Source organism: Camarhynchus parvulus, chromosome Z, assembly GCF_901933205.1.
Source record: "Camarhynchus parvulus chromosome Z, STF_HiC, whole genome shotgun sequence".
Lineage (NCBI taxonomy): Eukaryota > Metazoa > Chordata > Aves > Passeriformes > Thraupidae > Camarhynchus > Camarhynchus parvulus.
This window is the reverse complement of record NC_044601.1, coordinates 23,481,966-23,554,054: the sequence shown is the minus strand read 5'-3', so window position 1 is coordinate 23,554,054 and position 72,089 is coordinate 23,481,966. Positions and strand designations below refer to the sequence as shown.

The window sequence follows — 72,089 nt, the reverse complement described above, 5'->3', positions numbered from 1 at the left end:
GGAAGAGAGGGTCCCAAACCCTGTCTTGGAGGTGGGACAGAGCATGGGATCTAAGGGCTTGTGAATTTATCCCTTTCTCCCTCTCTCTCTCTCTTTTGCCTTTAATTCTATCTCCCCTTGCTTCCACTGGGCTAAGCATGGTTTTTGTATTCTACCCCATACTCTGTACTCAATTTTGTTGTGGGAGTGGAGAGTTTGTGGCTTTGTGTTTTGGCTTGTTAACCAGCAAAGTTGAGCAGTTTGCTGGTGGAGTTGAAATCTTAATTAAAAATACAATTAAATTGTAAATACAAAAATACAATTAAAAATTGTAAAAAAATAAGGATTTGTTAGACACCACTTTTGAGGAATAGTATTGTAAGATTTAAGGACTTCTTCGACAACAGCTTTCGAGTGTGAACTATGGGCTAGTTGCCAGATTTAAATATAAATAAATATAATACAGTAAAATATAGTGTATAATAAAAGCACTAGAATTACCCAATATGTGGTCTGGGGTCTTTTTTCACCCTGATGAGAATTTTCAACAAATATCATGCTCTGTACCAATGCATCTTGACAATTAGAAACAGTTTGGTAGGTGTTTCAAAAAAGTTGAAATAACAATAAAATTTAAAAATTACTGGTATGTAAATATTGTTTGTTTTGCATGAAAATAATATGGCTAAATTCATCATGATGCAGAATAAAAGAAGAACTCCTATGTAAGCACTTTATATGTCACACTAGCTATAACCATATTTACAATTTTGATGATTATTAAAGACATTAAACATCTATCAGTTAAACACAACAAACTATCATGGTTGAAGTAAGTTATGGAATTAGTTGTTAAAAAGTAGTTTTAATGGGTTTCTTTGCTTTCAAATGTCATTTTAATGGCTTTAATAAGAAATGTACTAGAATACACAGAGACTGCAATAGGATATATTTTAAGACCCAATTTTATTTTTAAATGTTTTTTATGGTACAAAGAGGCCAACTGAACATAATTGTTTGATTTTCTACAGTATAAATTACTAAAGAGGCTATTTTTAATAGGTTTTGTGATGTGAAATTATACTTGATCATAGAGGCCTGAGTTCTTTTGTTTAAAATAGACATTGATATTATATTAAAAACTGGCAGCTAATATTTGTAAAAATATGCTTTCATTATAGTGGCTAAATTTATTAAATTTTTATTTTTGTGTAAAATTAAAGTGACTATAATGCCTTCTTGACATTGTGTAATTGTAATTGCATGAATTACTAATAAGGAATATACTGAAAATATTAAAATAAAGATCATACCAGATGTTCACAAAAGACTTTTGCAGTTTCCAACAATTACTGCTAAAATGGGCTTGTCCTTTTTATTTCACCATTTCTTTATATCCTAAATCACAAAAAAAAATCCTAACATACTAAAGATTGAATCTGCACATAATCTTTCAAGAAGAAGTTGTCAACAGTAGCGCTGCAGTCTCTTTTAATGGAAAATTCTGCCAGGCAGTTTCTGTGGATTAGCATTACTTTATTGCCTCCTTCTTTATGATATCTTTCAAAAGCTGAAGCACACAATAAAATAAACCTGCAAATCCACAACTTCCATTGAAGATATTTCTCTTTTAAATGGGGTAGGTCAAAGTCATATTCAGAATAGTTCAGGGTTAAATCCCAGATTCACAGAATGGGTCAGGTTGGAAGGGACCACTCTGGATCATCTGATCCAACCTTCCAGCTCAAGCTGGGTCATGCCAGAGCACATGGCACAGGATTGAACCAGATGGTTCCTGAATATCTCCAGTGAGGGAGACTCCATAGCCTCCCTGGGCAATCTGTTCCAGTGCATGATCACCTACACAAGTTATTCCTTTATGTTCTCATGGAACTTCCTGTCCATCAGTTTCTGCCCATTGCCCCTTGTCCTGTCGCTCAGCGCCACCAAGAGCCTGGCTCCATCCTCTTGGCATCCTCCCTGCAGATACTTACACTGATGAGGTCCCCTCTCAGTTTTCTCTTCTTGAGGCTGAACAGGCCCAACTCCCTCAGCCTTTCCTCATAAGAGAGATGCTTTGTTCCCTTAACCACCTTTGTACCCCTCCCCTGGACCCATTCCCAGAGCTCCATGTCCCTGTTGTGCTGAGGAGGCCAGAACTGGACACAGCACTCCAGATGAGCCTCACCAGGGCTGAGCAGAAGGGCAGGATCACCTCCCTTGAGCTGCTGGCAGTGCTCTTCCTGAAGCACCCAGGACACCATTGGTCTTCCTGGCCAGACAGACACACTGATGGCTCATGGAGAGCTTGTCCACCAGGATCCCAGGTCCTTTTCCACAGAGCAGCTCTCCAGCAGGTCAGCCCCAGTCTGTGCTGGTGCCTGGGGCTTTTCCTCCCCTGGCGCATGCCACTGCATTCTTAACAAGAGAAAAGGTACATTCCATTTTTTGAAAAGTTAACAACTTTCACCTCTGGAGAAACTTCAGCAAGTACACAGGCTTAACAGAAATAAGAAAACCAAAATTTTTATTTTTGGAAAAAGAAATTAAGCAGAAGCTATTATACAGGTAAATTGCAGATTTAAAGTAATATCTGAATTTGCAGATGTTATCTTTTTCATTTTTATCTGGTTTTCACCAGCAACACTATGCAAGCACCTGAAAAAGAAAAATTGATCCTCAGTAACACATTTGTAAGAATTTTTCAGCTACCCTCACATCTAAGGTGTTCCTGATGGGATACAATATCCATTTGTTAACAAACAATTTGCTTTAATCTTTTTCCACTGGGTAACTCTGGAATTCACAGCAGAAATGTATGTCTGTTCCTATCAACAATTGCCCCTCACACGGCATACTAAATACATTTATTTTTCTCCTTTTTTTGAAAATGTTAACTGAAATTGCTTTTCATTACCATCACAATATTGTGCTTATCAAAAAACATATGCAGGGTATGATTTATTAGTATATGACAGTTCAGTAAAAAACCCTATGAAACTCAAATAGCATGCTATTATAGAATTAAGTTTTTAAAGACATCAACAAATCTTCCTGAAACATTATTTTCTCTGAATGTTTTTATGTGAAAATTTCTTAATTAATATACTATCATGAAACAAATAAAATTATACAATTCCTGAAATGTTCTTTTCTCTAACTGAATGTTTTTATATGAATATGTCTTAATTAATATACTATCAAGAAACAAAATGATACAACTATATAGCATTTAAGAACTCTGATCAAAAGTTTATCCAGACATAAACAAGTTATTAAAACCAAATAATTTTAGAAATATGAATAGATTATCTATATATACACAATTCTTTATATGAACAGTTTATCTTACCCAGGCTAATGTGGGGTTTTTTGCAAAGTATGACTATTAATTCCATAAGAGTCAAAATGTGTTATTCCTCATTCTGTTATGTTTCAGCAAATGTATTCAACTAAGTGAGGTGAGAACTTTGCTGAGGCTTTACCTCCACTATTTGTGTGTACAATTAACTGTAGCAGAGACTTATTAACTGAAGGAAAATTAATTGAGGAAAATAATTAACCAAACAAAATTTCATCTTACTAAACCAGTTAAATCTCCATTATCAGCTGATTATAGATACGGGATGTCAAAAAAAAGCTTTTAAATAGCTGACTAAAAAATTCTGAAATTTCGAAGGGTAACCTGAAATGCATAATTCCTCCTTTTAAGAAGAAAAGGTCTCTCAGACTTCAAGGGTTCCTCTGGGTGGCCTTCCAGCCCAAAAGAATAGTTCCCAACTGAAGATCCACTGCTGAGAGAAGGAGTGACCACAGAGGCTCTCTGGTGGGACTCCGAATAGTGAAAATTGGCCAGTACATTCACATCATTGCTGGGGGGGGGCTGCTGCAGTCACCATGCAGATGTGGTGGGGTCCGGGTGTGCAGGGCTGGTCAGTGCTGCACAACCAAGGCCCATGGTACTGTACCCTGGTCTGTCATGGTCCAGCTGCAGGGCCCCGAGCCCTGCTGCAGCAGTGAACCTCCTTTCCCATTGTATGTGTTTTGACTTTGAGCCAACCACTTTATCCCACAAAATGCTTAGTGAGCCATCTTTGAGCTCTCCCTGCAAGGAAACATGGCTGCATGACAGTAACCTCCCCTTGAGCTGAGACAGATCTTAAGGTTGCTCCTCAAGGCTGACAGACTTTCTACTGATAACAGATCTATGGGGTAAGTCAAATCTGAGCTCTCTCTAAAGTTGCAGCAGGACAGCATTCCAGTGACTCTCCCTGTAAGGTAGCATGCCTCCCAGACTTTGAGATTCCTTACTTGAGACTGGGATATCCTTCTTTACCCAAGGCAGAGGTAGTTCTTACTTGGAACAAATCCTGGGTAAATGACTGATAACTAGCTGAATTAATATTAATGAAATCCATATAGTTGATTTCTGTAGGCATAAACCATTGTTCATCTACAGGACTAAGTTCTATCAGGAGTTTAGAAAGCAAGAGGTCCACTGACAAATTTATCATCCAATGGGAGTCTCCCATACCTTTATGCATTAGTCTCATTCTAAGTCAATTCTGACTCGATTTGCATTGTATGTTTCATCCATAAAGTAATAGAGTGAGCCTTGCCATCCAACTTTGTTAAACTGCATTTCTATAAATTCATATTAAAACCATTTTTGCTAATACTTTTGATAGAGATACTCTGAGTGACCATAAATGTCTTATTTGAGACAGGCATGTATAGATGCCACACCAACATAACATTTGACATAAATAATTCTAGACAAGCAATTCATATTAAACTTTCTTTTACAGAAAGAATGAAAATATAGACTAATGCATTTCCTTGTTTAGTTTTCTCATTTTTCCCCTCTATATTAAAGAGGATACTGACTTTCAAAAATCCCCAGTCTAAATGCTTAATAAGTCAGTCTACAGACACAGAGTATATACAAAACCAGGGCAAAACAAAAGATCTGCGAACTCTCATGGATATTTTGCAGCAATAGAGCTATGCTTGGCAAATATGAGCAGATGTCATTGTGCCAAGAGACACTGGAGGCAGAAAAGTTATCTAAATTATAACCCCTGAACTGTCCCTCAGTCTAAACAATCAGGTAGAGTCCCAAGAGATATCTGCAGATAGATAGATAGATAGATAGATAGATATCAGAAGAGATTCATCTGCTTGAAGAGATATTTTAACTTGTCAAAACTCAACATGGGGTGATTTTTAAAATTGGACACAAGCAAAATTTACCTCTATGGCAGAAATGAGAGGCTATAAAACTTCAACAAACCCTGCTTTTCAAACCATAAAGAAAATATCAGCGTGTGCTTGATGCCCAATTAAACCATGGCCTATTTGTGTATCACTTTGTGTGCAATCCAGCTGTAACAACAGCCATTTTCAGAAAGGCTTTGTCTCCTCCTAAAGTCAGGGGATTTGTACTTCTGTGGGAATGAGTGGATAGTGTGCATTTCACATTTTAACCATTTGAGTTTGAAACTAAACATGCTCACCCAGTGTTTATGTACGTGTATTCCATTAAACACCAAAATCTTTTGTTTTTAAAAGGAAACAAAACTAACCCATGACCTCAACTGAGGGAAAAATCTGCCAAGGATGACATATTTTAAACAATCAGCAAAAGATGCTGTCCAGGCTGTTCAGTTTGAGGAGAGCCATTAAAATTTTGATGGCTCCCTGGGACCTGAAGTACAAGTATCAGAATTTGTATTTAAAGTCATTTAGATTGCTATTGATAACCAAGAGACTCTCCTCAGTAGAACCAGTCTGTTTAGCAAATTTATGTTCTTTACAGGAAGAGTCTGTTCTCTTCTAGTTTGCATGCCTCATCAGCTTTCTTTTATGCAGATACTCAGAGATGCAGAAGAGTCTTCCAAAAAAAAAACATTGTTGAATCTATGGGGACGAACTTTGATCAGACTGCAGAAAGATCAGATATTTGGTGTGAGAATCTGTACTTAATTTGCTCACAGCGTTTGTTCTCTGACTTGCTACGAACAATGTTTGCACCTTGAATAAATCTGTTTTTTGAAATGAGAGTTATTTTCATGTAAAATTTATCTGTCATAACCCAGCACCACGGCCTTCCCACTTCATGCAACAACAGGTGCCATTTAAAGAACACAAAGGCTGATAGAAGACCAGCAACCTCACCCAGGCAAGTCTTGGCCAATCGCAAGCACTAATAAATAATTGAACAGCATCCAAGCAAATAAATTCTTGAGTGAATGAGTCACTTCAGCCGTCTCAGTTTTTCATTCTGGTAGCAGGTCCCCATTGCAGCAGGAGGCATGGCTGGCTGGAGCCTCTGACTTCTAGCCTCTTGTCTACCAACATATCCATGCTTTTCATGGAGTAGGTTGCAACTCATTCCAGAGGTACTTTTAAGATCTTATTTTACTATTTTGTTAGCAATAAATTCAATTAGTATCTCTAATTTTAATCTGTTTCCCCATGATGTCATTTGATGAGTGATCTCTCCCACTCCTTATCTCAATCCATGTACCCTTCAGTATATTTTCTCTCCCTTTGCATCTGTGGAAGGCAGTGAGAGAGCTGCTTTGGTGGGTGCCTGACACCCAGCCATGCACCCAGCCACTACAATGGGTGGATTATATATTCAAAAGGCACCATGACATTGACTTTCTTCCGAAATTTTTGTGCGATGAACTTTGAATGCAGAGGGTTTTTTACACATATAAGTGTTTCATTCTTTAATGTAGAAACATGATCATAGGATTTCATCACAAGACCCATTTCCCACAAGGAGCTGCAGAAAAAAGATCAAAATAAATGCTACAGAAAGTGAATTGCTGCATCTATTAAAATAGCAATCTATCAAAAAATCAAAGAAAGACACTAATGTGGCAAATTTAAGAGCCCACAATTAATTAAGGCATTCCCAAATGTCCCAGTGTTTCTACTGAAATCTCCCATGATTACCTGGGTGAAACCTGCATTTCCAGGTGTACTGGAGTACCAAATCCTACCATGATCTTTCTGGAAATTATGTCAGGTCATGATAAATTGAATCTTATGCCTAGGCAAGATATGAGGGACTTTGCCCTCACCACTCCCAAGAAACCTGATGACAATTGCAACTTCCAGATAGGAGTTCTGAACAGCTTCAGGAGAGCTGAACAGAGTTACATCACAGTAGCTAAACAATTCCTGTCACAGTCTGTGAGCAGTGCTAAAGGCAACAACAATCAGGGGTTACAGATGGATTATAAATTTCTCTGTCTGCAAGAACAAGTTTTGCCCTCTGCGGAATAAGTCATTCTCTGTATCTCATTGTCCCAACAGCAAAAATCTGGCATTCTATGGCCGCAAGTTGACAATGAAAGTGTGGCTATGAACATCAAATATTTCAAGATTTTTAATACTAAACTGTTTCATTCCCACTTTGGACACAAAGACTGATAGTTCAAGAGAGTTCAAGCCTTTTTTCATCTTTTATGTAAAACAAGTAATGCTGTGCCATGCTTTCAGTGGATATTATTTGTGGAAATTAGGGTTTCCTCAGGTTTTCTGGTCAGGGAATGAGAAATGACAGAAAAGATCATTTTCAAATAAGCATTTCAGATCAAAGAGAATATAGAGTTCATGCAGGTGTTTTCTAAAAATGGATCTATATTATTTACTTCTGCTGGAAAAATTATTTTGCAGTATTTTATAAATAAGAGAATGGTTCAGAAAAAAACAGAGTATTCTGAAATACATTCTGTACTTTTCCAGATAACAATATTTAACTGTAATGAAAGAACAAGATCTTTATTAATTCCTTATTTGTTTCCTAGTCCATGGAACCCACCCTCACACAATCAAGTTTCTATAAATATAGAAATCAATTTCAGAGAATCTGAATTTATTATTAGACAGATATATTTTTATCTGAAAATAACAAACAATAAGGAGACTACTCAAACCAAGACTATATTATAGATTTAAAAATGATTCTGTATGCATATATGCACATGATCTCAAGCGGAGTAAGCAAGCAGAGAATAGAAAATTGCCATAGTCTTCCTAGATGTTCCTATCACAAAGATGTATAAAAGTTAAATTTTAATTTTACTGATACCTTTGTTTTCTTGTTCGTCTTTGTCATTGATTTCATGATCTGTCTTTAGAGAACTGTATTTTTATGATTTTTTTTTGTTGGATGTTTGGCTTGTTTGACTTTTTTTGGGTTTGGGGATTTTTTTTTTTAATTTTAATTTTTACTGATAAATTTAGAGATCTTAATATCCATCTTTACAAGCAGAAATTTTTGGTTTCCAAGTAAAAGTTTCTCCCATACAACTCTGGGGAAACACCTGGTTTGGTGAATACTGCTCAGGTGCTGCAGGACATTGAAAGGAAGTGATGGAGGTGTCTTATTAAATGTTTGTTTTGTCCACAGCTTGGAAGGTGAAACCATATCAAAACCATGACTGTAGCAGGTACAGTCTCCAAGGGAGAGCAAGGTAAAATTAGTGGATCCTTGAAGATCCTAGGGATGCATAAGGAGCCCAAATATAACTTTGGATGCTCTACAGTCACCTGTGGCTGTCAGTATAGTTAAACAATCTCCAGCAGATAGTCTGCTGCAAGGTATTTGAAAGCAGGAAGAAGAAAGGGGAAAAAAAGAACCAGACATGGCCTTGAAATGGATGAATAGTAGGCAGCGGACAGATGCAGTGGCCAGCATTTGGGTCACAGTTCTATGTAATAGTAACAATATTTTATTTTTGACTTTGATATATTCAAACTGCTCAAAAATATGCTTTCTGTAGGCCAATTCCTGTGCAAATAGCAAATAAACTACAGATGCCTATTTAATGTTTTTTTTCAATAACCATAGAACCATAGAATGGCTTATGTTGGAAGGGGCCTTGAAGTTCACCCCGTTCCAGCCCCTGTGTCCCTGTGGTGGACAGAGACGCGTTTCACTAGAGCAGGTTTTTTAAACCCCTGTCCAACCTGGCCATGAACACTTCCAGGGGTGGGGCATTCACAGCTCTGTGCCAGTCCCTCGCCACGCTCGCAGCAATCAGATTCAGAAAGCTCTACAACAACTATGTGTCTAAGACTCATCACTTTTTCGGTAGACCACAAGGAGGTGCAATTGATCCTTTTTTCGTTCTTTTTTTTTTTTTTTTTTTTTACTTTGAACTTCCACACTTAAAAACAATTAATTTCCAGTGAGCTTTGATGTCTTTATTTGGCATTTCCTATTTGGCTTTAGATGAAAACACTAACTACCCAATACTTCTTTTGTTCTTTCCTAATGTATGACCTCTTCTTTGGGTAGAACAGTCACAATGTTCCTGTTTCCTTGCTAAACTCAAGTCCTGTGTCCTGCTTGCAATGATGTAGGAAGAAGAAAAAATCATGAGAAAACCCCCAAACTACCATCACAATACTGAGATGTTTTTGGCTTGTAGAAGGTGTGAAACTTCTCTATGTTTTTGGATTAGTAAACTTTAACGATGAAGTTCATTAGGTATTTCCACACTATAAAAAGAGAGCGCTAGTCCAGTGTGAAGACCATACCTGGCTGCTGGTTCTATTGAAGTTATTAATAAAAATCTGCAATAGGTATTTTAGATCAATCATCAGCCATATTTCTTTCTTTCTTTCTGATAAAAAAGAAAAAAAGGTTAAAAGAACCTTTTCATTTGATCTTGCTAGCATTTATCACCTACATTATTCAAGTAAAATCAACTACTAGACTGATTTAGCACATTTAAACAGAACATATATTTAAAACAGAACATATATCTAAAAATCTGTTGTAGCCTCCCAGCCAAAATCAGTCGTGAGCTCACTTGTTTTTTCTTCTCTCCAAAAACGTGCATTGCCTTCTTTCAACCTGAACAGTTACCTAATCCTCATGCTTCAGCAATTGCTATTTTGCTCTTTTTTTTTTTTTTTGGTAGATTGTGAATCTGAAGACAGAAAGAAGCACGCCTCCTACAAAGGCATTCCTTGAGCATTTCTACAAAAGCTGCATGGATGTGCTGATCCCCTTAGAAGTTAACTAATTGTCCTTGTGCTCACAGTCCCTTCCTGATTTCGGTCAGTGTTTTATCCTGAATCTCTTTCTTAGCTCTTCCTCTAAATGACATATTAACAAGACTAATCTGACTGAGATGGTGATATGTTTGCCCCAAAGTTACCTTAAGCAGTGCCTTAGCCATTGCTTTTTTTCTGTATCAGTGTTTGGTCACATCACTCAGTTTCCACTCACACCTCTCTGCATGTTTGGAGTGTGTTGCTTTCATTGTTTCAGTTATCGGTTTCCACAGCTGAGATTTATTGTTTCTTCTCTTTACTCTGTGTGAAAAGGTGTGATTGCATTGCCCTGTAACATTTCATTTAGCCTTTCTATACAATAAAGCTATATTTTCTTTTCTTCTTCTAGTCTGTCATAATTTGGTTGTTAATAATCTGCTGAAAGATAATGGACTCTACTAGTATCTCCTCCCATGATGGGAACATATTTATAGCATCGTTTAGCAGTTTTCAAATTTTATCTGTTGGTTAATAAACAAACTATGTAAAGCTGGTTGCATTTTTCATTTTCTTATTCTTAAAAGAAAAAAATGTATTTTGAAGAAATAGGAATATTTAATGGCATTTTAAGCAGTATGTTGAGATACTGGATGTAAAAAAAATCATCATTTGCACAGTAAAGAATGGACAAGAAGTCATCTTGGTGGAAAATTTTGCTCCCTGTCCCTCCATAAGAAGTGCCACTCCAAAGACTTCTCTTATGGATACCTTTCATTTATTCTATTTTTAGGCAGTAATGTGGATCCATCCTTATTGCCTGAACTTGTATGGTGAGTTGAGTTGATCAATCTGCTTAAAAATCAGTGTAAACCTTAGCTACTCCCTAACACTGACAACTTCTAGCAATCATCATAGTGATCACTTTGTCCTGCAAAGAAAGGACACCTCACCAGGTGCTCATTTACTACTCCAGAAATTAAAATAGCAAGTTTTTCAGGAGCTGAAGATTCATTTGTGCTTGTAGTCAGCATCTCAGCTTCAAAAAAATTGGATCACAAGAAAACGGCACCCCTCCTACTTTCTTTCAGGAATTTTCTTGCAATTCCCCCACTAAAAAGTGAACAAAACTTCACCTTCACCGAGGTATGTAGCAGAAGTTTTTTCAAGTGTTGTGGGATTTTGGAGAATGCACATTCCAAATTACAGTCTGATTGTAAGCCCTTTCTGTCAAGTGACCCAGAAGAAGAATGATTTCAGATGGGGCCCTGAGCAGTGACAAGCCTCTGAGCAAATCAAGCAAGTGATAGCTCATGCTGTAGCCCTCTGCCAGTCCAAACAGGGCAAGATGTAAAAAATGTGCTTTGTACTGTAGCTGGGGAGAACAACCCTACCTGGAGGCTCTGGCACAAAGCACCAGGGAACACTCAAGGTTGACTTCTAGGTTTTTGGAATCAGGCACACAGAGGATCTGAAGTCCTCTATATTCAAACTGAAAAGGAGGTACCAGCAGCTTATGAAAGTGTCTGAGCCACTTCAGAGGTGATTGGTACTGGGGCACAACTCCTCCTGGCACCCTGGTTGCTCATGTTGGATTGGACGTTCAAAGGGAGCATCTCCTCTAGACATTATGCAACAGATGCTACATGGAGTAAGTAGGTCACAATGACCACACAATGAGCTCGGACAGGAAGCCCCAGCTCTCCTAGAAGTATATCATGGACTGTCCAGAAGGCAAAAATTTTGGAATGTCACCAGAGAAGCAGGCTGAAGGGGCCCCACTATATAATAAATTACCAGAAAGTGAGAAGAAATATGACTTTTTTTACTGATGGATCTTGCCGTCTTGTGGGGAAGAATTGGAGATGGAAAGCAGCTGTGTGTGGGAGTCCCCTGTGACAAGTCACAGGGACTGCTGAGGGAGAAGGTGAATTGAGTCAGCTTGCACAGGTGAAACCCATCCAGCTGGCCTTAGACATTGCTGACAAGAGAAAGGGATGGATGGTGGCTAGATGGATGGTGGTAAGCACTCTGAGGGGGTGGCTGCAGGAAAGGAAGCAGAATAACTGGTAGCATAGTGGTAAATCTGTCTGGGCTGCTGCACTGTGGCAAGACCTCTCTGCCCGGGTGGAGAACATGGCTGGGAAGGTAGATTGCAGAGAGGCTCAATGTAACCAAGGGTCAGGACACAGAACATTGGAACAACCAGCAGGGGTATCAGGCTGCTGGGATTGAAGTGGCTCAGTGGATTTGGACTGACAAAGAAGTGTGAGTTATTCCTAGCCTTGGGGGTCCATGACACCTTAGGACATCAAGGAGAAGATCCAACAGGGGTGATCCAACAAGAAGAAATCCAACAGGGGTGAACCTAACCATGGATGCTATCTCCCAGTTATCCATGATCATGAAACGTGCTGCTGTCAAGCAGGGCCGAGTGGGTAAAGCCTCTTTGGTATGGAGGACAATGGCTGAAGTGTAAGTATAGGAAGGCCTGGCAGACTGATTATGTCACATACCCCCAAAACCGTAATGGCAAGCACTATGTGCTTATGGTGATGGAAGCAAGCACTGGATGGCCAGAAACATACCCTGTGTCCCACGCCACCACCCAGAACAGTATCCTAGGCTTTGAAAAGCAAGCCTTATGGGGCAACAAGGTACTCCAGAAAGAATTAAACCAGAAAATGAAACTCACTTCTGAAACCACCTCATAGACATTTAGGGCAACGAAAGCGGCATTGAGTGAGTATATCACATTCCCGGTCATGCACCAGCCTCTGGAAATATCAGATGATGTAAATAGACTGTTAAAGACTACACTGAGAGCAATGCGCAGTGGGAATTCAAACACTGGGATACAATGTTGAATCCCTTCAAACACTGGGATATACCTTCAGCAAAGACCACCTGGTCTGTCAACACCAGAGGCTCTGCCAACCAGGCTGGCCTGGTCCAATTAAAATTTTTATGGACTGTGGAAAGGGGTAAAATTCCTCTAGAACACATTAAAAACATGCTGGGGAAAACTGTCTGCACTATTCCTGCCTCAGGCAAAGGCAAACCCATCTGTGGAATGGTGCTTTTGCTCAATTACTGGGGTGCAGCTTTGTGGGTAATACAGGACAATGGGGAAGTACAGGGTGTACCCCAAGGGGATTTGATTTTGGTGAGAATAGCTGATGAATTAAGCTGAATTATGTTAATAACTACAGCACTGTGTATTATAATTTCTGTGATGGCTACATGTGCATCACCTCACTGAGCACCTCGTGGAATCCTTCTTAACCACAAGCCTTCTGTAGGTCTGAGCCTGACTCCCCTCTGATCACAACAATGAAGAATGAACTTTGATAAAACTGAACAAGTGCAGCAGTACTGGAATCAGAACTGACTTACATGTGCAGCATACAACCACCCAAAACCTCAAAACATTTTTACTGTTCAAAAGATTATTATCAAGAATGGAGGCCAAAATCATGGACTAAATGAATTCAAAATTTTGTGAGGGGTTTTGGTTAGCATTATTTGGTCTTTGTTTTGTTTTGCTTTGTTGGTTTTTTGGGGTTTTTTGTGTAGACATTTGATGATCATTTGACAAAGGTGCTCCATAGACTTACAGAATGATATTTATATGTATATCTATCAAAACAGACAAGTAGGAAAGGTGATGGGATATTGAGGAGAGTGAAACTTGGCATGACATATATAGTATGGAATAAGAGGTGGCTCCCATCGTTGTGTTCATGGTTTCAGATAGAGTAGAGCTAATCTCTTCTCAGAAGTTGTTACCACGCTGTGTTTTAGATTCAGAATGAGAATGGTGTTGATAACACACTAATGTTTTGGGTTTTTTTGTAAAGTTGTGCTTATCCTAACTCAAGGACTTTTTTCCTTATCTGCCAAGAAGGAGGTACACAAAAGAAACTGGAAGGGAGGATAGCTGGGACTGTTGGCTTGAATTGACCAAAGGAATGTTACACACCATAGAACACCATGGCCAGTATATAATCTGGAGGAATTACCTCAAGGATAAACTGATCTGGATTCAGGAAGGGAAGTTTGGCATTTAAGCTCAGGTGAAATATAAATAGGAATGAACTTTATTCATTATCTGCCAATAGTAAAATTGTATTGGTATTTTATTTCATCAGTTCTGGAAGTTTCTAATTCATCTCATACATGTAAGTGGGTGGAGAGAAATTGCATTGTGCAGCACTTTCAAGTTTCCCCCTGTTGTTTTTATTGTTGTTATTGTTGTTATTATTATTATTATTTACTGTATTTAATTTTATTTGCTATTATTATTGTATTTTACTTTATTTTTAATTATTAAACTGTTCTTAACTCCACATACAAGTGTTGTTACTTGTGATTCTTCTTACTCCACTGGGGTGGAGAGGGAAGAGAGGATGGTTTGAGTGAGTGGGGACATGGTTTTCATCTTTTGTTGAGTTTAAAACCACAGCAATTACTTATGTAGGCACATTCTGAGGAAAGGGCCAGGGAACTAAGTGGTACTTTAGCTCCCACATTTGCCATGGGATAATTTTTCAGGTTCAAATAGATACTACTTTTTGCTTCTCATTTAAATTCTGTTCTTTAAAATTTTATAGACAATGACAAACTAGAAATGTTGCCCAGCTCATGAAAAGTCCAGCCCTCAAGGTAAAATAGTGATGAATAGACAAATCAGGTGTCATGACATAGCATGGTGGTTAGGAAAATGAGGCTTGGGTTTTAACGGATTGTATAATTCAGAAATATAGTGTGAGTTACTCCATTCTGCCTTCAGCTGGAATAGCGTGTGGACTACAAATGGTAGACAATGGAAAAAATAGAGGAAGGAGTGGGAAGCTTCCAAATTCTCTACAAACCATATTAGATTTAGTAGACATAATGGCCTCCTGACTGACATTTTGGACTTAAGTTTCAAGAACCAGAATTTTCAGATTTTACACAATCTTGTATATTCTTTTCAGCTCTTACAGGGGTTTTAGAGATGGAATCCATGGAGAAATTTCAGTCCTCCAGAAAACTAAGAGTCAGGACTCCAGTCAGGATTTTCTTTTTCTTTTGCCTTGCTGAAAGAACATTTTGATTTTTCTCTCAAAAAAAGTCCTTATTAGGCCAGAGTAATGCTGTGGGAAGAGTCCTGTAGCAGAAATTTCACCTCAGGCTAAATTCCAGCCCCTGAACTAGAAAAGTAACGCTAATACTTCCAAGGTCAGGGCATACTTCTTCCTGTGTATTCAAACAACCCCACGGCAACTGTGACTCTTTTAGTCCTTACTGTGCACCTTTAAATATTACTATACTACTGAGAATGAATGCTGGAAGTGTTAGTAAATGATTTCTACTTAATTCTGCAGTCATCTTGGTAAAAGGGGCACAGTATGCTCTGTCACCCAGACTTCACTGAGATCTGGTCTAACACATCCTCTGTGGATGCATTCCAAGCCATTATCCTCTAACTAGATCAAAATGTCTAGTCATACTGCAATTATTCCTCACTTCAAGGCAATATAGATCACTGAAATTAATAATTTCTTGCTCTTACATTCTGCTTACACTGAGCCACTGTGAAAGAAAGCATAGAAATTCCTTATAGCCCTCTTAGCATCATTCCTGGAGAGATGAAATCATCCAGCAGTCTTATTTTTTCCCCCTTTGAAATCATCCATCCAAAGTCACCAATCACTCCATTTTGGCAATATTCACAGAACAGACCTCAAGGTTGCATGGCTGAATATTAAATAGTAGTAGATATTTAACTTTGCCTTTTGAGTACAGATTGTTTGAAATCTCTGGCAATGTCTTCAAAAAGCCTGTGTTGCAGGAGTCTTAGTTTTTATTGACTTCTATGTATCTCATTATCTTAGTTTCTTATTTACTTTGCTCTGCCACAGATCTCATCAAAGGTTTCTGATTCTCTGCAATGTTACACTATTTTTTTACTGAATCCACCACTGTGCTTAGTAAAATGGGTAACACAGTGTTGCTATTAATTTATAATCAATTTTAATTTTAAATTATTGAATACTATTATTATCATGTAATTTAAGACAAATAAAATATAAACACACTTTAAATCTTTATACTGAGTTTGAGTCTGCAAATGTAACTCCTTGTGAGCAGAATTTTGTGCAAAACTTTATAGCTGCTATCCGTTTAACAAAAAGCAGATACAGAACATTGTCCAAAAAATTGACTAAATCATTACCAGTCTATGAACAGGAAATTGCTTTATGAGATGAATAAGAATCTTCCAGAATTAATGAAATATACAATCTCTTTTGGAATAATGGAAAACATAGCAATTTAGTTCTCATTTAATTTACATCCATACTTAGCAAATTCTGACTAACAGTGAAATCATTCCACAATCAATCTTCTTTTTGTGGAACATGCTTGATCTGCTGCCCATGAATTCAGAATCCAGACTGAATTCAGACTGAATCCAGACATTTTCTTGGTTCTCCCTTCATTGCCTCTTTCATGGTTTCTCCTGCCATAGCTCCTTGCAAAAGTACAGATCTCATCATAATGAAAAGCTGGCAGTTTAAAACATAATTAAAAGAACTTAGAAGAAAAACTGTTGCTACTATGGAACAAAAAACCAAATAATGGTTATGTTGGATTGAGAAGCCACTTCAAATACCTTCTGAAAAATGCTATTGATAACTGATGTTTCTCAAATAACAGTAGGAAACCCCCAAAATAACTGATTATTAACTCTTGGGAATCTACAACACTTTTGGCAACGTAGCTTGAAAACTACAACCACAACTGCTTTCCTTACCACAAGGCCTAACAACTTCATTTTGTTTACATATGCTATAAATTTAAATAATTTCACTATTAGTCAGAATTTGCTAAGTATGGATGTAAATTAAATGAGAACTGAGCCCTAAATCCAAAAGAGATTGTATACAAATAATGCCTTAACAAATCCTCACCACATGCACAGTGTTTAAAATGTTGAAAGTAGATTATGAACAGTAATGAATTGGCAGCACAAGACTATTTGCCTCTGCAGCCTTTGTCACTGCCACTGCTGTCTTCAAAGAAAAACAAGAATAAAAAGGCAGCCCTAGGAAAAAAATTTAGTTAAAAAAAGTAGGGGGGCTTGCTTGTATGAAGAAATTGTACATAGTAAAGCTTCTTGGAACAGGCTCTTTACACAGCTTGGTTAGCTCAAATTCAACTAAACTTACCATGACAAGGTGCAAATCGATCTCCTCACAGTTAAGTGTTCATGCCACGCAATAAAAATGTCAGAAACAACAAATTCCAAGATTTTAAGGTTACTTTGAAACTGTAATTAACACAAACACTTCTAGGCTGAAGGACAGACAGATTGTTCTCCTGTGAGATTCTGATTGTCCCATTCTGGAAGTCCTAGTCCATCCCTCGTGGCAGAGCCAATCTGTTGGCTCTCACACCACCACAGTCTGAGTAGTGATGGGCTCTGGGGACTCTGTTCTCTCTTCCTCCAATATGTGACACTTCACAAAACTCCAGCATTTTCCTAACAGTTCTGGTCCTGTCCTTTACAACTACAAGGCCACACATTGTAAAAAGTAACACAATGACTGAAGCATTTCCCATAAATTTGTCTGCTGTACTAATTTTCCAGCAGCTGTCAAAGACTGATCCATTGCATTTGTTTGGGGGGAAAGTTCTCTAACTGATTTTTTTTTATAGAAACATGACCATGAGTTTTAGAGCTAGAGGTTTGTTACTTGGCAACAAATTTAGCAGTGTTATGCCTAGAAATTTCCTAGAAAACTGATTCTCAGAGCCAGATATGCAAGGTTTCTATAGCAAATTGGACATTAAAGCATTTTTGTCTTACTGTGAAAATCTTTATTGCAGTTAAAGTGGAGCACATGCTAAATACCGGTACTATTTCTCAGCATGCTAAATACTGTCTTTAGGGTAGCAGATATTTGCTGCTCACCTTTTTTTCCAATAGATATAAAGTTAAACAAAACTGCACTTTGTATGCTGCATGAATGTGACACACTGAGGTGTATCAGACATGTGGTTCACTTCAAGAGGCTGTTTTGTAAAAAGATCTGTAAAAATAGTACATGTATTAGACAACTTTTGCATTTCCTCCAAACTAACATACATTGTCTTTCTCTGGTGGACATACCAGTGCCTGAAATTAACCCATGGTAAGTGATGCAGCTGAAGATTCAGTCATGCCAGACATTATTTAGGGAATGGACTTGTCTGAATTCCCTAAGCTCCTGTTAGCTTGACTTGGCAACTGTTAGGACATTCTACAGCAGAACAAAGACAAAATCTGGTGGATAAGAGCCAAAAACCCCTTATCCTCCACTGATCTGCAAGTGATTGAATGAAAAATGATGAGTAATATGGCAATTTCTCCATATGATAACATATGGCTTCCCCTCTGAAGAGTGCATTACTATCTGCCAGAAGATATTCAGCTTTCATGAGCACGGTGTTACACCACATTTATGTTTCTCAGGAACCCACACTAGAACTAATAGAGACACAATAGGTGTTGTAATATTTGTCAATGGTTGAAACACATCCAAATACTAAAAAAAGCACAACTGAAATGTAAGTCACCTCTGGTTATACAGATCTGACATTGTTTCACTGCTGGACTACTTTAGCAGCAGTGTGACTAAACTCAGTGAGTTGTGCTGATGTAAATTTGGTGTGACATGAGCTTCAGGAAAAAGCCTACTTTGAGTACTGATCATTATTTTAGAGCTTTCAGTACTCTAAGGCCAGAAAAAGAAAGATGTAGAAAGGGTTTACATAAAATAAACAAACTTAAAACTTGGTGCAAATGCTGCATCATTCAGGTAATTGCTGCGTATATGAGTGGCTAGGATAGTCACAGTCCAGTCAAGTGCTGACATAATTTAAGCAGGATGTACCGAATTGCTAAGAGTGGATGCTAAGACTGCTGACTGTTCTTGTGTGTTCGCATCTGTCTGGGCACTAATGCCTGTACTTGACAACCTCATGTCACAAATGAATTGTTAGGCTACTTAAGGAGTTGTCATCAAAGCTGTTGGCAAAATAGCAGGTTTTTATACAAATTTGAGAAAGTGCCATTTTAATAGAGCTCAGTGGGAAGGTTCACTCTATCACTTACGGATGAATCATACACAAGGAAGTCAGACTAGAATCAGTGTAGGGTGATTTATGTAGAGACTGTAAGACAATTAAAGTACAAAGAATGTGAGTACAAGAAGTTAAGGGTTCAAAAGGGTTCAAAAGGGTTCAAAGGGTATAGTAGCACTTAATCATTGACTAATTTAACATCTATACACTTATTCAAAAAGATATGCTACAATTATAACAGTTACTTAAGTACAAATTCAGGATAGGAACATTCATGCCATGACCAACTCTCACACATGCGCACAGGCAAAGAGTTGTCTACATCTACATCTGTGTGTTTAAAGGAACCCATCAAAAATTACCTTTGAGTTCAGTCAAATTCTCACATCAAATCCCCTAGCATCTCTTAATGGGCTCTGCTGCACCTCAAGAAGTATGCGTGTGTTGGGGAAGTATCAGTTGAGGCCTCATAATCATTGGCAGTCATTCAAGTATTGTCCACTGGAGAGCTGGCAGGCTGCAAGCGCCATCCCACTGGGATGGGGGTACTGGCACAGGTGTCACGCCTCAGGAGAGCTCAGAGGGCTGCTTCCAGAGGGGAGCTTGGACTGCTGGTCATGGGGTTGTGAGACAATTTGCTTTAGTTATCTGTTATTTTCCATGCTGGCCAAAACACAGCTGGTAGCTACTGGACTTATTCCCATAAAGGGTACCATTCCACCTGGGTTACAATATATTTTTTCAAAAGATCTCATAACGTTGGTAGCATTTCACTTGGGTTACAAGTAGGAGTTAAGTAGGAGTATCGGGAAACTAACTTTGCTAAAGAAACTGCTTTAGGAAATTCCTTCTAGCACCGTGTAATAGAACACAAAATAGCAGCTGCATAGAATACCTTGTGATCCAAAAATTATTACAAAATTGAAGGTTTCATGCCATCTTTATTTTAGAAAAAACTTAGATTTGTTATCTGGGTGGCCTCAGCATTTGTAAATAACCAGATTGGAGAGGATATACTTCAGAATACTGATTCTTTTTTATGTTCTCTAAAATCTCAGAGAGATGCATACCCACACAGACTCACTGAGCTCCAGCCTGCAGAATTTGCAGAACACTTTTCCTGGTAAAATGTAAAATTCGTTGTGCATGTGGTTGCTGATGAATCAACATATCTATGGGATATTTGTTATCATGCAGAAAGGTATATATTGAAGGCATTTTCCTATTACGATGAAGCGTTTATAGATTTCCAGATAAACTTCTAATACAGTTAGAATATTCCTTGTCTTTTAAAAGCAAAATTTTTTCTGAAGTTATTTGCCTAAGAAGTCTATGATAATTATCATGAAGAAAACATTAATTGCTTGACTTTGAATATGTCTCCTCAAAACAAATGTTGATTGAATAACTTGAAGATAATTACAGAAATTAAAAAATAATTCTTTGCTATGAAGAAGAGGAATGAAAAATTCTATATTATTTAGTGGAACTCAATCTTTCATGAAGGACTGCTATTGATGTGTAATAAATTAAAGTTCTAATCTGGTGTAACTTCATTGATTCCAACACTTATCAGCAGCCTGAATGCAGTTTTTTGTTATTTGCACTGTGTGATATAAGTATTTCCCTTTTTTTCTGCATAAGGATTATAACAGAAGAGCACATTTTCACTTCTTTTTTCTTTCTTCTTTTTTGGGTGTTGCGTGTTTCTTCGTGTAAACTGATATTTGGGGCTTGCATATATTTTAGAAAACTTTAGTTCTCCAGGTAGCTTATTTTATTTTTGTCTGCCTTCATTCGCATTACTATGTCAGTTTGGAAAAGGAAAGACTAATTTCCTAGTACTCCTTTAGCAAGCAGACTGGCAAAATGAGCAAGTGGAGACTGTATCCCCTCTCTATATCCTTATATATTCCATCCTTCCTGAGAGCAAGAGAAGTCAAATACTTGATGCCTAATCCCATGGCAATCTAATTTCCAAAGTCACACAGCAGCTGCAAAACTCCATTTCTGGAGTTTTTGTGCAAGGTTATCCATGGTTAAAGCAGACTGTTACAGCTTCACTTAGCCAAAGAGGGTTTATACAATGGTGTGGTCTAGTAGAGACAGGACTGTCTGCACTAGTTTTGTGTAAATATGTAGTGTAATATTTGTATGCAACAAGTTTAATAGCAGTTCTCTACAGAGCTTTGCCTGTTTGTTCCGGGACTTCAGCAAAATTGTCCTCACTTTTCTCTTTTCTCCTGTTTTTCTCATGAATGCAATTTTTCAGCTCACACAAAACATTCACCTGGATGTGCAAAAGTCTCTTTGAAAAAGGGGAAAAAGTGGTGGTATGTTGCATATAAGTAAAACCTTACAAAGGGAAGGCCTTGTAAAGTCATGACCCAGGCCTGCTACTTCAGCTAAGCAGAAAATGACTACGGGAACGTGACTCAGCTGAATTAGAAGTAGAAAAACAAGTTATACAACCATCACGTGTTCACACCATGGTGCATGGTGGTTGGTTGAATTATGTTTGCTATGATTTAAAAGTATGTAACTGATAAAGGCCTGACTGCTGAAAAAAGCCTGGGCTTTAACAATTAAGCAGCTCTCCTTTGCACCTTCCTGGGGACTCTAAGTCTCTACAGACCCTCACTCATCTCACAATTGTACACTGTACAAAGCCCATTGCAGAAAGATAATTTGCAACTTTGTAAATTTGATCTTTCTCATTTACCTATATGTGCACACAGCTGTGCTATACAGAAGGATCTGCCAGTTAAAACCAGCAAAAACACAGACCAACTATTTTGTTTTCTTTGTGCATTCTTAATAAGCATTTAGAACCAGAGATTTCTAACCTGTGTATTTTCCAGTAAAAAGAGATACAATGGTGTCATGTGTGCAGAAACGTTATGTTCTAAATAATCATGTCTAAAAATGGTAAAACAGTTGCCTTTTTGGCATCCTGCACTAAGCTGACTCTCTTTGTGCTGACTACAATCAGACTGTAAAAAAAGACTGTATGTTAACCATAATGTGGCTTCTGTAAAATACCACTCCCAAATGTGAGATTACATGATGAAATGCAGCAGCCTAAACCTATCCACTGTCACAATTTATTCTTGTACTTTTGAAATGTCATTGTGAGGTGGAAGTCACAGAAGCACAGAAGGGATTCCACTGAGTTGGAAAGGACGCACAAGGATCATCAAGTCCAACTCCTGGCCCTGTGTAGGATGCCCCAAGAGCCACACTATGAGCCTGAGAGCATTGGCCAAATGGTTCTTGAACTCTGACAGGCTTGGTGCTGTGAGTACTTCCCTGGGGAGCCAGTCCCAGTGCCCAACCACCCTCTGGATAAAGAACCTTTTTTTTAATATCCAACATCAACCTCCCCAACGCTATTTCATGCCATTCCCTCAGGTCCTGCCAGTGGCCACCAAATAGAAGAAACCACAAGACAGGGTTGGCCCTCCGGCTGCCAGGGCACTGCTAACTCACATCCAACTTTCCCTCTCACCAGGACCCCCAGGCTCCTTTCTGCAGCACTGCTCTCCAGCACCTCATTCCCCCGTTTATTTAACACAACCAGGGTTGTGCCATCCCAGGTACTGAGTTTGGCACCTTCCCTTGTTGTACTTCATATGGTTGGTGATTGCCCAGCTCTCTAATTTTGAGGTCTCTCTGCAGGCCCTCCTTGCCTTTGAGGGAGTCAACAGCTCATCCCAATTTTGTATCATCTGTGAACTTGCTCACTATCCCTTCCACTCGTGAGTTCAAGTCATTTGTGGAGATGTGCTGAGGATGGAGCTCTGTACAATCTGGGGACAGGTCTCCATTCTGATGTCACCCCATTCCCTATCACCCCTCACGCCTGACCTGTGAGTCAGTTGCTCACCCATGCCATGATGTGTTTATCCAGCTCTGTGCTGCACATTTTCTCCAGCAGGATGCTAGGAGAGACACTATTGAAATCTTTTCTGAAATCCAAAGAGTGCATCCACTGGCTTCCCTTGATCAGCTGGGTGGTTTACCTTGTCCTAAAAGGATCGCATGTTTGATAAGCAGGACTTTCCTCTTATGAAGCTGTGCTGGCTGTGACTAGTGGCTGTGTTGTCCTTTAGTTGTTTTTCAATATATTCCAGAATAAACTCCATAACTTTATTGGCTATTGTTAGTGAGACTAAAAGACCTGTAACTTCCAGGGTCATTCTTTTTGCTGTTTTTGAAAGTTAGGTCAAAGTTAGCCAGCTTCCAGTCAACTGGGACCTCTCCTTTCTTTGCGTCAAATCTCTTACTCAAAACAAAAGTACAATCTATTGGCTTTGCATTACTAAGAGAAATAAACTGTAGTATATATGCTTTTTTTTCTCTTCAGTTTTCATTCACAGAATATTCTGAGTGGAAGAGACTCACAAGGATCATCTTAGCATTGCTAGCACCATGCTCTGACTGGGTTAATCTGTTCTCTCATTATTTCCTTTTTCTTTTTTTTAGGAAATTACAATAGCAGAGAATGCAAAACGTAGTTGTTCTATACCTACACATGTATTCCTCCACATCTCTGTTGGCTAGCTTTTAAGCCTACTAGCAGTATGTCTGTAGTTCCCATGGTAGGAACTGTTTAAAGGTAACCAGAATTTTCCTTCCATTACTTTTGATTTTAAAACTACAATTCACACTCTCTTTTTTCCTTTGTTTTGTTAAACAGCCAGTGTTAGATGCAGATTAAAATAGAACATCTCTCAGCATACTGCAACAGCTTCTCCCGAAAGTTTTCAAGTGGGATATATTTGTAGGTAAGTAAATTCTGTGGCCCATGCGAACCTGGACATATACACATATCTGCAAAAATAATATTCCCACAGTTGCAATAGCTATGACATATTTTCTTATGATTGTTGTGGCATACTTGTTCACCAATGCGGTATGTTAAATTCTGTGGATGTCCAAAGTCATTTGCAAAGACACAGGTGCTCATATATCTGGGGCACAGATATCAGGCTCTTATATCCTTTGCCTATGTTGCAAATACATTTCAAAAGCTATTTTTTGTATCTCTCTTATACAGGACATATCCTGCTCCAAGGGAAAAGAAACACAAACTGAGAAAGGAAAAACAAACCTCAAACCAAAAAACAAAAAACTCTAGTCAAAAAAACCTCTCTTGCTAATGAGATGAAGATGTTGGAATTTTTAAAGTTATTTTTCCCAATGTGAAAAAAATGTGCCAAAATTTTCCTTGGGGGAAAAAAAATCTTAAGAAAACCTTGGGGCAAAGTTCTGTCCTCCATTGGCTGCATTCGTAATTAAATTTGCATTTGTGTTCAGTCTAAAACAAGGTGCTGTAGGGTCCCCTTTCCCATCCTCCCCATCCAGCTCCTTTTCCCCGAGCCCAGCCCGGGCTGTGTCCCAGCGCTGCGCTCACGCCGTCGCTCCCCTCGTGTCCTGAGGATGTCCAGGGTGGTTAGGATTTGTCAGGTCACACCTCAGCCTGTCAGGACTCAGCGGCATGTCCTTTGCCCTGCTGCAGCCATTGCTTCATTTCATCTGCACAGAGCCTGGCAACAGCCTGGCCTCCTTACATGCAGATAACCACAGCCGGCCAAAGCCAGCTGGCTATTTTTGTCCTGCTTACCTGTCACATCCCCATGGCTTTTGCTGAACCATTCAGTGCTGTTATTAACCCCAGTGTGGGCCACAGTAAAGAAGCAAGCTCTGCACACATGCCTGTGCAGATGTGTGTGTAGCACATGCAGGCCCAGCAAGAGCTCCTGGCTCTGGGCCGAGTGGTGGGGGCTAGACTACATCCCCAGCCCTTGCCTCTCGCTCTCCTTTCCCCCTTTCCTCTCCCCATGGCTCCCTACCTACTTAAATTCCTCCTCAGTCTGCTTTCAGCCTCTCTCACTGCTTTCCCAGTTTTTCCCTATTTTTTTAAATGTGAAAAGATGACTCATTCTGTGTCTTCCATTCCCTTGGTCTGACAACCTCTTTTCTTCATGGCAGTTCTTTCTTTTAACCTGATGCCCAGTGACTTCTCCACAAGCCTGCCCCTCCTTCCTGTCATGATCTGGTCTCCCCTTCTACCTCTTCTCTGACATTGCGTTCTGCCCCTCTTCTCTCCTGCCCAGCCTGAATCAATGGAGCAGGGGCACCCATGGAAGAGGTGAGGCAGTCCTACAGCCTCAGCTGCAGCCACAGCAAACACACTCCTGCTGTCCTCTGCCTCCCACAGGCTCCCATCCTCACCTTGGCTCCTGGAGAAAGGAGACCTCAGGCACAGAAACATGGGAGCTTTGGCCAGAGCCTTCTTCTGAGCCTGGGGCAAAAAAGGTACCCTTCTAAACATGACTTTTCACACAGTATGTGCACACCTGAAAATTTATTTTACTTGCTTTATCTTGAAACTGGTTTAATTAGGGGCTGTACTATCAAGCCAAACAACAAACTCACTCGTAATAGGAGAGAGAGAGAAAAGAACCAGGTCAGCAGTGGGTGCTGAAGTAGTTTCTAAAAAGAAACAATAATCTAACATTAGTGCAATACTGTATTGCTTATGTTTCTTTGGTGTTTTTGCAGGACATCTTTGCCTCTTGTTAGAAATAAAAGGTAAATCTCTTCTCAGGCGATTCTTCTCCCCTTCTTTTCAGCCTTAATAGTATTTGCATCTCCTCCACCTTCTTCCTTTTTGTTTTCCTTTCTCCATCCCTTTTAAGTTGTAATTCAATCTCTTCCAACACATGATCTCTTTTCTTTTTTTGGCGCTCCCTCCACCCACTCTCTCATTAGTTTGAGTTAATTAGGAATAGTAGGCAGCCCTCAATCTGTTATGTGTTAAAACAGAACAATCCAAAACAGAGGCACAGACACAACTACGTGATTTCATTGTCTAAGGGAGACAGAAAGCCAGTGGGGATTCTCTTATCTAGACTAACATCTTCCCAATGGTTAACCTAACTGGCTTTAAAATGTTCCGCAATTGCAGATCTGGGACAACAATCTTTCCCTGTTTCCTTTTCTTTTTTTTTTTTTTTCATTTCATCATTGGCAAGAATGAGTGAATTGGATTGACGTGGAGGTGATAGAGGAAGAGAAATAGTCTACATGTCAAAATGACAATTTATATTACATGGTTAACAGAATGAGTGGTACGTGCAATGGCTGTGGGCATTTTCATCTGCTGTGTTGTACAATAAGGTCCTTTTTTTCTCCGAAGTGTATCATCAAGATCACTCCCAATTCAATGCAGATTGTTTGCTTGAAGGATCTCTTTCTAACAGTAATATCATTTGATAAATGTCGAATTGAAACAAGAATCTAAGTATTCACTTGTTTCTATTAGTGAATTGTGTATATATAAAGGTCATGCCTGGTATTTTTCCTGTAGTGCTGATCACAGACCTTAGGGCAGAGTGTGCTGTGGAAGCGAATTATAACACGTCTAAGAAATCAAGCCCTGATTCTGAAGGTAAGGCCTTACATTTTTTGACTGACTACATATGGTGCTCTTTGGATGAAATGCATGTTTAGGAAAGACGGGTACAGCTGTGCAACTACTACAAAAATTTATGTCTGCATTAAACGTAAATGTGAGTGCTTTTGAGTGTTTATGAGGCTGTTTATATATGTATACTTAAATGCATAGTTATGTAAAGTTTTAATCTTCAAAGATTGTTGTGTAAAATTCAGGAACTATAGACAGCCACATTTATAATAACTGTTAGATTAAATTTCTAATTTGGTACATGTGTTCCTGCATGCATATGGAGTTGTGTGCCAGTAATTTGTGTCAATAATTTACCCATTAATTAGCAATGCTAATGCAATAAATCTTTAAGGTTACACAACTTTCAATGATCTTTTTTGAAATCTGATATCCAGGATATAGAATGAAAAATCTATTGGAAAAAAGGAAACAGAGACTTGTAAGTACTGCCATCAAAATGTCTTTTTCTGTCTTAAGAAAAAATAATTTCCTTTCTGCCAGAAACATCTCTTTATGACAGAGAAGACATCAGACTAATGAGTCACAAAAGGAATGCTTAATGAATGACAGAGTATAAGCTTGATTATCAGAACATACCAGAGTGCTACAGCACTGGAGAAGATAATATCCCCTCAAAAAGACATCCTTGGAGGTTTTACTGGGAGGTAGGGGGGCAAGAAGGTTCTGGCTGGATACAGATAGCATGAGACCAAACATCTCCACATGGAGATGCAAGAAGTTGCAAGTTTAGGTGCAAGAAGTTGCAAGTTGCAAGAAATTTAGGACTTTTTTACAATTTATCATTAATATACTGTTTGTTTATTTATTACCCTAGCTATTGGTACAGTTACATGCAAACTGCATTAACTCCAGCAAGATCTATTTAGCCTTTATACTGTTCTTCCATTTGATCTTTTCTTTCTATAGTAATACAAAAATGTAGTGATTGTTGTGGGTCTACTTTGCACCACAGATGAAAAATTGTTCTTTTTTTACCCATGGAATTAAAATAATTTATATTGACACTTTCATGTCAATACAGGCAATTAAGACTGCTTAAATTATGCAATCTTTCTCTATGCATTTTAGATTACAATGTAAGAGTGGCATAAGAAAAAGGTATAAACAGGTACATTAACGAAAATTCGGGACTTTAAAAATCTCTATACTAGATGGCATTAATAATTTTATGTAGTGATTACATGAATAACTTTATGAAGTATTGACATCTGAAACTATATCACTTCCAGTGCTACACAGAAGCCATAAAATTTGTATGAACTCATAAATCCATTTATTAGTCACAAAGAAAAAAATGAAGGGGGAATAGAAAAACTAAGTTAATCTAAAATCTATCAAAAAGATGTCCAGAAAGTAAAAACTTTTAGAAAGGGAGGAAATAATTTCCACTTTATCACACATATATTAAACATACTAGTAATTCTTCAAGAGTAAAGATTCTTCAAGAGTAAAGACCCCTTCACATGCTCAGATTAGAACTATGGTTTCTATCCTATATTGTAGCTTTCCTCATGTCAAACAACTAGGCTAGCCCCTGAAATTGTTCCATGCCTAAAACAGCACGATTTTCTGTACAATGCACATAAAACCCCTGCCTTCCATCATCATATAAACTGGTATGGCAAGAGTAGGAGAAAGACAGTGCTGCGGTGTAAGTTTGCATTTTAGTATGTGATAAACCAGGGCGGGCATCTGTCACAAGCTGAGAGGAATGACTGGAAGATTGTTACATAACACAAAGCAGAATCCACAGTCCCGAGTGCTCTCAATTCATTGCTGCCCCTGAAGTCCAGCTCAGACACAGCTTCGACAGCAAGCTCAGCTTGAGCCACGCTCAGTATGACACTTTGTGAAAGCTTCAGAATGCAGGGTAAGATAATAAACAGCTGCAGAACCAAGCAAAAAGTAACTTCTGAAATGTAGAGGTGTTGCAGAGGTGTCTGTGTCCTGTAGGTATTAGTAGCACATAGTGACTCATACATGTGGTTGTCTAACCAGACAAAAACATAAAACCAATTGTTTTATAAATTGTCCTTTAAGAGACACTGCTACTAGTGAATCAACAACTTTGATACTAAAAACTGCTCTAAATCAGTTAGGTATGATGGCAGTTTATCTTGTGCTTCTAATGCTTATGCTTGCATTGCAGTTGATTTAGACTTACTCTTGAGACATATAGAGGTAGATTCACAGAGACACGTATATTTGTAGGATACAGTGGTATTTTGACACTTGGAACAATGACCTTTTTGGATTTGATATAGTGCTTAAATACACCTCAGAATTAGAATTCAGACTAAGTATTATTTTAAAATTCATTGCTTATATGTTTAGACAAATTAGTAAAAAGTACATAGAAGTATATATTGCTAGCTAAACAAAAAAGAAATCCAGAAAGATAGAAGCTTATAATGTTTGAGCTGCAGCAATAGAATTTGTGAATTCAAAGAATTTGAAGGATATTTAGGCTATATAGAAAAATACTAACTGTGATGGACCGGAATCATCTTGTGCACAGGTACATGCGGAATATTAATTGGATTGTTAATTTCCTCAAAAGCCAGGGGTTCAGTAGGAAATTTTAATGATTAATAAGCCTTAATCTGTTAATAGGAATGCTGGAAAAAGATTTAGTGATCGTGAATACAGCTTACTGTATACAGAAATGTTTGCATCTCCATATAGCAGCATAAAAAATATACAAAAATATTTTTCATCCTTTATCCAGAGATATTTGGATGCTTTTATATTTTAATCATCATATTTTAATCATTTTAATAACTGAAATTGTTAGGATAAAGCAGGCGTATTCTTACTGTAATGGAATTAACTACCCAAATATCCTTTTCGTTTTTGAACCCTGACCACCCCTTTTTACAAACACTTCCTTTTTAAACCACTGCCTGGCATTACACAGACTGCAGGCTTCTGCAAATGTTCACCACCACGCAAAGTACTTTCTATCATTAATATTCATTCTCAATTCTCCATATTGGCTGTAAAGCTACAAGCACAAACCTATCTGACAAAGTGTTTTTACATGATACTCAGGTTAGTATCTTTTCTTAGTTGCCAGTGTATTGCTTAAGCCTTAATTTCAGTCGATGAATTTAATTGATAGTGTTTTTAAACTTCAATTAGTATTAAGATTTATTCCAAAATTAAAGCAAAATTAGTAGTAAATAAAATTTAGAGCCTTCAGAAGTAATATCTTTTTAGATCAAAGGAAGCAGCTTTTCTTATTTTGTGTTCAGGTCTGGGAAAAGATAAAAAAGAAATCAGAGAACTTTTATTTGAGTGTATTTGTGGAGTTATGACATTTTTGTGTGTTTGAAATTTTAAAACCTTTTTGAAAACAAATTGCCATGACTAATTTTAAGAAATTTCTTTGTGGTATTTGTATAAACTGAACGATGAAATATTGTACAAAAGCACATAGCCTTCAGAATATGTTCTCAGTGTATATTATTTAACTAATTCTGTACATCAGTTAATGACGGAATTAGGGATTAGATAGGAAAAAAGGGGATGGATTTGAAATGCCTTATTGAAACTTTACCCTTATGCACTCTTACAGTTGTCACAGAGGTAGCATGGCAAGATAGCTATTTCTCTATCCTCATAAAAAATAATAAGTGTATTTGATGTTGTCTTGTTTTCAAAAGCTTTATTGCACAACTGTAGCTACTCTAAAACAAGACAAGACTTTATAAGACTTTATTAAGACCAACAGAATAAAATGTTCATTTTAGTTTGCTTTACATGCCATCATAAAGAGAAGAGATGGGAAAATAAATCACAAGAAAAATATTGTCAAAGCTACTTTTCCACTTTGTCTTTCAGAACATTTTAAACGGATTGTCTTTCCATCCAAAACCTGCTGTCTATGATTAAATACTTGTGATTGTATTAAGTGAACTGAAATGCAATTTCTTGAGCACTGAACATTCCTGAACTGTGAGTACTAAAAGTATAGATAAATTTCCTTCCATCCTGTGACAATTTAACAGTACTCTTTGACTTTATATGAACTTACATTACTTTTCTAGCTAGATAAACATGCTCTAATTTTAAAATTTTTCTTGCTTTTCATTGCAAACTACAGCACTTGAATCTCATGTAATTTCTCCTCAGTGAACAGCTATTCTGTAGTTTTACTCAGAACACTCCTGAGTGGTGTTTTCAGAAAAACTACTGAGTAGAAATATTCTTCTCTTTTCACAGAGATATGACAGTATTATTTTCCATCATTAAGTGTCCTTGGCAATGAAGGACACTTTGAAAGGAAGTGGTTAGAGAGGTTTGAGTCTATAAGAACTTCCAGTCTTGGAAAACATTAGACAGCTCTTACACTGGTACTACCTAATTATTGCAAGTACGTATTTAATTTTTTTTATTTGATTTCTCACAATAAATCAACTATATGGATTTTGCTGAAAGAGTTCCTATTGATGAAAGAATAAAAATGGAAAGTAAATCTTGTGAAAAACAGACAAGAAGGTGTAAGAATTCATAGACAGTAGACTCCAAACTGATACTGCAGTTACCTGTGAGAGAAGAACAAAATAGAACATATTCTAGTGTACCTAGTGTGTCAGGTTGTAAATTACTACAGTACACATACACTTTTAGTGTACTACAATAATTTAAAACAAGACACAGGGAAAGCAGATTTATCAAGGAATCATGACTAAAAAGGTGAGAAGTTTCAGTGTTAGAAAAGAGACTGAGTGCCCTTGTATGCTCCCAGCTACTGTGATTACCTGACTACTGCACAGGAAGAAAAGTTGTTCTGCCGAGAGCCCAGAAAAAAAACTGGTTTATGCCCAGAAAAGTGGAACTGCAGCTCAAGCTCTAGCTTCCAGCAGTTGGAAAACTGGACAATTGCTTTGGGGACGTTTCTCTTCAAAAGGCACATCACAGAGGTGTGGATGTTTATCCATTGCAAGGAAATGTAAATTGTATGCTTGTGCTCTCACTAAGGTGGCAAAAGGAGGATTTAGCCATCATTAATCTAGAATGGGAAAATATTCAGAGTGCAAACTACAAAACATAAATTTCTTATTGAGATCTTTCCTAACATGTTTGCTTACATTAACTCAGGTTGTTTAAGTAGATCGATATATCCAATTCTCTCTTATTCTAATTCATATGTTAGCCCCCAGTAGCTGAATCTTCGTTTCATCAGAACATTTTGTTTAACATTCTAAGCTTTAACTTGTATGTAGTTTGGCAGTCTCTTTTTTCCTCTGCTGCTTCTCCCTTCAATCCCTCTTGGTTTTTACCTTCTGTTTAAGTAAAAGTTTTCCTACTTGCTTATGCCAAATTAATACAAAATTTCAGGGAGCGTTTTGAGAAAACATCAGAATTTTACGTAGTTTTGAGATGAAATTTTAAATCTTTCTTGACAATGAAAAAGGACTAACAAAGGAACTTATCCAGAACAAAACAACAGTTTATGTTAGTTATGAAAGATTAAATGCTGTCTTCCACTGTCTGCAAAACATCTGTGTCAGTGGAGTCTGGCAAGATAAGCAAAAAAGAAAGGCAAGTAATAGTTTAATTTTTCAAGCCAGATTTATAACTTTAGCTATATGCTGCTTGTTTTTCATTAAAATTTGTAAGGAATAAATAGTAACTCTGTTTTTGACCACTGTCTCCTGCCCTTGATTTATTTTTGCTTCTGCTTTCTCCAGCATGATGTGCTGATCATCCAAGTAAATTTCAGTTTATTGCTATCATTATAACGCCAGAATACAACTATCATCCAGGAAATGCATAATTCAAATAACTTTTTCAGTACTTAGTATAATGATTGTGCATAAACCCTAGAATTCTCACTACCAAAGCAATATGCCAGAGAATATGTATTTGGCAGTCTTCAGCAACATATTGAAAAATGCACTAAAATTTTATTGACATAATTATTTATCTCAGGAATAAGAAACCTTGATGTTTGTAGTTCTCATAGTTTTTCTTACACAAATTAAAAGAAACAAGGAGGTTTTAAATTTTTCTACTGCCTTGTAATTTGTATGGTTAAATTAAAATAGAAATAATTTTAACTTAATTTTAAAAAATATATAGAATGCCTCAGAGATTTACTTTAAAGGTCTGAACCTGAGTCTTTTCTAGGGACACTCTGGCAGAAGTAACGTTATGCAAAATCATCTAAAAAAGAAGTTTACTTACAGTCTTAATTATGTAGATTACCAGGGCTGCATCCACAGATGATCAGAGCATTAGCCTCATGTTAAAAACATCAAACAGGAAAAGCACTCTGAGAGTGTAGGGTTTCATGTGTTTATGGAAAAAGAAGGAGAAGACATGCTACAATTCTTGGACCAAAAAACCCCAAATGTTATTCTTGTTTTCTTATAAATTCTGTAACAATCAGAAAATATTTGCAATCATTTTTATTCCTCAGAATTGCAATAAGTTATTTAAATACTGAAGCATTTTATTGGATAACAATGTTCCCATTTCAAACATTCTTACTCCTTTGAGAAGGAATTTCCCTTCTTTTTCTAATTTTCTTCTTAGAAGAAAAGTGAAATGTATTCATTGAATCAGTCCCAAAAGGCAAATCTTGTTCTATCTATCTGCAGTAAAAAACAAATACACCCACAGGTGGCACATCCACAAAGCATACTTCTAATTTTAGATGAAAAGTGAATAGCGTCACACACAACATACAGAGGTATGGCTTCACTATAAGTTTGGTTCCTTCCAAGATTTACTGTTGCTGTGTTTGCATGTGTAATTCTGCTGGCTAACACATTTCTGTAGAAAAGCTAAAAGATTAGTTCCCAAAGTATGTTTGAACCTGATTTCCTGTAGTACATTGTTATCACCTATATTCCATCCTGAAATGCATTCAAGGCATCTTACAGAGACTACTAGTACACTTCAAATTTCTCACAACTCATATTCCTTTTTAAAAGCACTTATTTCATTAGATGATTACCAGGACTTAGAGCTGCTCCTTCAGAAGATTTGCAAGACAACAGGAAAGCTCTTGACAGGATTCAGTGGATGCTGGACTGATCACATCATCTCTTCAACAATCCTAGTCAACTGCTTTAGCTGTTAATTTTCATTCACCGGTGATGCTAATGAGTAGCATACACACAATATTCTACAATATTTCTACCAACAAATACATGAGAATTTGATTATAAGCATTTGGACATTAGGAAGAAGTTCTTCAGAGAAAGGGCAATTGGGCATTGAAATGGGCTGCTCAGCGAGGTGATAGCGTCACTGTCCCTGGAGACGTTTAAGAAAAACCTGGATGTGGTACTCAGTGCCATGGTCTAGTTGACAAGGTGGTGTTGGGTCACAGGTTGGGCTTGATCACCCCAAAGATCTTTTGCAAAATAGCTGATTCTGTGATTCCGTGATTCTGTAATCATGACAAAGTAGAGAGAAATGGGAATAACAAATTACAAGGTAATGTAGCCAACTCACTACATCTAAACTTGAAATTAAGGCTTTAACTAAAGAACAGGATTAAATAAAAATCTTGCTAATCATCTTAAAAGGAGACTAGACTCGATCATCTGAAAACAGAGACTCTTCATAAGGTGCTGCAAAAGTTTTATTCTGTATTGGATTTTGAACCCTGAGTCCTAGCTCCCTGGACCAGAGATGCACAGATTTACAACCAGGTTAATCACTTCTCACTAGAAACAGCAATCTCTGATGGCATCCACAGAAACCTCCCTGAAATTTGCAAACAAAGGCAGGTCTTGCTTCATAAAATTTGTTTGTTTGTTTAAGTTAAACTAAAAAGTTGGGAAACAGAGGAGTTGGAAATCCATCAAAATCCTCCATCGGCATTGCAATACAAGGAAAGCACTTGAGTGTCACAGTCAATTTGGAAATGTTGTGTGATTAGTCACTGTGCCAAGGTTTTTATTCCTAATAAGTCACTTTCCTACTGCAAATATGGTTCCTTCTTAGCAGTTCCAATTACATTTCAAGTGTAATAAAGGGCAATTTTGACATCAAGATTATTTTTCTAATGCATGATTTCTAGCCAGCTGTGTAGGAACTTCCTGGAAATACTAGTATAAATGATAAATAGCAAGTTAGAGTAGGGACTGGAAGGACAGGATGACCAAAATTAATAATCATGGACTTCTTATTAGTTTTACATCAGTCCAGCTGCAATTTCAGCAGACATTCTCTTGATGCCTTCTATTAATTGCAAGTTTCAAATTCTATTCTAGCAGTTAACTACCATGACGTAGGGAAAAGGAACTCATCTTGAGTAAAAAGATTTGGATTTTTTTCACTGCAGAGAGCTCAAAACCTAATACATCCTATACCAAAACACACAAAAATGAGCCTTTCAAACGTAGCGTAGTAATGATGATGCTGATAATTAACATAAGATAGTAACATTAATATAATAAAAGCTGATGTAAAGTAATTAAGGAATATTCATTCAGATAATTGTTTCTAAATATCAAAGAAGGAGGTAGACATTAAATATAACTGACTATTTTTAATTTTAGCTGTACAGAGACTTCTTTTAGATTCTCTTCAGAACATTAAAATTAGAAGGAAAGAGGGTTGTTTTCACTTGCGAGTCTTTCATAGCTGAAGAACACAATTACTACACAGAGGCTTAAAAAGCACACATAGCAATTATGTAAAATCAGTTGAAGCTGTCTAAAACTTGGCTTTGAAACAAAGGTTCATGGAGGAAATGCTGAAAATTACTTGGCAGTAATTGTTCCTAACAATGTAGGTTAATAACTAGTGTTGGGTCTGATTCTGATCTAACCTTGACCAGTTTTTTTCAACTGATTTACATCAAATTATTTATGAAGTTCACCGATAAGAGCTTTTATTGTGACCCGTGCCATAAAATCCTTCTCTTTATTTGTAATCAATTGTTTGAGAAATCTTCAAATTATTGCATCACTTATTACTTGCTCCCTCATTTGAACTATGTACCAAAAAAAGTATAAAAAATTAGTTTAATTTTTAACAGGAAAAAGAGGAATAAATTTGTTCTGGTTCACAAAAAGATACTCTAAAGAGAAGTCATTCTATGCTGCCAAGACTGGACTTATAGTCTACAACAGAACTGTGCTCATTTATTAACTAATGCATTGTTCTGATAATACTATTCTGTAAAGAGTTCTCATTTTCTCAGACCAGATATTCCATCTAGTATTGCAACAAGGACATTAGTGTTGACTGCGCTCATAAAGTTAGAAAAGCAATTGACATGTATTAATTAAAATTGTCCTGTTGATGTGAAAACTCATTTAGCCTAATTGAAAAAAACATACTTTTGTCATATGATAACTTATTAGTTGACTCTTTCTATGACTTTAATGGCAAATGCTCTCAGGATTGAATAAGTAAGAATAAGGTGAGTGTGGAAAATTCTTTTGATAAGAGTAAAATACAGTTGTTTATATTCCATATTTTAGGGCAAATGAAAAGAGACCTTTACAAGCCAGTTATGGTTTTCTACAGGTCTTATCCCAGTTTTGTGAGAATTTTCTTCTTTCTCTAGAAATTGATAGACTTTTGTTGCATCAGACTATGCTGAGTTCTTTTCATTTAATTCTGCTTGATTGCCTTCTCCACAGAAACTCATACAAAAGTAAAAGTACCTTTTACTTTTGTATGAGCTTTTTTATCATAAACTGTAAAAAAAAAAAGAAGAAAAAAAACAGTTGCATGGCATTTCAATTTAAGGAAGTGAAATATACTACATTCTACCAAAAATTCCTGCAACTTCTAAGAAATGCTGTAATGATGACATAGATAGTCTTTTAATTTATATTACAAAGACTATTACTTCCTGTAACTGAAATGGGTTCTACAGATAAATGTTTTTTAAAATGGTGTAACAATTCCTGCATCACTACTCACTCTCTGTGTCCCATAATATATCCAGTTCCTTTTATTTTAGTTTTATGTTTTTATGATCATGTCTTAGTCATTATTTTGTGTGTAAATTTCCCTATATAGGAAAATAAAACATCTGTTTCCAAAAACCAATATCCATTATGAATAATTCTACCAAAAATTGTAGACTACAATGAGCAGATGTCCAACTAGCAGAAAGAGAAATAAATAATTCTAAAAATGTATTTGGCATTATAGAATGATAGAATGATTTGGATTGGAAGAGAATTGAGTATAATCTGATTCCAACCCCTGTGCCATGGGCAGGGGCACTTTCCCCTAGACCAGGTTTCTCAGAGCCTCATCCAGCCTGGCCATGAACACTTCCAGAGATGGGGCATCCACAGCTTCTCTGAGCAATCTGTGGCAGCACCTCACCACCCTCACAGTAAAGAATTTTTTCTGATACCCAACCTAAACCTGCCCTTTTTCAGTTAGAGCCATGAACTTCTTGTCACTACACATCCTCACGAAACTTCACTTTTCCAGCTTCCTTGTGCCAGGCTGCCTTTACCAATGGTTGCCGTGAGATCTCCCCTGAGCCTTCTTTTCTCAAACTGAACAGCCCCAACCCTCTCAGCATGTTTCCCTGCAGGAGGTGCTCCAGTCCTCTGAGCATCCTGACTTGTTCCAACAGGTCCACATTCTTCTTATGCTGGCAACCCCAGAGCTGGATGCAGCACTGCAGATGAGGTGTCATTAGTGCAGAGTAGAGGAGATAAATACCTCCCTTGACCTGATGGCCTCATTTCTATTTGTGCAGCTCAAGATGCAGTTAACCTTCTGGGCTGTCAGTGCAAATTGTCAAAATATTGTTGATATTCTCACCCACCAACACCTGCAAGTCCTTCTCCTTAGGGCTGCTCACAATCTATTCTTTGCCAAAACAGTTTTTGTGCTTTGGATTGCCCTAATCCAGATGCAGGACTGCTGAAGTTTATGAGGCTCTCACAGGTCCACCTCTCAAGCCTCTCTGGATGGTTCCAGTGTCTCTGGATGGCATCCCTTCCCTCCAGCTTTCAAGATGAAATGCAGCAGCCTAAACCTACCCACTGTCACAATTTGTTCTTGTACTGTTGAAATGTCATTGTGAGATGGAAGTCACAGAAGCACAGAAAGGATTCCATGGAGCTGGAATCAAGGATCATTGAGTCCAGCTCCTGGCTCTGCACAGGACACCCCAAGAGCAACACCATGAGCCTCAGAGTGTGCTCCAAATGGTTCTTGAACTCAGGAAGGCTTGGTGCTGTGAGCACTTCCCTGGGGATCCTGTTCCGGTGCCCAATCATCCTCTGGGTGATAAGCCTTTTTCTGATATCCAACCTAAACTTCCCCTGACTCAGCTTCATGTCATTTCCTTAAATCCTGTCACCTACCACAAGAATTAAGAGATTGGAGAAATATATTCCAAGACATATCTTACTACACTGTTATTGTCCATGTTGCAACAGGAAAGATTTTTCATTAACAGAGTTCAAATTTCAAACTCAGATAGATATCCATGTGTGTACTGTCTCATTCCATGAGTATATATATTACAGAAATTTTATAATGACTGAAGAACTGCTAATTTTGCTCAGAGATACTGGTAATTACGTTAAAGGAGCACTTGTATTTTCAGAAATGCAGGATAGTCAGTGTCCTGCAAAAAGGCAAAGGAATTTGCTCTGTAACCTTGAAAATCTTGGCATTTTTACTTCAGCACTTTTTGCAATTCGAGTTCGGAGGACTTGCACATTCTACCAAGATTTGGACTCTCGATTTGGATGGGCAAAAAAGCACGAATTTCACATCAGTTCTGCCTCATTTCTGATGTGTCTGCCTTTCCCCATCACTCTAAACAGCAGCCACTGCTTCTGTTCTACTACCATTGATGCAATGCTATAAAGAAGATTGCCAAAGAGCATAGAGAATTTCAGAACAAGAATCCAGTGATCTTGCAGATCTCGGGGATTCCCACTTTCAAAACACATATTGGTGCTTTTGATCCTTAAATATTCCACTTCTAACTTAATGGTCAATTTATGACAGTATCAATGAGGGATCTGTTCAAATCCCTGAATAATTCCCTTTCTGAATTCCCTGTATATTCTGAATTTGGAAGAAATGTTTCAGGTAATCAAGATTTTTAATAACAGAGATATTGTCTCAAAAGAGATTTTTCTTTCTTTTTAAACTGTGAGGTTTTATAAAGCCTGGGCTTGTACTTCAGCATTCAAGACTCAGTCTGAATTCAGCACAGATGATGCAATACAACTACTGAGTGCAGCAGCGTATCCTGTGCAACCCCTACCCCAGAGAACTTTGGACAGTACTGTATAAGTCACCATGGAAGATTATTTATCTCCAGTGTTTTAAATTATAGCAACTTTTTAGAGGTTACTTAGATTTTTATGTTCCCTTTTAGAAGGTGTTGTGTAATTCAGGTTGTAATTCTGATTGGTCATTGGATGAGAGAGGTATTTAGTTTGAAAAGTTTCCAGAGCTGTAAGTGACAAAATACAAAGGCAGAGAGCATCTACTCTTTGTTTACTTGCAATAAAGTCCTTGCACTCTAATGTCCTCTGACATTAGAGGTGGTTAAAGATAAATACATACAATCTTACATGACCTGTGCATCTAGAACAAAATAAGAATTAGATTTCTTTAATGATCAAATATATGAAGGACAAGTTTTTTTCCTATAGAAACCTATGGAACAGATTTTCTTACTGCTCTGAAGACTGATTAGAAAAAATACAAGATTGTGCCTACTTATAGGGTGTAAAATCCCAAGAGTTTATAGCCTTCAGAAAAATCAAAGTAATTTCTGGATAAACGAAATTCCCAGAATAATCTTCTTCCACAATATATAGTAAATATTTCTCTATGAAATGCTAGAAGGGCATAGAACAAAATCATGGCTTTCAGACAGTATTAGTTCAGCATACACTCACATAAAAATGCCAAGTAAAATCAAAAATTGCTCCTGGACTGATATCTCAGGGCAGGTAGGAAAGGCCAGGGCATTGCAGATGGAACTAGCATTGTGTTTAGGGACAAGAATCCAGTCACAGGTCACATCTGGCTTGTTGTTGTGACACACTGGTTTCATTAGTTGAATTTCCAGCTAGCCCAACTAGAAGCTCTGCCTTCATCTGTGCAGTTCTGGTTATTAAATAAAATCTTACGTAATGAATATGGCCTCAATAATTTACACACTTAGACTACAGTGAACTCAATGAAAATGTTGCAACATTGTCGATGTCCCACTGTATGGTCTCATATGAGGAGAACTTGTAATTTGGTATGCTGTGTTTTGTTATTAATTTTTTTTGTCCAATCTTTGAGAAGACACACACAGAAAAACTATTTACAGCTTTTTTCTAGCATAAAACTTTTACTTAACTTCCTGACACAGAGTGACTCAGGTCAGACCTAAAGTTCATGCAGTCATTGGTCTCGCATTTTACCCTAGCCAATGTCATTCAGCAAGGCATATCACAGCTTAATTGCAGCTTGCACAGTGGACCTTTACTCTTGTTCCTCTATGAACTTTCTGTATTAAACAGGGGAAGTCAGTAGTTTTGAACTGGAATAAATATTACGCTTTGGAATATAGAAAGCGCTATCACAAAATCAGAAAATACATCACATACTTTGCCAGGGTGTGTAGTCTCTTGAGATCCTTCCTTTGGCAGTGAAAAGATACCAAGTAACAAGCAAATTATTGACCAAAGAAAGGAAAGAATTAGGTAGAATATAACATTTCCAAGAAAACATTAACAACAAAACTATGTAAGCTTCAATAGCTGTATTATCCAATTTTTATATAACTCACTACTTGAAATAATAGTACAGTCCTATAAATAGTTATAAGTCTTGAATTGCATATCATTATTTAGGTGAAATATGAAAGAATTGTGACTCAGGATGGGGAAAAAGTCCTAGAATGAAAATAGCAGAAAGCTAGAATAAACTGGAGTATGGTACATGAGGAAAATAAAATACTTCCTGCAGTAGGCTAAAAGCATTCCTAGACTGAAAATAAATAGGAAAGTGAAGGTGATTCATGAAATCCAAGGGTGAAAATGGGAAAAAGAAAGAGAAAAGGGTTAGGGTTAGGGTTAGGGTTAGGGTTAGGATTAGGGTTAGAGTATGCCTTAGGGTTAAAGTATGTCTTAAATGAATAAATGGTGTGGAAAACAAAGCAGTGATTACTCGCATTTTTGGAAAAATTGAAACTTTTCATCCAGCATCTTTAAAGCCTGTCTAGAGAGATTTCAGGCTGTCCTTTATAGGTATGGAAAGAAGATATATATTATCATTTTCATAAGGAGTTATAATAGTTAACTTCTAGTTTAAACATTTTCTTTTTTTAATTTGGAATAAAATGGTACCTAAATTAGAATGCATTTAAAACACTCTCATCTGTGAGAGAGACCTTTGCTTTACCTGAAACCAGACAAATCCACTGATCTGTGTTTTGCATCTCCAGTTAGGCAAATCTGAGCAATTTCCAGAGGTATTAACTAGACACAAATTGGTTAATAGAGAAATTAGTGTCAGGAAGACTGCTAGAGTAGATTTTAGTGTGTAAGTCTGGAAAAAAAATTCTACACAAGAATAAGATTGCAAAGTAATATTCCACATAAAAATAAACAAACCCTATTTAGACATTCTTTTTTCTGCATGAGACATGAGACTCAAAGACATTCTCTAAGGCAAGCAAACACTGTAACCCAAAATGTTAAAGTCTGAAAATGCTGCTCAAAAATATGAACTACATGAAATAACTGTGAGCTGTGAATTCTCCAATTCTCTGTTAATGAAAGCAATAAGATAATGTAATTCTATGGCGAGGATCCATTGTGGATTAATCAGAAGCCTAGTATGTAAAAACAGGTTCTGTGAGACCACTAATCAGAAAAAGCAGGACTTGATGAAAAAAGGAGTTTCTTGTACCTTATAAAATTATTTGCCTGTGCAAGATATATGTTTTTCTTTGAATAATCAGAACAGAAAACTGGGTTCCATCCAGGGTAGAAAAGCCTAGTTTATTGAACAATTTGTTTTGGACTCAGATATTCCCAAGGGCACTGTGTGAAAAACTTTGTCCTTAAATTTTTGGTGTTGCCTAGAAGAAAAAAACAAGTTTTTGTTTAGTTCAACTCAGGGAGAATTTTTTTTCTGGATTGATTATTTTTTCCACCTTCACATTTTTGAAAAACACATGAAGGATTTTTTATCAACCTAGTATTTTCTTATCTCCGTGATCCACAAAACAAACATTACTTACATTACTTCTAATGTACTCTGAACATATTAAAATGTAACCTAAGGTGGCTTGTTTTCAATGAATGCTTTCTAGCTCTGGTAATTATTCTCATCAACCTTCTAGTAAGAAGGGCTTGGTTTGTTTTCAGAGCTAGCAAGTCTGTCTTTACCTTCAGACCTGCCTTCAAGTACGTGAAGGAGTTCCCTTAGAATCTGGATACCTGCCTACTGGGAGAAAGCAATTTTACAGGTAAGATGAGGAGGTCTTAAGCTCTGTTCTCCAGTTAGGAATTCGTAGTGTCTGCCTGGGCAGATTGTTTCAGCAGCATGTGCTTCATCGAGGTCTCAGCTCACTGAAAAGGCTGTTGCTTCTGGTCATAAAAATAAGTAGTGTCATTTTCTCTTCGCGATGAATTCTTTCATCCAATCATACTCCTGTATGCAAATATACCATGGCTGCTTCAGATAAAAAGCACAAATAAAGCCAAGAGCTCAGTCAGGGCAAAAATCACTGTATTCCCTTTATACCTTATTTCACCTGCGTTTCAGGAACATCCTCAAACCTCTCAGCTGCAGTCATGAAGAAACAAGGTTCAGATGGCAATCCTGCTCCAGTTATGCCAGCGCTGCCAGAACCATTAAAAGATCTGAAAATTAAGTACACCAAGGTTAGTAGCACTTACTTTTCCTAATCTTTCTTATTAATTCACTTCAGACAGTAGGACGTGCTCATTTTAACCTTATATGAACTATGGAAGACACTGTAAATCAGTGCTTAAAATGTTTATTCTGGCTGAATTCTGATTTTTTACATATTAGCAAGTGATGCTCAGTGATCCTTTTAACCTAATTTAAAGCACCTATATGTGCATGCATGATAGAGTTGTTCCACATTCCATTTGGTATGGGTGTTGTTTTTCTCCTGAAACAAATTTTCATCAGTGATAAGTTTACTAGAAAGTATAAATAGAGCAAAGAAGGAAATGTTTCTACTATATTATTTTTCAAAATAGTGAATTAAAACAGCAAATTAAAATGTTAGCATATTGCATTGTGTTATAAGCAGATTCAAGTAATTATACCAGATAAACTTACATGAAAAGGGATGTGTGGAAACAAAACTGAAATAATATTAATTCTGGTCAGATATTTACATTAGAGAAAATGAATCTGGTTTTGAATTTGTTTTTCAGGTAAAAATGTAGCTAATGAACTAGATATAGTCTACCAATCTAACTATGTAATATTACCGTAAACTCCTTGAAACAGAAAATTCTTTCCATATAGAGCTAGAAATATACATATAAAAAAGATCTGAATCCAGACTTGTGTTCCCAGCTTTAGAAGACTCTGCTGGTTTTATATCATAATATTGTATCATAGCACACAGATATCTGCTAGAACTTTGGAAAAGTGTTTACAGAAACTTTGCCCTCTGAAACATTCAGGTTTGAATTGATCAGAAAGGACCTCTTAACTCTGGAGATTGTTGGTTACTGTTCTTTTATTTTTCTTGATATCATTGCAAGGGAAATAATTTTATTTTCTAGAACCACTGTTTAATTTCTTTTCCTAAAGTAGGTATTCATCTAAATTTGTTCTTTTAAATTCCATGTTATCCTTTTTTTCTGATGGAAAAAGCCTAACCATGTTCCACTACATGTCTTTCTTGAATAAATCACGCAGGATCTTACTTTGTAAATATTTAACAGGAAAGATATGTAGTTCTGCCATGCAGTAGCCTGCTACTGCTCTTCCTGTCTCAAAAAAAATTTTCTTTTACTCTTTGATTTTTTAGTTTTCTAAGGGAAAATGACTAATACACAAAAAACACCAAGTGATGTAACTGAATATGCAAAACACAAACTCCTGTAAATATGTCCATCCTTTTTAAATATTTAATTACTAAGAATCTATTCTGATAGTACAAAAAACCAACCAAAAGACAACCAGCATTGTTGAAAAGTCTAGTTTGTAGTGTGCAATCAAGGAGAGTGTCACATATAAAATATTTATTTTGCCTTGACAATAGGTACCATTCCCTTAAAAGCTGTGTACAAATTCTAACTGTGTAGAAAAGCAATGCCCTTGTTTACAAAATCTAGCACACATCTGTGGAGGCTTGATTTTTGCAATGCTTTTCTCCTCTCTTCAAATATCACATAGGATTGTCTGAAAGCCTCAGCAGTGTACTGAGGGATAGGGAGTTGGGAAAACAGAAATGTCACCCCATTCACAACACTCATCCCCCAATTTAATAAGGCCTTTGCACTCTTGTGTACCCATCCCATTTCTCTCCTGTCCCATACAAGTTGGAACATAGGTTGTGGGTGACTAGTAACACTGGAAGGATCACAATGAGGGAAGCACTAATTACTGCTGATGTATTAACCTTTCCGTCTAAATCAGCTAGAACGAGATCCTTCATCTTCGTAACCTCCAATTTATCTTTTTCTACCATTGCATAATACCAACAGTCATCACAAAAGGAACTGAAGAGACATCTGCAGGACATGTTCCAAGGACTCTTTATTTAACAGTCTCTCTATTTTATTTTGTATGTTTAGGATCATTTATGGCTTTTCACAAGGTTCATTACCTAAATGATCTATAGATTGGTATAGATATATTTCAGGGTAAGCCTTTTACATTTGGAATAACACGTAATACTCTTCATGAAATTTGGCTTTCAGACATCAAATCAAATGTATTTTAAACACTGAAATTGGCTTGGATTTTGAATCATAAAATAATCTTGAGTTGGTTTCATATATGAACCTCCTTTAAAGATATTTCCACTAACCCAATGTGTTTTGGTAGCTAGCTAAAAATGTGTTAGTAAATATTTTATTTAGTCAACACTGAGGAATTAGACAATGATTACTTGACAAATGCTTTCTGTCATGATGCTTTCACATACACTAAACCCTGTAGTACCCCTTTAATCAGAGAAAATAAGATTAGTTAATTATTAGGTTGTCAAATTGCATGAGGGGAAGAAAAGGGCTGAACATTCTCTTGCTCAGCCACATGTGGAATGTAAGGATGTGTGGAAGCATAAGACACTCTGAGTAAAGAAAAATTATAGCTGAACATTAAAATGCTGCAGCCACTAGCTTCAAAAACAAAGGTCAGGCATAAAAGCTCAAAAATGTAATTGGAATACCTGGGGAAAATGAGCTAGAAAGTTTCTATAGAAACTTACTCTATTTAAGATCAGCTCAGTTTGTGGACACAGAGTCACTAAGTGGAAAAGCAAAAAGTTACATAATATTTAATAGAAAGAGTATGTTCTCTGATTATTAGTCCATTGCAGCAGTAAAATGTAATTCCTGCATAAATAATAGTATATTGCAAGGGAAAGAAAAAAAGTAAGATGAAATATTAGCCAAATATAAAATTCTTGTAAGAAGAAACTTGAAGGGGAGAAAAAAAAGAGATTTCACACTAGCATCTATATTGACATGTTTCTTTAAAGCTTAAATTTTCATTCTTTGGTAGAACCTTAAGAAATGCCACATATTTTAATTTTATTGCTCAAAGAATACAGTGGGATTTCATAACAGAATTTTAGACTAGTAAATTAGAACTTCTAGCACTTGAAATGACCCTCGTCTTGGGCTGCAAAACTTTAAGGCTTAGATGTATCTATAAAATTTACCACCAAGTAAATTTTTCTTCAGTTATTGTACTCAAGAATCCCTGAATGGCTGTCACAATCTATATAAGCAGGAGCGAACAGGTATAACAGTTATTCAGCACTGTGCACCACTTCCCACAAGTGATGCTGAGCTGCCTCCAGCACGTGTCCAGCCTTGGCCCTGGTGTCTCCTCATTGTTCCTGGTCTGTAAAATCATGCTCTTTGTGAAATGCCCTGCTTCACAGTCCACATGAGAAAGCTTGAGACCAGTCAGATGAGCAAGGGCTCAAATCTGGTGATTACTTTTACCTCTGTAAAACAGGAAACTGGGCTCATTTGAAGAGGATTGTCAAGAAAAGTTTTGTTATATCCAGGGGCAGATTTAAGGTGGGAAGAAGCTTTGCTTTTTCTTATATTGTAAGTTTGGAAAAGTTTCTGATATCTAAACAGAAGATAGCTTAGAACTTTATTTCCATGTTTAAAAAGCTATCCTTAACAGCTAAGTTAGGGAAGGCCACTTTTTAGTTAGTTCCATTACCTTTCTTGACTACATCTCTGTATGAATTATAATGTAAATCAAAATTAGGAATTATATAGAAATTCCTCCCGAACAAACAGTGAGTTTATAGAAAGATGCTGAATATGCAACAGCAGAAATTTTCTTTCAAATCTGTATTTCTAAGTTATTTTGCAGAGGCACTGAAGCCTCAAATATGGCACTTCCCATCTAGCAGATACTTCAAAATGAATTCAAAATTCTTTCAAAGTATTCCAGAACTGAAGAAAACACTGAGATGACAAAAAACAAAAAAGTCAAAGTTCAGGTCTTGTGTCTCCATTCTCTCTATTCTCTGCTCAGGTCATCTGAGTGACAAAAACAACTGTGTAAACAAGGACAGAAATCCCTGTAGCCTTGCAGGTAACTTCAACACCAAATGGATGGCATTAGATCATTTGAACTGAAATCAATAATTTCAGAAATGCAAGATTTTATTGCCCTATGACATTCAGGAATAAAGACATCAGAGGGTTTTTGACTGATGCTGCCTGTGCTTTATTTAAAATATCAAGTTCCAACCGTGTAGTTTCATCTGCTGGAAATCTGTATTTTCACTTCTACTGCAAAGAAATCTGAACAGTCATTTACTCTTTGGGTTGTTGAAACAATAATTTAAAAAACCTTCTCTCCTAAAATTCCAGTGAACAGTTACAAAACATCTGTATCAATATTCCTAAATCTTTGCAAAATAGATTTGTAACCCTGGTGGGCTGTAGACAGTCACCACAGACAACCCAGTGCACAGCACTTGCCACAGAGGGGTAGGTCCTTTGCATTTGTGTCTGAGGGGCTGTCAGTGGAGTTCTGACTCACTGACAAAATGCTCTAACCTATTGCAAGGTGATCTCAAGCATTGTTTTCCTCAGCAGGTCAAGGTTGTTGCTAGAGGCTGCTGTTAGCTGGTACTTAGGTGTTGCCTGGATTTAGAGATCCACATCCTGTTTGCAGAAAATGCTCCACAGCATTTTATGAGCATGGCCGCATGAGTACAGCTGCCTGAAATGTGTTAATGCAGCTTACATGAGAGTTTTGATTTTTTTCCTTTCCCATCTTTCTTACCCCTATTTTGCAAGGCCACTATCTAGCTTATGAAAGATATATGGGTAGTTTGATTTATACAACTCTCACAAAATATTGTTTGTGTGTGTGTGTATATATTTATAATATAATGTAATGAAGTTATATTTTAGACAGGAATGGTATTAGAAACATTAATAAGAAATATATTCTAAACTAATATTATGGGTGATATTGATTGGTGCAAAAAATGTAGTATTCAAACAAGCACTTTAAATATTTCCAAAAATGGTATGTTTTTCTATTATTTCTTTCACAGACAGATATGAATTTGGCATACTGTAACATCATAGCAGTGTTATGTTAATATTTACCTTTTACTTTGTCTCTTTTCTTGGCAATGGCTTTTGTCATATTAACCATTTAACTGCTGTCTCTGTCCTTTTACCACATTGGAATTTTGTGTGGGTAATCTTATAACTTGCTTCACCTATCAGAAATTTCTATGGACTTAGATATTTATTTCAGACAGCTTTTGTTAAATCAGGAGTTTTCTGGTCAGTCTTGATGGTCGGAGGTGGCAATGACACTATATAGGTTGCCCACATAATAACAAGCAGAAAAATAGAGAACTGTACTAATACGATACAGGAATATATTAATATATTAAAAGATTATTGCCATATCCATGCATGGATAGTAATTATATCAATATTGATGATAAAATAATATTAATAAAGTATTAATAAACTATTTACCAAGTATTAACAACTACTCAACCAGTTTTAATATTGTGCAGAAAATTAATTCCCTGAAATCTGTGACATATTTATGACATGTTGTGTTGGAAGGATTTTTTCCTCAAGTTTTTTTCCTCAAGACAAAAAGCATTTATCCTGCAGTTCTGGTATCTTGATACTGTCTTGCCATGTCTTGAGTCAACCATCATCTACTTTGCCTGCACCAAAGTGTTTTCTGGTTTTCTATTTCAAAGTTTCTGCTACTCTTAGCAGCAGCACTAGGTTCTTTGTCCTAATGGAGAGTGCTAGTTGATCTCACTGCTAGACTCTTGTGCTAACTGTGGGTCAAGGTGCCTTGACTCTACAGAAAATCACAATTTGAGCTCAAAACACCCGGTACAGTGAGTCAGAGCCTGGCATTACCTTGTAGGTGAGTACAATTAAGATCTCACGCACACGCCTAGAATGCAATGGCACAGGGAGCCACTGAGAAGGGAGTGCACTGGCCCACCAGCATCAGGAGGATGGGCTCAAGGTATGGTAGCACAGCTTAGCATGGCACACCTGTTTCATCACTGACTTGAACCCAGAGACCACAGAGGGTCAGGCAGAGAAGGACAGGCGCTGTTTGTTAGCTTTGGACTGTATACAGTGTCATGCCCACTCCAAGTGTACAAGGCACTTATTAGCAACTTGTTCTCCTCTTTTCATCAGCTGTGCATTTATTGGGTCTTTTCAATGACAATTTCCTTTCTGCTTCAAGGTTAACCTACAGTTAAAAAAGAAATTAAACCACTTTGATCATTTTACCAACAGTGCCCCAGAGATGGCAGGCTCTAGAGTAGTACAGATCTGGTGCACCCACAGGTAAGACCCGGGCTCTGTTTTGCATTTGTGAACAGAGATAAGTACATCAAACTTCAGCCAGAGGTCCTTTTGTATGTCCTAAGCACACAGAACCATCTGGGTGCAATTCTGTGCAATGTGCTCTAATATCACCCTACTTGAGCAGGGAGATTGGACCATACGACCCACTGCAGTTCCTTCCAGCTTTATCCATTCCATGATTCTTTAACTCATTTGATTTACTATGACAGGGTTTTTTCAGTCTCGGCTTCAATTTCAAAAAGCCCTGCTATTGCTTTTGCTTGTTTGGTGGTATGGATTGGTTTAGTTTTTGTTGGGATTTTCTTTTTTTGGCAGGAGAGGCTGAAGATAAGTCAAAGAAAAGCTAATTAAAACTGTGATCTCCAAGATATTCTTAATTTAATACACTACACTTACAAAATCCAAGGACTGGTTTACTTCTGTCAGGCCATGTAACAGAAAGGGCCGGCATTGTTACCAACCCTGTGAGGATGGGAAACTTGGGTAGTTTTCCATAGGTCATTTAGGGCTGAACCTCCCTTCTACTTCAGAGACAGGAAGGACCACTTGACAACAGCATATTTTTATGACAGGAAACAAAATAAAAGTGCAATGAAGAGAAAGTTTTCCTCTCCAAAGGAAGTGAATTTTAAAAAACTTGTCCTGGTTAAGTGTGTATGTGAGTACTCATGTCTTCAGAATAATGTAACAGCTGTCCAGTTTTATTTCAGACATCTATCAATCTGGCAGCTCTCAGCTATGAAAGGTAGGTTTATTCACTAAAACATACAACAGACAACAGCTATATATGTGTTACTAATATTGTTGCACTCTTTCTTCTCCTGCAGATATTTATAAACAATGAATGGCACGATTCAGTCAGTGGTAAAAAATTTGCAGTCTTTAACCCTGCGACTGAAGAGAAAATCTGTGAGGTTGAAGAGGGTGACAAGGTAGGGTTTTCTTTCTTGCCCTTAACTGTAACTTTAATTTCAGTGCATCTTAAAAGTAGGAAGGCAAGCAGCCATTTGTGTAATGTAAAAGCACCTCAGATGAACCTACTTCATCCTGTATACCTTCTTTCACAAACTCTTTTTTAATAAACCATAATATTTTTTGTAAAGACACATTGAAAAACTGCTCTACCTTAAGCTCATATGAGAAAAGTTCTGAAAAAAAATTTTTTTACTGATTTGTTTTACTAATATTATTGTTTCTTTTTCTTATCTGTGGTCATTGACATTTAAAAATTTATGTGGGATTTTATTTTATTTTTCTGTTATGTTTTCTTCATCACAAATTAATATAATCTTGTTCATGACACATTTCTATAAGGCTTTACCTTATAGAAAATATAAAAAGGACAAATACCTACCATTTCCCACAAATTCTGTGATGATCACTACCATGAGTATATTTAGCTATGTGTAGTCTCAGTATTATCCCCTACAAATATTTTGTTTTGTGAAAAACATATTGGAACATAGTCCTAAAAATTACTTTCATGCTGAAGGTAGCCTATCAAATAGTCACTTATTCCATAAAACTGGCCTCCTTAAAGCATATTGAACCAATGAAGCAGGTGACTAAAAATATTGTTCAAAACTGCAAAGAAACGGTTTTTTTTTATGAGATTCTGTAGGGGAAAGTTTCAGATAGATGCAATCAAAGATAAAATGAAAACCTAAGCCTTAATCTCTATATTTTTGTTACATTATGTGTTTTTCTTATGAACAGGATTTGCCTAGTGCTACTATATAGTTTAAATGTAGGAAAGGTGGTAGTTTTTTAAATAGGATAGACAATGTGCTTAACAGTATTAAAAGTACAGACCAAAGAAAGGGTTTTTTAATATACTCTGAGAAGTAAAATACAATAAATGAAGGTTTTATTTCCACTTTATGAGACGACTGTACCTGGAAATAAATCTGGTTTTATAATTACTGGTTTGGTTCTTGCACATATATATTTAATTTTCTACAGTTCCACTTCAAAGTTAATCTTGCATCCAAAAGTGAAATTTTTTTTCACATTTCTCAGAAAATGATACATTCATTTGAGTCAAGAAATATACATCTCTAGAATGTTGTGCATAAGAAGCATTTTTTAAGCTTAGCATCAAAATGTTAAACACATTTTAACTTATGTAAAACTTGAAAGTTTTTCTGTGTTATAAGTTCACCAAAAATTATTGCCAATATAATAAGCACACGGTTTTTTCAGAATCTTTTAATTTACTGTATAGGAATTCACACTGAAATAAAATTCTCTTTTGAGAAATGCACTCAGAATCATCTTCTCACTACATCTTTCTCACTCTGGTCTGTAATCTTATCTAATAATCTTTGTCTCTAAGGTTGTCTAGTACTTGAGCAATAGTAACCACAAATTAGCAAAGTCATAATGACGTCGCATTTAAACATTTTCTTAGAGAAACATGACTGAGAAAGTCTGACTTTTAATTATTTCACCTGGAAGGAAATAGTTTTTAAAAATCCAAACACCTGAAGTTTTTTGAAGGTTTTTCTTTTCTTTAATACCACTGTAAGTAGTGCTGAGACCCTGATAATTTATCACCTCTAAATTAAATTTGATTACTCATAACCTGCAACTGTTCAGTTATCATTCAAAATTTTTGTAGCTTTCTATCCTTACAAACTCTCCAACAATTCATTAAATAAAAGAGATAATACTATTCAAAACACAGGTTTGCTTTCTCTTCAATAATTTTGCAAACTAATGTGTAATGACATCAGCTATTAACTAAATTGCCTAGTGAATTGTGCAGATCTAGTAAATTACACAGCCATTATGAACCTAATATGGAAGAGGCTAGACTTCAGATAATGAGCCAAGAGATTTTAGGAATTTAATTTGTGCATACAATGGGGTTGACAAAGGGCTGTCCACTGCCTTGCAGTGGTATTTTAAAAAACAAGAGGAGATTACAAAGAACAGACATATATGTGGGTGGGAACTGTTTTCTTCCAGTTTGATGGCTCTTTCAAGCTACATTCCTAATCCTAAAGGCCCCTAGTAATAATAAAGCAGCTCACCTAATAGTCATCATATGTAAACTAAATGTACTTCTGTAAAAAATCTGAACTGGCTCAGAAAGGAGTTTTTATACTCATAGTGTAGATTTATGTAATGAAATTAAATTTCATACAGTTTAGGAACAATCTTTTTTTATTACTTTCATTCACAGCCCTCTATTCTTATATCATTTTTCTCGGTTTTTATTATTTCTGCACTTCTAGTAGAAAGAACACCAGACAATGTAGCTTTAATTTACGTCATTATTGTTCATATGATATTTTTTCCCCTTCTCCTTTTCCAGTTAAGTCCAAGCCATCACCCTTGAATCCTATTGCAACAATGTAGAAAATATATGATAGGGGTCACAGATAGTGATAAGGTGATTGGCAGCATGCTGACAGATTCTGAAGAAAATCAGTTCTTAATTTGGTATATTTTAGGTACCTGGTGTCAGTGTCTGATACTGACTGGTCAGTATCACTCTATAGTAATGGCTATGCTATTCATATAGTTCCTTCCTATCTGTTCCAAAATTTCCTGGAAAAGCTTTTGGAAGTTCTGTGGCCTTTTGCCTCACAGGTCTGTGCTGGGCTTTCCACTAATACCCTACTCACAGCTTCTTAAAATTAGTTGATGACTACAATACCAGTTAAAGATTCAAGATCTAGTTCATGTTTTAAACAATTGATTATAGTGTTGACTTGGTCGAATTTGCTAACTTAGTCGACCTTGGTAATTATTCCCCTGGAGGAGATATTAGCAAACAGCAGGACAAAAAAATGTTTGAAAGATATCCTTCAAATATTGCATGCAAATTTCTCTGGGAGATGTAACATATATAGTAACTCCTTTTTGTTCTTTTTTTCCTCAAAATTTTTTGTTTCTGACAAAAAAATCTATATCAAACCTCCTTTCTATGTCACCAATTTTCATCTGTAAATTTTAAAAGAATATTTAAATACAGAAAAATTCCAAATACTAAAAGCCTTTTTTCAAGGAATTGTAATTGTTTTTCCTTAAATCCTGGAATACCCTTTGCACAGAATAGTTTCATTGTAGATTTTTCTTCTATAATGGAAACCAAATGATAAATATCAAAATACGCTAAAAAAATGAGTGGACAAACAAATTAGCTGGTATATGCAAAGACAGTGCTTAGACTTCAGAATGCATAGGCATAGCTTTTTAAACATGCCTTATTTTTAATTTTTAAAGTAATTTTATACATAAATATTTCTTAAAACTTTCAAAAATAAATTTATTGTTTTGTCTTCCTTAATAATAAATTTTTGTTCATTTTATGAAACATCCTAAGGAACAGGCTTTTCTAACCTGGTCTTCATTGCCCCGTAAGATACTTTCAGATGAGGAGTAACTAAGCATTTACCTTACAGACTCAGGAATTTATTTTTCTAAATGAAAGATATTAAATTATATCATTAATGCAAGTTCTTGATGTATAGGAAGGGCTTAAAAATCTAAATTTTAAAAATAGAGTTCTTTTATATTTTTTTTTTTTTGGAAATTTGAGAACCCATCTGTTTCTCATAGAATTTTACATTCCTGAAATAGCAGCAGAAGTGTTTGAAAGAAAATAGCCCATATATTTAACTTTACTGGTACTAATTTTTATTAGATTTGGCTTTTTTTCTCTTATTTCAACTTTATGTCAAACTTATGCTAAACTTTACACATTGAACAGCAAAAAAAGGCTTATGACAGAACCAATTATTGATCACATAAGTGTTTTTGTTTTCCTCACAGGCAGATGTAGACAAGGCAGTGAAAGCAGCTAGAAAGGCTTTTGAGCTCGGGTCAACCTGGCGCACAATGGATGCTTCAGAGCGAGGAAGGCTCTTGAATAAACTAGCTGACTTGGTCGAAAGAGATCGTCTGATTCTAGCTGTGAGTATGATATGTGAACAAAAGGACAAGGAGAAAAGTCCTGATTTTTACAGAGAGATACTAGAGTGTATAACATGCCTACTGTTTGGGAAGCTAGGCTGTCTCACTAGTTGCTTTTTTCCTCAGTAGCAAATGGACCTCTCTAAGCCGGCCTGCAGTCTGGTCTATTAACACCCCATATCCACAAAGTACTTAAGTATTTGATTTGCTTTAAAGTGATACTTAAACTGCCTTAACTTAAGCCACAGTAATTGGAATCACTAAGTGCTTTCCAGATTTTGATGAAGCAAGATATTCTCCACACAGTTTATCCTACCTGCAAAACTAGTACTATAGAGTAACACATAACTCCTACAGAGTAGAGATGAAAACAGATGTCCAAAGCTCATTGCAAAGTCATTTTCCTGTGTTCATACATTTGACCAGGATGAAAATTATTCCATTTCAGTGCTTTATTTGTTGATAAGATGCTTCAGAGGCTCAGCAGACCTATAGATAGCCAACTGAAAGAGTAAGTCAAAGCAAGATACTGGAAGAGCCACTGAGAACTGTGTTACTTAGACTTCAATCTCTTGTGATGTTGAAGAGATGTAGAGATTTCATAAGTTTGAGGCCAGGGAAGAATTTTCTCCCATGTCCAAACAGAATGAAAACAGTGCCACGTTTATTGCCTGGAATGGCAAGGGCATATCTCATTTAATCGGTTCCTTGTTGCTAAGAGCCATCAAGCATTGCTGTCTTCTCTGTTTGTTCTGTTCTCTCCCCAAGTATCTGAAATGTGTCCAGTTAACTAAAAATGTGGACTTCACAGGTGAGTTGTTGGTGAAAAACTGTTCTGGAAGGATCAGTCTTTTGATTTGACTGGAAATGAAAAAGAATGCCAACCTGATTACATCTTGAAATTATAGTTTAGATCTTAAAACTATAGTTTGGGCTCTTCCTGCTGAAGAGATTTGTTCATAGAGTTGAAGGTCTTCAATCTCTCTGTTTTGAAAAGCTTGAGAAAAATATTCTTGAAGTGTCAAAAATATGTTGACACTATTTAAGAACCTTTCATGATCTTTATGTCCCAATAGTAAGGGGCATGGAAATTAATCCAAACCACATTCCTTAGATTTGGCTGGAAAGCAGCCCTATTTAGAGACTCTCTTCTATATAAGTATTTATTTTTCATAAGGAATTTTTCTCACTTAAGAATTCTAGATGGCTCAAATCTTTCCTTTGCACACCAAACACTCAAGGTGTATTTAGGGTATTTTTTACAAGACTTGAACTTGCTGATATTTTATTTGCATCAGTTATTTGTACTGTCTCCTTCCTAATCTCTTGATCTGTGCTTGCAAAACATTTAACATAAAGTAGAACTGTGTAACTGATTCATATGGGTGAGAAGTTTTTTGAGTAAACCTTACCACTACAAATGCATTGTGATCATACTATCTGCGTAGCTCAATACAAATAAACCATCATGAAAATTTCTCACTTTGAAATTGCTACATTCAATTTTTCAAAATATGTTCTTCAGAGGGGAGTAATCTGAATGTTTGTTCTAAAGCTGAAATCCTCAAAGTGAACTTCCAAAAGCTAAATTACAAAACACAAGCAAAAGAACCACTATCAGTATTTGATATTAACTGTTTAATTGTTGTTGTCTGCAGACAATGGAAACCATTGATGGTGGGAAGCTCTTTTCCACGGCCTATCTAATGGATTTGGGTGCCTGTATCAAAACTTTACGCTACTGTGCAGGCTGGGCTGATAAAATCCATGGGCGTACTGTTCCAATGGGTGAGTAGTTCCGAGATAACAAAGCTACAGAACTGAGGCCAACAAAAGCTGTAAATAACTTTTATTTAAAAGTTGTGCAACACAGAAAATATTTTTGAAAGTTTTTAAGATAGGTTATTAAAGAGTTGTCATAGTTCTCAGTTTAAACATTTGGTGTAGGTCTTCACCTTTACTTCTTGTTCTATCCACTACTAACAAGTATTGTTTATGAACCAAAAAAATTTAACCTGTGCATACACCTAAGAAATGTGGTAGGCTACTTTTGCATAGCAAAGTATAGTTTATACAAGGCTACAGTAGTGAGGCCTGGGTGTCTACATATTTAAGCAAAGATTAGCGCAAAGCAGTAATATTTATTTCAGTGATTGGATAATGTGCTAGGAAAAGTACTATGAGATAGGAATGAGGAAACAGCACTTGCTAAAATTTCATTCCATTCCCTTTCCCATTAAGCAGCTCTATGAAAACATTGTCTCTCTAGCTACCGCTCTCAGCAAGGCAAAGAAAAGAATGGTAATAAAGAAGGAATTAAGGAAAAGGTAATAAAGAAGGAATTAAGGAAAACTAGAGTGATAAATACTTCCAACTTCTTTGCCTCCTGTAGACCTTTATACTAGGTTTAATAGAACACATATTTATGTGAATCAAAGAGAATTTTATATTTAATGGATTTGATTTAAGCTAAGATCTAATATTAAAAAATGTCTGAAATGTACCTAGGATTTAAAAGAGAAGTTTTTGAAAGAAAAAAAAAAAGGTGATAAAAGAAAAAAGAATGCTTATTGGTGTGCTGTGCATACCATATTGAGAAGCAGGATTGTCACTGCAAAAAGACAGTCAGACTGGAAAAATCAAACCTTGGAGCTATGATGCAAGTAGACATTGAATCCAGATGTACTTTATGGCTTTTTGCATAGTTAAGATTTTGAAAATATCATTTACAAATAAAATTGTATCCAGCTAAGTTTGGTACCCTGCTTTATCATCCTGGTGATTTAACTGTTTCTGATTTAACTGTTTCTCACAAATGCTTTCTCTGAATGACTAATTTATTTCTCTTTCCCATAGATGGAAACTTTTTCACATTTACTAGACATGAGCCTATTGGGGTGTGTGGCCAAATTATTCCTGTAAGTTGGAACCATTTATGTAAATACAAATGTTCCTTGCTACAAATGGAAATGCATTTGAAATTTTGCCTATGCTAGTGCATTTGTGAAACATTACTAACCAAAAATTTTCAGGTTCTGAAAGATAGAGACTATCCTGAGTTCTGCAATTCTGATTCATCAGTGTGTGGTGAGTCACCTTGGTCCAACCTTGTCCCTCTCCTCCCCATACATGGAGAGAAAATAAATCTCAAATAGAAGTTTGACTTACGAAATAATTTGAAAGATGAAATTGTGTTCTGTTGAAAGAATTAGAAACAAATATGTAGGAGAGTGTAATATTTACAGTCTGTTATGTTTAAGCCTATAAGCCTATAAACAATAAGCTCTTTAAGACCTAGAATATCTGTTATGCTCTGTACAGCATTCAGACAGCTGAATCTTTGTTTATGGCTAAGACTCAATCACCATGATGGTGGTACAAGTTACAGCACAAAGAATGTGTCAGACAAAGCCCCTGTTTGGCACATCTGAACTCCTGGTTTTGAACTTGCTCTTTTCATCTGAAGTTTCAAAAGGCCTACCTCAGTCTGATCATTCAAAACACTTGAGGAGCTCAAGTTCTAAATTTATTTGTGAAGTCTATGTAGTTTTGGTGGGTGTCTGTGAAAATAATTATATGCACTAGGCTCTCCTAACTCACCCACCACCTTGCACACACTAGTTATGAGCAGCCTCACCTGACATGCTTGACAACACAACAGATTCTGAAAAAATCATCTTGTCTACAAGATCTGCTCAGACGTGTGGGTCCTGCTCATGTTCTGACATCTTTAAGTTGATCTTGAAAACTTGCTGTATCTTTAGACCACCACATTGGTTTGGAGAACATTGCTTGAATATGTTTGTATCCAATCCCTAGGAGAGCTTAGGATACTGCTGGTTTGGATCCTCTTGTAGGTCAGACACAAGGCATTTCAAGTGAAACGCTCAGTCAAGCTATGATAAAGTGTTAGAAACACTAGATGTGGCCATTTAAAATATAATTATCTCCTGGAAGTACAAGCAGCACATAGTACAAACACTGACTTCCCTCATAACCTGTTAAGTATTTCTTAGTCTATCTTCATTTTCCCCCCATCAAAATATAAACCAACAAACTGCAGTTTTCTATATAAACCAAAACTGTGAGGACTATGTGTATGTTGCAAACTACTTTTGATAGCTCACCATTTCCACTCCCTTTCACTTATGCAGTTATATGTACAACTGCATAAGTTGTATGTACAACTTCAACAATGAATATGCAGAAAACCTTGGAATCCCTCACTTTATATTATTTATGCTCCCATTACTTTTGGGGCTGGGGTGAGTCTGAAAGGAGACAAGGAGAGAAAAAAAAGAAGTGTTGCATGTATATTCCTCCTAGCTATTCTAACATAATAGGTAACTCTTAACTGCCTTTTTCCCCATTTCAAAAAGGTATCTGTTGAGCTGAGGTTCATGGCCTCAATGCCACCCAAACGATAGTAAGTATTCTCAATGGGACAAAGCTGTTTTCCCCTGGTCATGTTGTCCCTCACACTGAAGAACATGGGATCCAAAGCATTCAGCTGCTATTCAGTCTGCCTGAACTGCTCACAACAGACAGCAGACAGCGAAACCTCCATGGGAGAGGGCAGGGGCAGCATTATGTGTTATTACCTTCTTTCCCTTAGAAAGTTGAATTGGTGATGGATGTGACCATTCAAGATAGCAAAACTCCCAATTGCACTACTAATCCAACAACTGCCTGCAATACTTTGTTAAAGGAGTACACTCATTGTCTCTTGAGCTTGTAACTAATACCTTGGATCCCCTGGACTTACACATACACAAAAATCCCCAGTTTGTACTACATGGTTTGCCAATTGTTTTTTTCAAAACATCTTCTTTCTGAAAGGATTTCAACAAAAAGCTCATCCACCCAGCTGAAAATTTGCACTATTATAATAGAAAAAGCTGAGGTATTTTGGTGATGTATTAGAAATAGGATACACATTCTCATCTGTCTTTCAGTGGAACTTCCCATTGGTTATGTTTATCTGGAAGATTGCCCCTGCCCTTTGTTGTGGAAACACAGTGGTTGTCAAACCAGCAGAACAAACTCCACTCAGTGCCCTTTACATGGGATCCTTAATTAAAGAGGTAAGTCACCAACAACAGGGTTATTTGCCCCTCTCAGAAGTGTAAGAGAACACTGCAGCTGAAATGCCACAAAGGTAATATAAGACAGGCTCATTGCATGCCTAGTCTTGCACTGAGGAACTTACCCTGCTGTAAACCAGTGAAGCCAAACCAGGGCAAAAGCATTCATATCTTTCAGCCGAGTACACAGACAAAAAATCCCACAACATCAGTTTAGTAAACTCCATTCTTTAGCAAATATTTTTGTATTACAAAAGCACAGTACCTTTCAGAGCCAAAGGCAAACAAGGAGTCAAGTGCAGAGTATTTGGAGGTGGGTGGCAATGACTTTATTAGTACAGTTGTCACAGAAAAGAACCTGTTTGTACAGCTTTTTTTTTTAACTGAACAAAGTTTTCATCCACCTAAGTTTATTATTAACAGGGAGCTGTAAAATCAAGCTAGTGACTGCTGCCATACCTGTGAATTTTCCTCACACAGAAACTGTTAGAAGACACTTTGTGCTCCTAAATAAGGGGTGTGCCAGTTTCTTCAGAAAGCCAGTGTCTCCAAAGCTAACTATTATGCTCAGTCCAGCAACCACCCAAAGAGAACAGTTAAACAGTTTAGCTTTCTTCCCAATAAAATCAACAAATACAATCTAAGATGTTCAAAGGTTGACACAGATGTCAATAATCACCAGTGCAGTAACCTTGCAGAGTTTTAATGGAAGTGACTTGGCACATTTTATAATTCTGCTTTAAAACAGTGATTCAGCACAGCCCACTGATTGGTTGTGTGTTAATATTACACCGAAACAAAATTAATATCAGATTGGAGCCATGTCCTGCTCTTATTGCATCACGTAGTAAATGCTATTAGATAATACTGGGGAGGAGGAATAGCTTTTAAAAATATGAGAGAAACCTCTATCAATTTTTAACAATAAGTATCCAAAAGTGTGTTTCTCTGAAAAAAGTAACTTTACAGGAAAAGTAACTCAATTCTGTTCTGACCTAATGAAATACCTATTGTGATATTCTGATTTCTTGAAAGTCAAGCTCAGAAGTGGGAATGTGACAAATATCCAGAATATAAAAAGTACATTGGAGACTAAATCCCTGCCAGTGGTCACTTCAATAGCTGCTTTGGACTTGTGAAAATATCTGAAGGTCTAATTTAACTTTCTAGTTCCCAAATGCCTACTTAAAAAAAAATATATATATATATAGTCGCTTCTGGTAACCTTTACTATCTTGCTTAATGACACTCACAAGTCTCCCTTACTAATATATAAAGAGCTCCTAAAACAAACATGAAAATTAAATGCTCAACGGGAGATTTCTCTACACAACTTAAGTAAGAAAGACAATGCTAAGCAAATGGAAAGAACCTCATTGTCTCATCAATTTCAGGATAAATGTTTATCTGGAAAATTAAATTAACATAACAAGAATTGACAGACTGTATCTGAGCATGAAACTGTAAGGAATAAAAGTTGCTTGAACAAAAGTAACAACCTGGTATCCAAAATGCAGGACATGAGTTTTAGGAGCTCCAACTCGCCACCTGAAATTCACCATTTCCCAAAAAAAAATACGGAGTTTTAGCGTGTAATTCCAAAATCCTGTTTAGTGCTATAAAGAGACTTATTGAAGTGATAATGCAGGATATTAATCTATTTGATATTTTAATTCTGTGTTCCTCAAGTGTCATTGAGATTGTGCAGCTGTTTCATAAATCAACAAAATTCCATCTACTCTTCTCACATCCTTGGAGTTTGCCAGACAAGCTGCTGGAAGAAAATATCTTATTTTGCTGTGAATGGAACATATCTAATACAGGGTTTATGGGAAACAATGTGTTTGTTTTGAACCATAGGAAAAGCTTATTTGCATAAAAAATGTGCAAGATATTGAAATATGCCTATCTCAGCCTGTTTATTCATGCTTGGTAGCTAATCTGCCTCTTTTTTGCTGTAAATTCTCATGTTACCCTCTATACTTTCAACCTTCATCCAGAGTTCCATCATTTTTCTTAACTTCAGTAGCAGATCATTAATTAAATTCCATCTAGCATGGATATAAATGTGCAGAAGTCAGCAGGCACATCTGTTGATCCAAACAGTTTTAATGGAGCAGACATGAAAATATGCAATATTACTTTATACATCTGAGTGAGAAAATTTTAAAAAATATTTCTTAAAAAATGGCACTGACAAAGAATTAAAGTAACGTATTCTTTGGGGAAAAAAAAAAAGAAAAAAAAAGACTTCAGTAACCTAAAAGACAGGCGAAAGAAAGAGGGTGTAAATCATGTGAGAATGAAACCTTGTGGGGCTCTAAGGCTGAGAATAAATATATGGCTAAGAAAAGGTGGCTGGAGAGCTGAAAAGGGAATACCATGCAACACATGTTCTTATAGTTATAATCCTTCCCCAAAGTTACAGGATTTTCTTTCCAATTCAGGCAGGATTTCCACCTGGAGTAGTGAATATTGTGCCAGGCTTTGGACCCACCGCTGGAGCAGCAATTTCTCACCACATGGATATAGATAAAGTAGCTTTCACAGGCTCCACAGAGGTACTGTAATCAATGCAAGAAAATATAAGCAGGAAATGTGCCCCTCTGATCCCCAGCAATGATTTAATGTCTAACTTATTCTGTGTAATTATTTTAACTCTCTTCTTTCTTAAGGCTGCTGGTTTGTTAAACAAAGTCTGTTTAATGATTTGTTGGTTATTATTAACTTTAAACGTATTTAAACAATGTTTGTATTGCTGGAAAGCCCTTTAAACAAAGGCAGTCCATGAGATACAGTAGATTCTAGTATACCAAGGGTATTTTAAGTCTTTACTCCTTCAAACCAAAACTTTTTCATAACATTCTTTTTTTAAGATATTCTGTTATCTTTGAGTTTAATAACAGCAGGATGACAGGGAGGTACCTAGGAAGTCTCATTCTTCAGTCTGCACACATTTAGGTGAGGTGACAGATTTCTGGTATTTCATTGATACTTAGTACCATCTGGGTGGTCTGGGTGTTTGAATATGTATCTGTTTAAAAGGAAGGTCACTGTTAATTTTCCCTAACCTTCACCCGGTGAAGTGCTATAATTGAATATTTCTCATTGCAGGCTATATATAGGATTAAGGTTTAGCTGTTTCTTTGATAGAGTTCATTATGTTGTCTGTCTAAATGCATGCTAAGGAAAGGAAAAGCTGCCATCTGGCCTCTTAACTTCTTGGATATAGACTCCAAAGATAAATATCATTGCTTCATGTCAGGGATGAATACACGCTGAGTGCAAGAGCTATGTTTACTCTCAGAAACCTTCAGCTCTACAGTAATGGGAAGTGAAAACAATCCAAAACCCTGACATCTGAGAAATATCCCACATATGTTACCAATAGACAGTGACAACTACAATTCCCAGTACCCAGTGATCCTCCAAAGGCAGATGGACCCGTGTATGCTAGAGTTTGGTGACTGTTCTCTTCTAGCAGTGCGATTTAGCAATGAGAAATGATGGCAGGAAGGCTGACAGAGGGAGAAAGTTTGTCTGATGGTTGCTACACACAGGCAAAGAGTTCAAAGCCTCAAGAGCTACAAGCAGATTTTTCCTTCACAGCTTTTCCAAGGCAATTCATATAGTAAGCAGTTCCTTCAGTTATGCTATCAGTAGAAAAAGGCAGGGTAAGGGTCCTAGCTTGCAGTGTTCATTTCCTGCTCTTCATTCATCCAAGAGAGAAATTGAAACAAGGAAGAGTGTCCATGCAGCCAGTGTAGATTGTCTCATAAACTTTGTGCATTAAAGAGCCTTCTCATGCATAAAACAAAGGAATTTTAACTTAATGGGAATAACAGGTGCAGCAGCAACCTGTGCCTGCTTTAGACTAGAGATACGTGCAAGTAGAGCCGTAGTAACCAAAAAAGCACCACGTATCTTTGGCAGTTAACATTACAGGGGCAAATTCTTCTAGGAAACATTTCCAGTTCATAGGGCGCCCTGTACCCTGACTCTTTTCAGTTGTTTTATTTTAACTGATTTTTCATTTTGTTACTGGGATAGTAGAAATCTCTTAACTGATTTTCACTTTTGAGGAAATCAAAAAAGTATTTAGAGGCCATTACGAACTTTTTGACATGAAGCTATCCTCTTCCTACCTTTTAGGTTGGCAAACTGATTAAAGAAGCAGCAGGGAAGAGCAATCTGAAGAGAGTTACCTTGGAACTTGGAGGAAAAAGTCCTAACATTATATTTGCAGATGCAGATTGTTAGTAGCAATTTTATTATACTACTACTATTGCAAATCCAATGTGCTTTTTCCTTTCTTTGTCAGTAAATTATTTTAATCTTGTCAAAAAAGAAGTAATTTTTAATGTTTCCTGGTCATGCCATAATTTTAAGTTAGATTGCCCCCAAAATCAATTGCTCCTGAATAGATGTGGAGCTCTGAAAGCCTGTTCACCTTTAATGTAATTAATGATCATCTTAATGAAACACAAATGAAAAGAAGATAGAAGGATCTTAAATAGGTTTACTATCTTTCTGTCTGAATACTTTTGTTGATACTCCTGATAGGGCAAATAATGTTAAATCTACAGGATTTCTGAATGTGTGTTCAGCTAGATGTACCATGATGCTTTTGAGAAGGGTAGTTTGGACATAAGTAAATGGTTCTATATCTGTGTTTTAGAGGGCCATAAAAATAAAAAGTGGTAGAAAGGGAAATTAGATGGGTGACAAAGGTTAGTAAAGAATTTATTATGTGATGATTAAGGTTTATGATCTGATGAACTCTGCATTTCTTTGCAGTGGATGCTGCTGTGGAATTTGCCCATATTGGTCTGTTCTATCACCAGGGACAGTGTTGTATAGCAGGATCTAGGATTTTTGTGGAAGAGCCTATTTATGATGAGTTTGTTCGCCGGAGCATTGAAAGAGCAAAGAAGTATACTCTTGGGGATCCTTTGAAGCCGGGTGTGCAGCAAGGCCCTCAAGTGAGTGATATTACATGTTTTCAGCCTAATTCTGTCATGACACCACAATTTGACATCTTACCAAACCTACCGTTGCAGGAGTTTCAAGGCTAAGTACAGTTTTGTAGAGGTTAGTCTGGAGTACAAAGAGGAAGAAATCAGAGTGATTGTAGTTTGTGCCAATATCATAGGCCTAAGGTCTCTTTCTCTTTTTATTATTGAAGGGGAGCAATTATAAAAAAATTGAAATGCTTTGAGAAAGCTTTAATGCAAGATCTGTAAAAGTGCAAGTACAATCACCTATGTCATGTTAGAACTTGCTAACTTCTCATTCAGATAGTGCCACTATAAGTGACTAACTTGAAGAAATACGAGAATATCTTTTCACCTTTTTCAAGGCACTAGACTTTTATTATGCTGCTTTCGGTTTTAGAATATTACACAATTAAAATGCAAGAGGTTTTTTTTTCCTCCTTTTGTTAAAAGATCATACCAACAGCTTTCCCATCAAATGAGTGTTAAAATGCAGCATTAAAAAGTATTGCTATCACAATGCTGTGAACTCAACACTGTTACAATAGTTCTCATCTAGTCTTATTCCCACATCAGCTTATACTGCAGGACATGGAATAAAAGCATGGAAAAAAATGCTGTAGTAGAGAAAAAGTAGGAGACAAAACCACTCCCATGCATTTGATAGAATAACATATTCTTTATTGGTTATCACAGTCATTTTGAGTAATAAAAGACATCCAGTAAATTGGAAAAAATACACTCCAAGCCACAAAATATTTGGCAATTTTAAAAATATTATTTTGATACCCTGGAATATGTTTTGATACAAGAAAATTAATTCAGCAGAATAAATTTAAAAGTCAAAGGACAGGAAAATTCAAAAAAGTAAACTCCAACTGTGTCTGGTGTACAGCTAATATAAAATTAACAGAAATGTTCTCTCATATTATTGTGGCTTTATTGAGTTTGAATTTCGTGCTAACAATTTAAATGAGAGATGTAAATACACTCTTACTAAAAAAATTAAGGAAGTTAAACATGCAAAAAAAGCAATAATGAAAATATTTGAATGAGCATAAAAATTCTTGTCTCCTCCAGTCTCATAATTTACCTTTTTGGACCTATTTTTATCCTTTGCAACCTTTAGTTGAAGCTTAATTATTTTACAGATTAGAAAATTTACTCCTTTTTGAACTGGTATGGTCGCATTTAATGTGAAATTGTAATTATGGGTGCAGCTGCATTTCTTTTATGGTAGTTATGTTAAATATCTCTCTTTGTCATTAGATTCCTTGTTATGCTTTCCAGAGTAATGCTTTCTAGAAACAAAAAATAATAGCCTCTATCAGGTCTATTCACTGTGGTGTATTGCCACAGAGAAAAAACATATTTTCTCCAGCTCACAGGGACACAGGTTTAGGTTAATAAGCTAGAAGACCAACTGTTATCAGTGTGTGTTGTTTTCATTCCTGAAATATCTTTTCATTTAGATTGATAAGGAGCAATATAAAAAAATCCTGGAGCTAATTGAGAGTGGGAAAAAAGAAGGAGCCAAACTGGAATGTGGAGGAGGTCCATGGGGAGACAAGGGTTACTTCATCCAGCCCACAGTTTTTTCTAATGTTACGGATGATATGCGCATCGCCAAAGAGGAGGTAAATAAATATTCAGCAGTCTCTTCTCTCACTGGAAGTTATCTGTTTAAATATCTGCACAAAATATTCATTTAGAAGGTCAAGTGACTACATGAAAATCCTCTCATTAAACCGGTTGATCCATCCTGGTGGTGTTTAAAGTGCTTTTGTTGTTTTCTGCTGCCCATTTCACCAGATTGCTCAAGGAGAGAGAGTATAAGGCTGCCGTGCTAGCAAAGGCTCCTGCACAGATAAATGCTGAGGTTTGGGTGTTTGCATTGCTCCATAATGTCCATGTCTCTCATATTAAAGTCACACTGACCTGTAAGCCTTGGAGGCACAACTTGTGAATGTTTTACACTGCCTAAGGAGACACTTAACGTGGTGCTTGTGTGTGCCAGGCAGCTACTTTGCAATGTGAGAAACTAGGTGGATTGTGCTTCCAGAGGCATTTTGTTTGTGGCATTTCATTTTGCCCCTGTGGGATTACTTAATTTAGATCAGTTTGCAGATGTGTCTACACTTCATTGAAGAATCTGCTGCTGTCCCAGCTAAGATGACAATGCTAGGGCACCAGCGACTGTCTGGAACAAGAGACATTTGAGTGCTGAGCTGTCATCTGAGCTAGTTCTCTACATAAAGACTCAAAGTCAAGTCATTACTTCTTCACTGTGGTTTTTTTTACATTTATCTTAATTAATAACTGCTGCAATTGGGCTGCAATTGGTGTCCATTATACTACTTCATATTAGAAAGCTGATGCAGCCTCCTAAGCATATTTACCCTATCCAGCAAGAGCCAACAGCCTGAGTTGAAATGAACACCACAGCATCTAGAATTAATTGTGACAGGAAGAGGGATGTAAAACATGATAGACCTGTATGAGACAGAATTTTGATTGTTTCCACCATACTATAAGTCAAGTAGGAAACAGCACAGTTACAATTTTTTTGCAGTTCTCTTAGTTACCATTTGGTCAGCAGTACAAGAACTGGTCCTTACATTATTTTAAGTGTAATGAACAAAGAAGCTGTGAGTAGCCAAGACAGTTTAAATAATATTAATGTTTAAAGAATGAGTTTTGAAGCTCACCACTTGAGCACTGGAGGAATGTTCAGTGGTTTTCTGATCTGTAGTAATCAATCCTTAGAACTCTAGCTAGAAACCAGCACTAACTAAAAACTCAGTAAAGTAGAAAACTCACAGTCTATGGAAATAGAATTTGTTGGATGTTGTAATGCCTCCCTCAGACCACATAGTCTTGGTGTCCTGTGATAGGCATGGGCACCTCTGGCTGAGAACTCTGAACAATGGTAGCAGGAGAGCTGAACCTGAAGGATTATTTTCTTACTTGACACCCACATGGAAAGCAGAATTAGTTGTTTCCTTTGGAGTTTATTCTCGGTTGTACAGCTACCTGCAGGGATAAAACTCTAATAATAAATTTAGGTGAATGAAATTTGAATGTCTTTCTTGACTTTAAAAATAGAGCTTGTCCATAAAACACAAGTTTGTTGGTAACCAGTATAGATACGTAGCACACTGTGACACCATGTTAACTACCTTTGTAATGGATGCTTTTTGATCACTATTTATTTGTTTTCATTGTTCATTTATGGTTTTATGATTATTTACAATAGGTAATCTTGAGTTCCTTCATATTGCAAAAATCTTTATGCGAACTTATAGTATTTTTTAGAACTTTCTTCACTCTTGACTGAATTAATTCAGGAATAAGGGCATCTGACAGAAGTAAACTTAAAATACATGAATTACTTCAAATAGTAAGTTATTCTAGTTCACTTCATATGTTTACATGTGTTTGATACAGATATTTGGACCTGTTCAACAAATCATGAAGTTTAAAACCATAGATGAAGTTATCAAGAGGGCAAATAATACCACCTATGGCTTAGCAGCAGCAGTTTTTACCAAAGACATTGACAAAGCATTGACATTTGCAGCTGCCCTTCAGGCTGGAACAGTATGGTAAATAAAGGTTTTTTTAATTCTTACTTTAGAACTGCAGGTGTCAATACCACTGGTTTTGAGACATATTCACAGTATTTTGAGTGAGTTTTTTTAATATTTATTCTTTGTCATCTTATAGAGGTAAATCATTGTCTCTTCTGTTTATCTTTCCCATGTTTCCCTATTTTATGTGTTACTAAATAACTACTTCTTGTTAGTCATCATACCATTTTCTGATAAACCTAGTCCAAAAAGAGGAAATTTACTTGCTAAAAAGAAAAAGAAACAAAAGAAAATTCTGTGAGAGTGCCCTTTACTTCAGGATCTAGGGATAGCCCAATGGATAATTAATGAGATCAGTTTTGATATTGTGTAAAGTTAATTATGTGAAGTTCTGTGGCCATTAGCCTGAGCAAAGCCTTTTTCATTTCTGTAATGGGAAAGGTTGATAAAATGTGATTGAACAAAGAAAGGATATACAAGCTGAGAGGACTACTACAAGGCCAACTGTTTCTAGCAATAGAAAAGAAGCGGCGACCTATATGGACCTGGAAAAGAAAAAGCTAAGAAATGAAAGAGTGAAAGCCTGGAGGCATAGCAGGGTCTAATGACAATCGCTGACAAAGACCTGCATTTCCCTACAGTTATTTCAATGCATCAGAAGGAGAACAACCAATTTTACTTGAATGCAAAACCTGTGTCCAATTTACATTTTATCTGGAAGCACTTGCAACCAGCAAAAATTCCTGCCCAAGTCCTGTGACCTAAGAACATATGCTTTCCAAAAATAAGCTAATAATCTTGCCTTCAGAGTTGGTATTCTTTATATGGAAGAAAGTTTAGAATAGAAGTGAAATATTTGGGATTTGCCCTTACGTGATTGGTGGTCTAAGAATCTTCTAGCTGTGAACAGAATCTCTTTTGTTGGAACCAGTAGACTGGCAAGGAGGATAGAATATAAGATATGAAAATAGAGAATATTTGATTTGACAAGGTCGTAATACAAAAAGAGCTTCTCAGCGAGGAAATGGGATGTACATTCTGCCAAAATTCTTCATACCTAAAAATTTGCCTGTGAAATTCCTTTCATGCTCATTATTGTGTCTTCGTTCTCAACCACAATACAGAATAAAGTTTAACTGAGTAAAACCAAACAAAACTTCCTAAATATATAGTGAAGCTACCCTGCATTTACCTATCGGAAGGGCACATAAACTCTCTTGCAGAACACTTATCTGTGGATAACCTTTTGTGAGAGAGCTTGTATACAAATTAGAAATTTTATTGCAATGATCAGAGAAAGATATGACTTTCCCTCAACTTGAAGACCCTTGCTGAGTTTTAGTACCCTGATAATAACTGTGGTTGTTTTTGATGCTTCATTTATCTGAACTTCAAACTACATATACTTTTGCAAATATATACTTAGATGTAGTTTGTGACTATGACTATAAGCTTTTTAGAGGCGACAGAAAACCTCTGATTTTTCAGAAGTGAAAAAAATTTGTTTCGCACTGTCAAAAGTCATTTTTCTGTTCTTCTAGGGTTAATTGCTATAGTGCATTGTCTGCTCAATGTCCCTTTGGAGGTTTTAAGATGTCGGGAAATGGACGAGAAATGTAAGTAAATACTTTTAAAGCTGTAGATTCACAGGAAATTCAAAATGAAATTCCAAACCCTGACTTCAAATATGCATAATTAGGATGTCCAGTTTGAGACTTTGGCAAATAAGTCTCTAGAGTGCTTAGAGACATCATGTTGTCAGAGGCAACATCAACCAGCAATTCCTCTATAAAATAAATAAGAAAATTTCTTAGGGGTACACTTTTTTGATATGACTAATTCGCAGTATATAGTGGTCTACTGATAAACAAAACTGATCATTGTGTTTATGGTTTACAGTTTTTGCATATATAGAGAAATTGTCATTTTCATGAAGATTAATCTGTGGGTTGTTTGTGAAATTCCCCTTAAATTCTAGGTTTTGAAAACACAAGACTTTCCAACATCCTTGATTTAAGAAAGATTTTTCAGTTAAAATTTGTGAAACTAATGTTTTTGGATTATGTGCCAGCCAGGTCAAAAGTTTTTATGAAAATAATCCTCTGTAGTCTTTTGATCTTTGTTTTTCTTGGAATAGAAGCATAGTAGCATACATATATTATAAGCTAATCAAATTTTTTCAGACTTCTGAGTTTTAATCCAGTTTCAGCTTGAATCATATCCAGTCTTACTTGTATTCTTTCTTAAAAATATCATGTGTATAAGAACAAACTATTTTTAAAGCAATGAGTAAAAATTAGTGCATATAAGCCTTCTTTTTTATTAAGATAAATACATAACACTCCTAATGAACCTTGGGAGTGATTAAAAAGATATGTATGGGTGAGGCACTTCAGAGCTTCTCTTGATGTAGTTTCTTCAGAGATAAAGGCTAGTGCTTTCATACTTGCTCATCACAGGGCACAATCTGCTTCTGATGGCAAAGCTCCCACTGACTTCAAAGGAAACAGTCAAGCCAATGTTGAGAGCTTTAGAAAACTGGAAATTGAAACCCTTTAATAATTTAGGCCACTTTTATCAAATACAGCTTTGCCTTTGTTGGGTGCATATGCCAATAATTGGGAGATAATCAATTCTGAATTACAGTATCTATTTTTTCAGAAATATTTTTTGGATTTATTTGCTGGAAATAACAGACTATCAAAAATGTTCTCTATAAGAGTACATTTTGAATGAAGAAATCTTTCATTCTAACAAAATTTTCAGGTTCAAATTCACAATTATCAGACCAATAAAAATATTCCCACTATAGGACAAGGAAAAACTCATCACCAGATAGATGTCTGTCATGAGAAAATTTGTAAATATGTGACAATCATTTTTAGGAGAAGTGGAAAAACAAACCTACACTGAAAAAAATAGGGTGTGGTTGTGTTAAGCCACTGACTTCCTTGATCCCAAAATAAAATTATCCATATAATTCTTGGAGTGCTAATGCCATTATGAATTAAACTACCAAATATCATATACTAACAAAATTCCTCTCCAAAAAATGAAGGGAATCAGTAAACATTTTCACCCAGAACAAGTGTCCTGAGCTCAGATTTCTGTTTTGTTTATATATCTATCTAATAAAACAGCAGTGAGATCTGTGTAACATTATAATGTAGCAAACCCTTGTTCCACAGAACAATCAGTTATGTCTAAATAGTTTGACTACATCAGATGTCAAATAGTTAGGAATACAAACAAGCTTCATCTCATCACTGAAAACATAAAGGTGAAACATGCTTATAATGTCAAAGACTTCAACTCCTTTTCACTGTCTCAGTTTTCATCATGCAATAATTTTGTCCCCCATTTACTTGAGATGAAGTTTCGTACTCTTTGACTCTGGACAAAGCTCCTGACATCAGAAGAAAAGCTTTACAAATAACTTGCTGAATGTACTTGTGAAGATCTAACATGCTCTTGATCTGCTGTACAGAAATCTGGTTTAGAAATACTCTAAATTAAACACCACGCACAAAAATAAAACTACTCTCTCTGCCATTTTTATCAGGAGACCATTGCTGTAGCTTTTCCAAAGGTTTCCAGGAGCAGTCTAGCTGCACAGCTGTCTTCCAAATATGTCCAGTGTACTTGTTACATATCCAGCCAATTGCACACTACCTCTGAAAATCCCATCCAGAAAAAACTCATATAAAAAGCATTAGCATAAATGCTACTCTTGCTTCTCTTTTATCTAGGGGAGAATATGGACTTCATGAATACACAGAAGTTAAGACTGTCACCATCAAAATCCCTCAAAAGAACTCATAATGCTCCTTGAGGTGCAGAAATTAACATCTTCAAATGAATCTGAAAAGGCTATCTGAATTCTCAGTTGTCTTGTTGTCCAAGTGATGCATTAACTTTTCTGCTTTCTGACTGTATAAGAGGTACCTTCTTACGTTAACAATATAAGGAATAGCATAGAAAAAAATTAATGTGCTTATGAAATCTTTAATGTCTGGTTCACAGCTAACTCATTTTAAAACCCAAGTCCAGAAATATCTACTCTTGTTTGTAGTTGTCGTTCTCTGTAGTGTTATGAAAATTTTCCTTTTTCAGTATATTCTGCAAGTACAGTTTATGTGCTCTTGTGAGTGTTAGATGTCAAGTTCTCCTTGCATTTTCTTCATGGCCTTAACAAAAATGCAAAAGAGTAGTTAGCAGATGTTTCTATGTTTCTCTAGAAACGTTTCTCAGACTATTAAAGTTGTTCATCATGCTACATGAATGTAATCTGTATGTTAAAAAAATATTAAAGTTCACCTACAAAACCTAGTACTTCTCACTTCATTAGTCTTTTCTATTATACCAGTTTACCACTGGGAAAAATGTATCAGAGGCACCAGGGGCGTGTTCAGGTCATCAGAAATAAACTACATCTGCTACATGGAGGATAAAGACCCCAACATTTTGCCAGTATTATAGCTGGAAAAACATGAACACACAGAACAGTAAACAATTTGCAGAGCCAGCACTTGGCTTTGCAGTGGTAAGTGTGTAACAAATCTTAACAGATTTATGGGCAAGAAACAGTGAAGAGAAAGAAGAGGAGGGGAGGGAAGACAATCTCTTTTGTGATTTATACCTGCTACATTTTTCCTGTACTCACATAATTTCATGTAACTAGCCTGTTCCCTTCCCTCTTCTTTTCTCCTTTAATCCATTGTCTTTTATCATCCTGTTTCCTCCTCTGTTCCTTACACCTGCTTATTCTCATAAAGACCCTCTTTAAACACCTGTGTCCCAAGGTGATCATAAACTCAGCTCTGGCCTTTCACAGCTCTCTAGCAGCTCAGATGCCA

The 72,089-nt window shown here is 36.6% G+C and overlaps 1 protein-coding gene across 1 annotated transcript; it reads left to right on the top strand.

Moving 5' to 3' along the window:
• Positions 1-42,297: 42,297 nt before the first annotated feature.
• ALDH1A1 (aldehyde dehydrogenase 1 family member A1) lies at positions 42,298-71,525 on the top strand. The gene is made up of 13 exons (XM_030968524.1): positions 42,298-42,465; positions 49,470-49,574; positions 53,425-53,565; positions 55,224-55,353; positions 56,422-56,483; positions 58,521-58,649; positions 61,097-61,210; positions 62,802-62,904; positions 63,447-63,631; positions 65,116-65,280; positions 67,091-67,248; positions 68,775-68,849; positions 70,983-71,525. Exons 1-13 carry the CDS (start codon positions 42,376-42,378, stop codon positions 71,053-71,055), a joined length of 1,530 nt encoding a protein of 509 aa, XP_030824384.1. The 5' UTR covers positions 42,298-42,375; the 3' UTR covers positions 71,056-71,525.
• The last annotated feature ends 564 nt before the right edge of the window (positions 71,526-72,089 follow it).

What these genes read in the sequence shown, in the direction of transcription:
- ALDH1A1 (XM_030968524.1), top strand. Translation starts at nt 42,376, where the DNA reads ATGAAGAAACAAGGTTCAGATGGCAATCCTGCTCCAGTTATGCCAGCG. An exon ending in TGAAAATTAAGTACACCAAG is followed by an intron (nt 42,466 to 49,469) that starts GTTAGTAGCACT and finishes CTTCTCCTGCAG; the next exon opens with ATATTTATAAACAATGAATG. An exon ending in TCGGGAAATGGACGAGAAAT is followed by an intron (nt 68,850 to 70,982) that starts GTAAGTAAATAC and finishes TCTTTTATCTAG; the next exon opens with GGGAGAATATGGACTTCATG.